Source organism: Camellia sinensis, chromosome 4 (assembly GCF_055761805.1).
Source record: "Camellia sinensis isolate YWXY chromosome 4, ASM5576180v1, whole genome shotgun sequence".
Classification (NCBI taxonomy): Eukaryota; Viridiplantae; Streptophyta; class Magnoliopsida; order Ericales; family Theaceae; genus Camellia; species Camellia sinensis.
The window spans coordinates 150,000,250-150,072,338 of NC_138964.1; the positions used below are offsets into that span (position 1 = coordinate 150,000,250).

The 72,089-nt window shown below is 37.2% G+C and overlaps 3 protein-coding genes and 1 long non-coding RNA gene across 13 annotated transcripts; 3 read left to right on the forward strand and 1 right to left on the reverse strand.

Annotated features, from left to right (window-relative positions):
- Positions 1–18,003: 18,003 nt before the first annotated feature.
- Positions 18,004–19,804, forward strand: LOC145823468 (uncharacterized). Its single transcript, XR_014365752.1, has 2 exons — positions 18,004–18,541; positions 18,876–19,804. It is a non-coding gene; the product is annotated as an uncharacterized LOC145823468 (long non-coding RNA).
- Positions 19,805–25,906: 6,102 nt separating this feature from the next.
- LOC114300011 (protein NLP7) lies at positions 25,907–28,711 on the forward strand. Of its 10 annotated transcripts, XM_082866514.1 has the most exons (5): positions 25,966–26,169; positions 26,285–26,779; positions 27,184–27,231; positions 27,337–28,288; positions 28,492–28,711. In XM_082866514.1, the coding sequence occupies exons 4-5, from the start codon at positions 27,793–27,795 to the stop codon at positions 28,560–28,562; spliced, it is 567 nt and encodes a 188-aa protein (XP_082722640.1). In that variant the 5' UTR covers positions 25,966–26,169; positions 26,285–26,779; positions 27,184–27,231; positions 27,337–27,792; the 3' UTR covers positions 28,563–28,711. The 10 variants fall into 10 exon arrangements, with proteins under 10 accessions (XP_028100663.1, XP_028100656.2, XP_082722640.1 ...); XM_028244862.2 differs by lacking the exon at positions 26,285–26,779 and having other exon boundaries at positions 25,907–26,169; positions 27,184–27,246; XM_028244855.2 differs by lacking the exon at positions 26,285–26,779 and having other exon boundaries at positions 25,907–26,169.
- A 7,923-nt stretch (positions 28,712–36,634) lies between these two features.
- On the reverse strand, positions 36,635–39,016 carry LOC114313884 (stemmadenine O-acetyltransferase). The gene is made up of 3 exons (XM_082923723.1): positions 37,814–39,016; positions 36,743–36,811; positions 36,635–36,649 (listed from the first exon to the last, which is right to left on the reverse strand). The coding sequence occupies exons 1-3, from the start codon at positions 39,014–39,016 to the stop codon at positions 36,635–36,637; spliced, it is 1,287 nt and encodes a 428-aa protein (XP_082779849.1).
- Positions 39,017–49,140: 10,124 nt separating this feature from the next.
- Positions 49,141–58,064, forward strand: LOC114313883 (stemmadenine O-acetyltransferase-like). Its single transcript, XM_082923724.1, has 3 exons — positions 49,141–49,538; positions 56,565–57,378; positions 57,630–58,064. Exons 1-3 carry the CDS (start codon positions 49,250–49,252, stop codon positions 57,958–57,960), a joined length of 1,434 nt encoding a protein of 477 aa, XP_082779850.1. The 5' UTR covers positions 49,141–49,249; the 3' UTR covers positions 57,961–58,064.
- Positions 58,065–72,089: the final 14,025 nt, after the last annotated feature.

Sequence of the window (72,089 nt, forward strand, 5' to 3'; positions counted from 1 at the left end):
GACACACGCTCGAGCGAAGGAACTATAGCTCGAGCGAAGGATGAACTAACTCGCTCGAGCGAAGAAAATCTCGCTCGAGCCAAGAATGCACAGCTACAGGTCCAAATCAAACACTACCTCTCGCTCGAGCGAACAATTCCTCGCTCGAGCGAAGAACCAAAAACCCGAACAGCAACTCTTGGTTTCTAAACCCAACCAACCTGAAACAAACCTGCCCAACACATCCTATAATTCCAAATGAGAAAATAAGGAATAACAACAACAACCATTATACAATGACAGAATCTACGGAACAGTCCGGATACAATAATTAAATGGGAAAAGACCGGGGTCGCTATAACCTCCCCCTTTCAAAGAATTTCGTCCCCGAAATTAGGCACAAATTTGAAAACAGGTTTTTTTTTTTTTTTTAATACCCAAAGATAGTATATAACAATAATAAACAACTTGACCCAATACTGGTCACTTTATCTCTTTATCAAGAGGCATCCCACAATATATATAAAACAACATATATTTCAACCTGCACCACTATTATGCATTATTCCTTTCAATGTTAACAATTTCCATATCATATTCAATTGCATGATATATATAACACATCCAACAATGTAATCAACATATATAATGTTACACTAATCTTCTATAATGAAACAAGTTTCAAAATACACCCATTTACCAAAACATACTCAATGTTTTACAACTTAGGACATATGTATGCTCTTAAGTTCAACAATATAACAGAATCTAATTATAAGATTACAAATCAACAAACATGTCCGGATATTTCTCGCGGACTTCCAATTCACGTTCCCAAGTGGCTTCCTCCATTCCGTGGTGTTTCCACAAAACTTTGACCAAAGGGATGGTCTTGCCTCGCAAAACTTGATCCCGCCTATCCAAGACTCGAATCGGTCTCTCCTCATATGAAACATCCTCATCAACTACTAAATCGGTCCAATCCAACACATGTGATGGATCCGGCTCATACTTCCGAAGCATACTCACATGAAACACGTCATGTACTCCGGACAACTACGGCGGCAAAGCTAAACGATAAGCAGCCTCGCCAATCCTCTCAAGGATCTCAAACGGACCAATGAATCGAGGGGACAACTTCCCACTCTTCCCAAACCTCATCAAACCCCGTCTAGGTGATTATCTTCAGAAAGACATGATCACCCACCTCAAACACCAAAGGTCTCCTCCTACGGTCGGCGTACGATTTCTGACGACTCTGTGCTGTAACAAGCCTCTTACGGATAAGCTCAACTTTCTCCGTCGTTTCCCTCACCAACTCTGGACCCAACAGAGGTGCATCACCCACCTCGGCCCAACACACAGGAGATCTACACGGTCGGCCATACAAGGCCTCAAATGGTGCCATACCGATACTAGACTGGAAACTGTTGTTGTAGGCAAACTCCACCAACGGTAAGTGCCTCTCCCACGACCCACTAAAGTCAAGAACACAACCCCGAAGCATATCCTCAAGTATCTGAATAGTACGCTCGGACTGTCCATCAGTCTGAGGATGATAAGCCGTGCTAAAGGTCAACTTAGTGCCTAAGGCACTCTGCAAACTCTGCCACAACCTGGCAGTAAAACGAGGATCTCTATCTGAGACGATCGTCACTGGGACCCCGTGCAATCTCACTATGTCCCGAATATACAAGTCGGCAAGATGATCTACCGAATCTCTCACACGCATAGAAATAAAGTGTGCCGACTTAGTCAACCGATCTACAACCACCCAAATAGCATCACTACCCCGCTGAGTCCTCGGAAGACCCACAACGAAGTCCATAGTGACGTGTTCCCACTTCCACTCAGCAATAGGCAAGGGTTGCAATAAACCCGCTGGCCTCTGATGCTCGGCCTTCACTTGCTGGCAAGTAAGGCACTTAGATACGAAAGCTGCTACATCTCTCTTCATACCCCGCCACCAAAACTGGCGACTCAAATCCCGATACATCTTAGTGCCTCCCGGATGCACCGCAAGGCGTGAATGATGAAACTCTCGGAGTACCTCCTCTCGGCAAGACTCCGGCACAAACAGACGGTCATGGTATCTCACACTCAGGTCGGAAAATACCATCAAACCCTTCTCAACCTTCCCACCGGAAATCTTCTCACGGAGAGATTCTACCTCAAAGTCACCTCTCTGAGCCTCTAACACTCGAGTCACAAGTGAAGGCTGTGCAATAACAGAAAACAAGGCCGCAGCCTCAACGGATTCGCCCATAAGTAAATCAAACTCTCCAAGTGCACCCAACATCTCCCACTCTCGGATGGCTATGCTAGCTATGTCACCAACAGGTTTCCTGCTAAGGGCATCGGCCACCACATTGGCCTTTCCCGGATGATAATGCAACTCAAAGTCAAAATCCTCTATGAACTCCATCCACCTCCTCTGCCTCAAGTTTAAGTCTTTCTGTGTAAATAAATACTTCAAACTCTTATGATCCGAGAACACCTCGAATTTCTCACCATAAAGATAATGCCTCCAAATCTTCAAGGCAAATATCACAGCTGCTAACTCTAGATCATGTGTAGGGTAATTCTGCTCGTGAATTTTCAACTGACGAGAGCCATAGGCAACTACTTTCCCTTCTTGCATTAACACACAACCCAGACCCTCTCGTGAGGCGTCACAATAGACTGCATAACCCAACCCTCTCTCTGGAATAATCAATACTGGAGCGGTAGTCAGTCTGACTTTCAACTCCTGAAACGACTTTTCACAAGTCTCACTCCATACAAATTTGACTCCCTCCCGAGTCAGTCTAGTCAACGGTGATGCTAACCTGGAGAAATCTTTCACAAACCGACGGTAATACCCAGCTAATCCCAGAAAACTGCGGATCTCAAATACACTCTTAGGCTGTGCCCAATCCTGCACTGCCTCTACCTTGGATGTATCAACAGACACTCCTTCACCGGATACCACATGGCCTAAGAATTTGACTTCCCTCAGCCAGAACTCACACTTCCCAAACTTGGCATACAGCCTATGGGCTCTAAGTAACTCAAGCACCACCCTCAAGTGTGCCTCGTGCTCCTCCTCAGAAGGCGAATAGATAAGGATGTCGTCCACAAAAACGACTACAAACCGATCCAAGAATTCCCGGAAGATCCGGTTCATCAAATCCATAAAAACTGCCGGTGCATTGGTGAGACCGAATGGCATCACCAAAAACTCATAATGGCCATACCGCGTACGGAATGCCGTCTTCGGAATATCCTCTTCCCTGACCCTCAACTGGTGGTAACCCGATCTCAAGTCTATCTTAGAGAAACAACGGGAACCCTTCAACTGGTCAAACAGATCATCTATACGAGGCATAGGATACTTATTCTTAACCGTAGCCCGATTCAATTTCTGATAATCTATACAAAGTCTCAAAGCACCATCTTTCTTTTTAACAAAGAGGGCCGGTGCTCCCCACGGTGAAACACTAGGGCGTATAAAACCCTTGTCTAGTAACTCCTGGAGTTGGATCTTCAACTCAACTAACTCGGCTGGGGCAAAACGATAAGGTGCCATAGAAATCGGCGCCGTGCCGGGCACCAGGTCAATAGAGAACTCAGTCTCTCGATGCGGTGGCAAACCAACAAGATCCTCGGGAAAGACGTCCGAGTACTCACAAACCACCCTTGGTAACTCAATCTGAGTCTCAACATCCTCATTAATCGAAAGGTTAGCAAGTAGACCACTAAGCTCACTCCGTCCTCGCGGAACATACCCCGGTGGCAGCACATCACCAACCCGGTCCCCCAGAAAATGAAAATACTCTCCGCTCACAGTACAACAAGTGACCCTCTGGCGGTAGCAATCAATAACTGCCCGGTATGACGATAACCAGTCCATACCCAAAATAACATCGAAACCCCTCATAGGCATAACTACAAAGGAAAATGGGATTCTATGATAATCAACCTCTATATCACAACCCCTAACGCCTTGTTTCAAAATCAATTCACCCTCAAGAGGTGATACTACACATATAGGAGATGCTAACTGTGCTAACTCCAACTCCAAAACAGATGCAAATGCAGCAGACAGAAAGGAATGAGATGCACCCGTATCAATCAAAACATTAGCAACCGAGTTGCAAAACAAGAAGGTACCTCTCACAACTGATGGAGTCGGTACAAGATCCTGCGCGGTAACAGCGTACACGCGCCCAGACGACCTCTGATCACCCTGCTCAACCCTAGGAGCATAAGATTGCTGCACCGACTGAGACGATGAAGCCCCCTGATTGGCCTTTGAGGCCTGACCCGACTGAGCTGGCTGCTGACCCTGAATCGGCCTCAAACCAGATGCACCAGGTGTGCCACCCAACTGTGGGCAATACCTCTTCATGTGCCCTGGCTGACCACACTGATAACACGAGAGTGGCTGACCTCTACCCTGACTCTGGCTCTGAGATCGAGCAGAAGATGATGCTGCTCTCTGCACTCCTCCCCTCTGAGGACAAACTGGAGACTTGTGGCCCAGCTGGCCACACTTGAAACAGGTAATGTCTCCCTGACTGCCTTTCCCCGAACTAGAACTCGGTACAGGAAAAGTCGATCTCGAAAAGCTACCCTGAGACTGTTGGGGATTAAAACCCTTCTGTCTCCTACCATCACTCTGACTATCCTGACTCCTCTTGGAGCCCTTCTGCCCATCCTCCTCCTCCTGCATCATGATCTCCATATGGGCTGCAGCATCAACCATACGCCCATAATCCCGAATCATAGTTCCCCCAACTCTCAGCTTGAGGCCACGCCTCAACTTCTTCTCAAACTCAATACAACGGCGTTCCTCAGACGCCACCAACTCAGGTGCAAACCTGGACAAACTAGTAAATGCAGCCTCAAATTCGGCCACTGAAGAACTCGCCTGCTTAAGCTGACAAAACTGGTCTCGCAGCTTCTCCCTGACTGCTGGAGATAAAAACTTCTCCTGGAAAGCATTCACAAAAGCCTCCCATGTACCTCCTATACGCCCCTTAGTAAACTTCCACCACTGACCTGCATCCCCCTTCAACTGGAAAGATGCCAAGGTCACTTTCAACCCCTCGTCTTCGATGCCAAGCATCTCAAACGTCTTCGTTGTCTGTTCGAGCCATTCATCTGCCTTAAGTGGCTCTTTAGGATCACCCACAAATTCATCCGGATTGGACCGGAAGAACTCCCTCTTCAGAAAGGAAGGTCCTGCATCCGCAATACCAGCCTGAGCTTGATTCTCAGCTCTAAGAATGCCTACTGACTCCCTGAATGCCCCTGCTATCTCTCGGGCTAGAGCGCCCATAGCCTGCTGGCCTACTGGCTCGGCCACATTGGCCTAGCCAATTCCCTCTTGAACTGCCGGAATCTCCTCTGGCACAGGCACCTCCTGCCTACCCGGCCTACCACGCCTACCGCGTCCTCGTCCTCGTCCTGACATCCTAATAAAGGAAACAAAGACATTAGCACATTAATAAATGTGCCGAAGCTAAACACTCGCGTCCTAATTCAATGGACAACCATAATTCATTCCACGTAAGCACATAATCACATAAGCACCTACGAATTTCATTCCCAGATAATGATAGTCCCAATGCGTTACTATAGTTCCGGTTGGAAGCAGCAGTGATCAAGTGCCTTTCCAACAAGACTACAAGAAACTCAAGGGTCCAATCAACATCCTAGAAACTACATTCCATACCCACATAATCACATAAACATGTTATCACATAAGCATATAACATTACACTAAGTCTCTATCAAACGAGACGAACCCAATGTGATACTAATCACTTCCCACGTACCCAAAGTATTCAAACCCGGTACGCTCTGATACCAAGTTGTAACGCCCTCAAAATTAACCCATTATATATATCATTGACATTCATTATTTAAAGAAGACAATCTATTAATTCATTCATCAGAGTATTACAAAATAAAGCATTACATGTATCATCAAATAAAATGCCCTACAGGCTTACATCTTTCCAAGCCAACACTTGGATACAAAAATTTGAGTTCTAACTCAATACAAGAGAAGCCCTAGGCTTGAATGTTTACGTGTACTAATAATTTAAGACAATTAACTAAATGTAGTCTTCTTCAATCCAGAAGCCAAACCCTCCCAAGCTAATTCCTTGGAGGCAGTTTATCACCTGAACCTGAAAATGATGTTCCCATAAAGGGTGAGCCACAGCCCAGTAGAAATATACTAAACCACATATAAGCAATGAATAAAGCAATAGCATTCAACAGATGGTTAACCAAGATAATCAATTACTTTATTTTACAGTCTCATGACACTATTGTCTAAAATACGTTTTATTTTCCAATTTTATCAACATGGCTCAGAACCTGGCCAAACTTACAACAGTGAATCACATATATCATATTCACATCCTTCCAATATCAACAAACAAATGAGACTCAAGCTCAAATCAAACACTTCATACTTCCAGATTGATACACATTTTAGTGCTGTATCAATAAAACACTTCTATATAAATAAGCACACATAAAAGTGATGCTAATGGAGTCCATCCCCTATCTCCTCCCAAACAAAATCCGGTTTAGAGGTCCATCCCCTATCTTCCCCTAAACCGTGGAGTACATCCCCTATCTCCTCCCACACACAAACAATGTATGCAAATGCAATGCTCAATCAATACACGTATTTTCTGTATCAATGCCACAGTCAAAATTAATGACTTAACCAATGTGATTAGTTCCAGTTATTCCTAATCCACATGCAATGTCTACAACAATCATGACTATCCTCCACCGATAGCCCAAAGCAGTTATTTCTAAACTGAAAATAACTATGTCCACAATTCAATAGACAAATGATTCAAATTATCCAATTATGCCATTTAATCAATGAATTCCCCAATTCCATGAATTTAACCATCTTTTCCCAATTCCATGAATTACTTATACAAATCAATTCAATAATTCAACTAAGGTTTTTCCCAAAATTTACCAAAGTATTCCCAACATATTTAAATACCAAAACTTAGAACATAACCTATAAAATGGAGTAGGAAATCCCTACCTCAAAGAAAACAACCCAAAAAGGTGAAGAAAGAGATGAGTGCCCAAATACCAAAGTGCTCCAAATCGCCAAATGCTCAGATTAAATGGTAGCCCTTGCCTCACTCTATCTTTTTAATGAAGGATCTAGGGTAGAAACACACCCTAAGTGGATCAAATCTAAGAAAGAAGGTGAGTAGGGAGAGAGAGAAGTCGGACCTAGGGTTTGGAATCAAAAGAAAATGAAAAAGACTGATCAAATCCCACTGTTGTGTATATAAACTGGACAGGCTCGCTCGAGTGAAGACTTGGTCGCTCGAGCGACCAGACACAGAGAAACTACGCTCGAGCCAAGGAAGCCTTGCTCGAGCCAACAACTCAAATGCTCGCTCGAGCGAAAGAAAGCTCGGTCGAGCGAAGAACTCAAACCCTCAGGTCTGAACCCAGACACACGCTCGAGCGAAGGAACTATAGCTCGAGCGAAGGATGAACTAACTCGCTCGAGCGAAGAAAATCTCGCTCAAGCCAAGAATGCACAGCTACAGGTCCAAATCAAACACTACCTCTCGCTCGAGCGAACAATTCCTCGCTCGAGCGAAGAACCAAAAACCTGAACAGCAACTCTTGGTTTCTAAACCCAACCAACCTGAAACAAACCTGCCCAACACATCCTATAATTCCAAATGAGAAAATAAGGAATAACAACAACAACCATTATACAATGACAGAATCTACGGAACAGTCCGGATACAATAATTAAATGGGAAAAGACCGGGGTCGCTATATCTTCAGTGGATGAGTTAGGATAAATTATAAATATATCTGTTGAGATTTGTTTAAAATGTGAATTGTTTCTTGTAGTTTTAAAAATTACATCACACTAATATCATAACAAGTGACATCTTTATTAATAAATTATCAATTTAATTAACAATTTTTAATAATGTCAAAAATTTATTTCTACCGATAATTTAGCGCATTTGTAATTTATCCCTATTTTTAAATGATGATTAATTTCTAAAATGTTAAAAAAAAAATTAATTTTTATATTTCCCCTTCTAGGTATTCATCAAATTTGAAAAACACAATATATTTGGTATTAATAAAATCTAATAATCATTACAATAAATCTTACATGTACTAATATTTTAGTATTTTTTATAAACATTTGATATTTTGGCATTTCTCAACTTGAAAAGAACATATTAGTAACATTTAATCCTAATTTGAACCTTAGAACATTTAATCTAACTGTTTGAATCGTTGAGAGTTTAAATATATGAATCCACAAGTATATACACCCCACAACGGTAAATTATTTACGACATTAGACATGTGTATGTAATGTTTTAATTGTATTTTATAAATTAAAATAATAAAAAATATATTATTTTTATGTTAATTTTAAAAAATAAAAAGACAAACATCACGAATACCTAAGAACACCAAATAAATCCTCACGAAGGAAACTTGAAAAAGGAAGTGTGAACATAAATGTGATTTGAAAGTTACCTGATTTGAAAATTCATTGAACCTTAAGCCTAACATGAACCATTTATTAGAGCTCTTTGAACTGTTGAACATAATGCTTTGTCGTATGAACCCTTCGTAAGTGGTTGGAAAAATTGTATTCACTAGGCCCATTTATTTAAATTTTTTTCTAACCCAGATTCAATCTCGAATGAACCCTTTGGACTCCAATCAGAGTCTACAAAGAACTTTATAGACCCCATAGTGGTGGGAAAAATGTATTTGCTGGCCCCACTTTATTTTATTTAGCCAAACGTTACATAGAACCTATTGAACCTCAATAATGGGGCTTGTCATTGAACCCTCTAGACACCAAATTCAAATCTTGAAGAGTAGGGAAAACTAGGAATGGCAACGGGCCGGGGCGGGGCCAGGGATCATACTCCCCGTCCCCGATCCCCGATGGTAGAAATTTCTCCGTCTCCGGCCCCGATCCCCGACGGGGAGCCTATCACCGCCCCCATCCTCGTCCCCTAACGGGGATCGGGTTTCCCCGACCTCGAAAATTCCCCAGCCAAAAAAAAAAAAAAAAACAACATCCATATTCAATAACAGCAGATCTTATATATTCATCAACAACAACAATGTTCATCATCTTCTTCATATATGCGTAAATCAGATTAAATATGATGTTTGAAAACATGTGTATAATGCAAACAAATTAAATTTGTGTATAATGAAACAAATCAAATATGAAGAACAACAAATATGTGTATAATGAAAGCAAATTAAAAAAAATTATGTTTGATGAAGAAAAATTAAATCAGTAATTTTTTTTTAATTATGTTTCATCATCATCATCATCAACTTAAAAACAAAAAAACACAGATCAGATCACAGAGAGAGAGATGAGGTAGGGCGGTGGTGGTGGTGGATTTGGGTTTTGCACACACGGATCAGATCAGATCAGATCTGCTCTCACGGCCAGTGGTGGTGGTGGATCTGGATCGTGTGGTTGAGCAACTCCGGTGGTTGAGAGAAAGGACGAAGTCGAAGACATCACGATGGGGATGGATGGTGCGATCAGGGACGAGATGAGAGAGAGGAGATAGTTTTAGAGCAGTGGGAGGTATAAGTGAGTGAAGAGATGAAAGAGAGAGAGAGAAGAAGAAGCAAGAGAGAGAGCTAGCTGGGATAGATATATAAATATAATATAATATCATATAACCTAAACAGAAAGCCTAAAACACATACAATAATATTATATAGATAGATATAATATAACATAGACACGTATATATACATACAGGGATGTTTCGGGGAAATTGCGGGGCCGGGCCGGGCCGGGGAAGGGAAACTTATCACCGTCCCCGGCCTGAAATTAATCGGGGATTTAATTTTGAATACCATCCTCGTCCCCACGGTGGTATTTTTAGAAGAAAAACCATTCTAGTCGGGGTCGGGGGGTCGGGTCCCCGTCGGGCCGAGTTTAAGTTGTCATCCCTAAGGAAAACTCAATGAACCCTAGGAATGGCAACGGGTCGGAGCGGGGTCGGGGATCACACTCCCCGTCCCCGATCCCCGACGGTGGAAATTCCCTCATCCCTGTCCCCTGCCCCGATCCCCGACGGTGAACCTATCACAGCCCCCACCCCCGCCCCCGCACCCTAACGGGGATTGGGTTTCCCCGACCCCGAAAATCCCCCAGCCAAAAAATAAACTAAACAAAACAACAACAACATATATGATATTCAACAACAACAACATATTTGATATTCAACCACAACAACAGATTTAATATTCAACAACAACAAAAACTCCAGATCTGATCTGATATTTAAAAAAGGCTTCAGATCTGCCATTTAAAATGGCGAGAAAGAGAAAGAGAGAGATAGATTTGCGAAGGTGAGGCGGTAGTGGAATGGTAGAGGCGGTGGTGGAGCAGCGGTGAGGGAGGGAGAGGAGATGAGCTGCGATCGACTCTCGTCGTCGAATGGTAGAGGCGATGGTGGACTCTATCTCCATGGTTTGTTCATTCTCTGCTTAGATCAACGTTGGTTTGAGGTCTGAGAGAGATTTAACGAAGATAGAGAGAAGAGAGAGAGTAGATAGAAATGAATAAAAGATGGTGATGAAAGGGAGAGAGAGACAGGAACATTGAATCAAAAAAGTATGTATATAATAATAAAAGATGATGAAAGCGAGAGAGACTGGAACATTGAATGAAAGTATATATTTATATAATAAAAGATGATGATGAAAGAGAGAGAGAGGAACATTGAATAAAAAAGTGTATATATATAACACTTCGGGGGGACAAATGGGGCGGGGTCGGGGTTGAGATATGTATTCCCGTCCTCAGCCCGAATATCATCGGAGATTTATTTTTTAATATCATCCCCAACCTGTTGAAAATATTTTTCGGGGAATAACCACTTAATTCGGGGTTAGGGGTCGGGTCCCCGTCAAGCCGGGTTCAAATTGCCATCTCTAATGAACCCGTAGTGGTTGGAAAATTTGGAATAAGGAAATTACATAAAAAATTCTAAAATTTGACATCACCAACAAATTATATCTTGTTTCAATTCTAATAATAATATTATAAATTCAGACTTAAGTATCTAAAAATTACTGATAATTGTCATATAATTCTCTATTCATTTTAGTTTTAATTCACAACTCATTTTTCCATTGTCTTCTACGATCCACAGATTGAATAAATAGTACGAAATAGTTGCCTAGCAACACCAAATAAATCCTCACAAATTTGTAAAAGGAGGCGTGACCACAAACGCGATTTGAAAATTCATTGAACCTCAAGCCTAATATGACTATTTGAACTGTTGAACCTTATGCTTTTGTCTATGAACCCTTCGTTACCCATATATGTTAGTGATTGGAAAAATTGTACTCACTGGGCGCATTTAATTTAATATTTTTTTCCAAACTCATTAATTACAGATCCAATGTCGGATGAATCCTTGGACTCGGTTCAGAGTCTAGAGAGAAGTTTATAAACCCCATACTGACTGGAAAAATGTATTTGCTAGGCCCCAGTTCTTTTTATTCGGGCAAGGAATGTAGGAACCCACACTTTATGTCCTCATCATGTTCATGAGCATCGGTAAGATTATGACTTGTTTAGCTTGCATGTGTATGTTGTGATTTGTTTCGCTTGAGCTAATGCGATCCATGTCTTGATTTGAAGCCTTGTGATTTGTCTAAGTGTAGTGTGCTTGTCTTGTTTCTCCCTTAATGCGAAACCTAGGTTACGCCTTGCTTGAGTTATACTAGCCGATGTTATTCCAATGCCGAGGTCATCCTTAGTCTAGTATTAGTATCTTGAAACCCCTTGTTGACCTCAGTCCTTGCCTTGACCACATTAGCCGAGATGTTACCTTGCACCCAAGTGATCTCGTCCTGGAAGTGGTATGACCTAGGCCGAGGTGTGGCGCATCTAGGCCAAGATGTGGCACAGCTTAGTCAAGTGTTGTCCTTCCTAGCCGAGGTCATTGTCACCTTAGTTGCCAAAGTCTTATGATTAGCCGATGTCACCCCCTTACCGGAGTGCCATTCCGTGTAGCTTGTTAGATATGCCTTGTTGTTAGCCGATGTCATAGTCTGTCAGAGAGCCCATACCGCTTTGCTTGTTGAACACCCTTCCACCATGCTTTGTCTGGCCTGTCAGCCACCTTTTCAGGATGAACCCAACCAGTCGCCGCCACGTGTCTCAGCAGAGGGTTAACCCCAGAACCGGGTATAGAAAACTATCATTTGGTATCATAAACTTGCCTTGTAGAGAGAGAGAAGCTCTAGAAGAGGGAGAAGAGTTCTTGAGAGAGAAGTAGATCTTCAAGCTTGATTCCTAGAGATCGAACCGTTAGATCCGCGTTCTAAGGTTAGATTCTTGATCTGCTCATGATGTTCCTTATGTTTATGTTATTTCATTGCATGATTCAAAATGATTTGTAAGCCATGCATCGTTTTGAAGCTCGATTTTAGAAAGAGAAAATGACATTCATGTGTTCTTCAAGAAAAGTCTTGTTTGATCCGAAAGCTTGCATAAAGAATCATGATTTTGTGTTTGTTTCCGCAAGGATTTCAAGTACGGGTACCCAGGTCCATGTTTTCAAACTCATAGCACGAAAATCCCAGATTTGTGATGGCAGATTATGATCAAACATTCGTATTTTTCATGTTTTCACACTCATGTTCTTCATGTTTATCAGCAGAGGGAAACCCAGAGTTTCCCGACCTCTTTTCCTTGCATGTGGCCCTCGGGAACACACCTCGGCAAGGAGGTGTGGAACCTCGGCCTAGACCTGGTTGGTGCCCAGCATGTTTTCCGAAAACATTTGTGTACATGAGAGACTCGTTTGAAAGCGCATTCAATAGGCTTTGCCATGTGTTGTAGGACTTGGGCTTGTCTCGACCCCGACGTGTGAAGAAACGATGTGAGTGGTATTTCTAATAAAGCTATGTTACACTTGTTTTGATAAATCTTGTTTTGCCTTGTTTTGAAAAGTACTTGATCTAGCATGAATGACTATCCCTATTTTGTATATCAAATGCTATCTTGTTTTGATGACTCGTCTTGACAGTCCTTAGTGCTAGAGGACTCTAAACTTTCGCAGCACAGCTTGTCTTGACAGTCCTTAGTGCTAGAGGACTCTAAACTTTCGCAGCACAGCTTGTCTTGACAGTCCTTAGTGCTAGAGGACTCTAAACTTTCGCAGCACAGCTTGTCTTGACAGTCCTTAGTGCTAGAGAACTCTAAACTTTCGCAGCACAGCTTGTCTTGAAGGTCCTTAGTTGCAGGGGACTATAATGCAACTGCACTCTTGTTTTGGGAATGTCATCACCCTCTTGTATTAAGTAGATGTAATAACATCCAAAGAACTTGAAAGGCCGGCAATGAACTTGACTTTTTCTTGATTGTAAAGTATACTTTGTATTGTTTTGAAAGAAATCTTGGATATCAATCATGCAAACCTTTATTTCTAATATCATTCACTGAGTATCCAAGCTCACCCTCTCTATATATATATGTAGGTGATGAACAAGAAGGCATTGAGGCCTAGACGTGATTGCCGATGTGTTTTGATTGCCGATGTGTTTTGGGCGTATAGCCGACATGTTTTGGATTTGCGTTTTGCATCGTCTTGAAGATTATGCTTCTCGGCTTATGTTCTTTGTTTGTTTTGGCATATGTCGGCTTGAGAAGCCTTTTAGTCAGGATGTGTTTTGTATCTCATTCTTGCTGTACCTAAATTGTAAGACTTGTAAAGATGTTTGATGTATGACATTCCATTGGACTTATGCACGGCTCTCATGGACTATTTAGATTTTGTATATGTATATATATATATTGCTTCCGCACTTGTAAGCCCCATATTTTATACTCTGATTGTGTGTGATTTTTGTAAGACGGCCTTCGGTAACCTCGGGTTACTGGCCATCACGGCACCAAACTACTAGGGGCGGTTTGGGGGCGTGACAAGGAACCTATTAAAAAATGTATTTACATGCCTCATCTATCAATATATTATATACCGTAGTGCTACATGTACTAATTAGTATACATATTAATGTACTAACTAGTGTTATAATATTATTAATAATTTTATTTATTATACAAATTACAAATATTTAAAACTTCTAAAATTATGTCACATCATCTATTGGTACACTAATATGTACACTAATTAGTGCATATAACATTATTCATTATATATAAAATGACAGCTTTTAATTCATAAATTTTGTAAAAGTTTTAATATCTCAATATTAATTTTTTAATTTTCTAATTTAAAAGCAAAAGGATCTCAACATTTATTAATTTCTCCCAACTCCCAAACCTTTTGAAGGATTTGGTCAAACAACCGCGATTGGGAGCTCGAATTTGAGCTCCCCCGAATGCCCCTAAAAACAAAAACAACGTTGTTTTTGCTTTTGTTTTGTTTTTTTTTTTTTTCAGCAGAATGAAGAAGAAGACAACAGAAGGAAGAAAAAGACGGGGGAGGAAGGAGGATGAGAAGGAGGAGGAGGAGAAAGGACTGGAGGGGGCCTAAAAAATGGGGCTAGAGGCGGAGGCAGAGGCGGGGGGTGGAGGCGAGGCAGAGGCATGGCGATCGGCGGAGGCGACGCCATCGGCGGCCGAGGCGACGCGGTCTGCTTCCCCTCTCTCTCTTTCTCTCCCTCTCCCTCTCCCTCTCTTTCTCTTTCTCTCCCTCACCCTCACCCCATTTCAGACTGGAGGAAGAAAAAAAATTTGAATTGCTGAAACGACGTCGTTTCAACAATTCGGGGCATTCGGGAGACGCCAATTCGAGGCACAAAACATTTTTCTTTGGTCAAAATCCTCTCATAATAAAAATTTAATACATTAAGAACAAGTATAAAAAAAATTTATTAACTTCTCCTAACCCCCAAACCTTTTGAGAAATTTGGTCAAAATCCCCTCATAATAAAACTTTAATACATTAAAAAGAAACATAAAAAATTCCTTAAAAAATCCAACATATATGATTACTATCAAAATATTAAATTTTAGGGCTGGTTTGGCATCTACTAGATAAGATAAAAAGCAAAAAAGTTATCAAAAAAGCCAAAAAGTTACCTTATTTTGGAAGTTTGGGCGGCAAAACCCTGTCTGACTCTGTAGAGGGTAAAATTACGTTGCTGTCCTTCCTTTTTGAAATTACATCTGAGTCGAATATATCGCAGAATATACGCGATCAGAAAACCCCTTTCCTTCTCCAACCTCACAAATCCCTCAGTCGGTTGAACAAGTCTAGTCTGTCGAAGACACACCGCCCACAGCCGGAGATCCGTCACACCCTTCACCTTGCACCACCGCCACAGCCGTGCCAAAGGCAGACCTCGACGCGATCACCTGAAAACTGTAACCGACAGGAAGGACCATCCCTCGTCCAGATTTGCACCACCGCCGACCAGATCTACACTACTTTGGCCCGTATCCTCCAAAGAACAGGGTAACATCTCTTCCACGCCACTAATTTTGGGCCTATGAACCAAATCTGTGCATTTCCCCATTTTCGGCGATTTGGTAGTTGCGAAGAAAATCAATGACTTTTCCTGAATCGCCCTGTACTCTCTCCACTCTCACACTTCCACTTTCCAACCTTTTCTTTTCTTTACCTTCTTCATCACTCTCTCCTCTGTTCCTCCACTTTCCTTTTTGTCTTTAATGGCTGCCCCATAACCTAACCCCTCTATCATACAATATACGTGGTTTGATGTTTTACCCTTATGGGTCTCTCTCTTTTTGGTCGGTGAAGATGGCCCACACAGCCCTTCAAAAAATTTGTAGATTTTTTCTTCTGGGTGTGTGATAGTATTAGGGATTTTTTCTTCTATAAAGCTTTTGTTTTCTCAGATACCCATTGACAAAATATTTTACATTTTGACAATTTTTTTCTTGTTTCTTTTCTCCTGGTAATGTTGGGCTTTATGATTGTAATGTTCACAATTTTGCGGTTTGAATATTTCATAGTTGCTTGAGTTTGTTGGGTCTTTAATTGTTCAATGATGTTAAACTTTTCTAGCATCCAAAGCATATTGTGGAAAAATTCCGCCCTCATGTAAGACTGTTAGTTGCTCAAAATTTCCTTTTCTGGACTAGAATTGAATTTGTTATTGGTCTTAAGTGTTAGTTGTTCACCTTATAGATGTTCTAGGTGGAGTATAAATTATTGGTGTTAACTGTTACTTGTTCAGCTTATGGATAGTGTTGTCCAACTCATAATATAATTCTTCTCATATTTATAAATTATCTCATATGGTCAAAACAAAAAAAAAACATAAGAATGGTATTAACAAAATCCTCTAACTTGATTTGTTAAAGAAATGGAGTAATGTTATATAATTCATCTCGTGTTATTATTAAGAAATTCCATAATACACTCTTTCGTAGGATTTGTTATATGTCTTCTTTTTTTTAGTAGAAGGGTTTATTATATGTTTCGTTCTGATCTTTTCTGATATTTTAATTTCTCACTTGATGTGTCTTACAACTTGTTAGGTTTGTTTCTTTTTTGCTTCTTCTAACATCTACAAAACAAAATGGAGATTAGTGTTTCCAGCATCGTGTTGTGTATGACAATAATTTTTATGAATGAGACCTTATGTGGATTTCATAAAAGGAGAAACAACTGTGCACATTGCTTAAAACATGAATGATCATAGTAACAGGAGAAACAACTATTTTTCCTTATCCAATTATCTCGAGTAATAAGCACATGACAAGCAATTCTCTGAAACCAATTTCGAGACAAAATTTAAGTTCATGCTCTAAAGATAATAGATTTTGCATTTCATACAGAGTTATATTCAGTACAATTTAATAAACAGATCAAAGCTTAAAAGATCTTCCAGGTGAATAGCATTTCAGATTCAGGATTAAACAATTGACAGCTTTTGGTAATGGTAGATAGCAACTTCTTCTAAATGGAAGCCACAAGGATGAGTTGGTTTGGAATGGACAAATGAATGCATGGATATTCATGATGCATCTATATTTTCTCACAGGCAAGTTGCATAAATACCAGACACTATAGTAGTAGAGCTCCAATATCGAATGATTCAAAAATATGTACAAATACAGAACAAGTATGTTGGGTGATCAGATTCTGTTTAATCAATTTTAATGGGCAGAACTCCATACTATTGAACTACCTAACTGGGACCATGCTACAGAGGCTACATTTGATGTATCACTGCAGTGAATATATATCTATGCATGTTTATATATGAAAATCCTTTTTCAGAGAAGTAATCCAACAATATAGAAGGCATGAACAAGAAGAACCGCATCAAGAATGAACATGAAACTATGAAATCCAGATACGGAATTTTTTGCTGATTCAATTGTTTTAACTAGAAGGCGATGGATGGGAATTTCTTAAGTACATATTGTTATTTACCATTTTCGATATGTGACAATGTTGCTTTTTTACATTTTCACAATTAATGTTGCATTGTAGTACTGCAATGGAGCACTCACAATCGCCATCCACACCTTCGAGACATTTGCGTAAGCGTGGTGGTAAACAGTCTCAACCACAGTCCAGACTAGCTCACAAAGCAAATTGGGACTCCGACACGGTGCGCATGTTCTTGCAACTTGTTATCAAAGAGTCGGACTCAGGTTTTAAGGGTAGCTTCCATACAATGACAATGCACAGATACAGGGCTATCGCCAAGGCCTTCGAGGAGCGTACACATAAGGTCCATGAGGTGAAGCAACTGCAAAACAAGTACGCGTCACTGAAAAAGGATTGGCAGTCGTGGTCACGTCTGATGGACAGCAGGCATGGGCCAACCGACATAAGTTACAATGAAGCAACTGGTTTGATACAAGCATCCGACGACTGGTGGGCCCATTATGAAAAAGTAACAATTTCATATTCTTCTTTGCAACATCCAACGTGAAAATTATTCATATGTTACAATACAGATTTATAAAAGTTCTTCAAACAATCTTAACTTTCAATTTGTATTTCCCTTATTGGTGCCACCTCTAGCTTTCCAAAATTGTGTACATGTCTTCTTTTTTATAAGGCTCTTGGCTGCGTTTAATTGATAGGAAATGAAAGAAATACAAAAATGAAAACTATTTTCCTTTTCTGCATACGAGAACGTAGGTTCCACCATTGTCATTTTGTTGAAGAAAGTATTTTTGCTTACATCATTTCCTCTATATAAATATTGAGATTATGTAGCTGTGGGAGAGTTATAAAAATTTCTGTGAGTTGGGTTGTGGACACCTTTGATGATTTCTGGGTTTGATGACAGGGTTTGTGAAATATGGGATTAGGAAAGGGAGAGTCTTGGGATGTGGGCAAACCAAAGAGTTGGAAGAAGACAAATGATGCTGTGGAGGAGACTGGGTGTTAGGTTAGGTTGACGTCTATTGGCAGCTGTGCTGTATTTCTTCAAGATCTAAAACAAAATCTGAAAAGTTTAATTGGTCTCCATCAACTTTAATTTACTTCATTTGCTTTTCTGAATGAATTACATACAGGTAATTGCTGTATGTTCATATTGAATGGATATATGTTGCTGAATAGTTGCACATATTGCTGAATATATTGTTGGAATGTGGTAACAACTTGCTGAATATTCATGCACATATTGCTGAATATTTGCTGGAATATTCATGCACATATTGTATGTTCCCTAATTTTATCTAAGAGTTGCACATATTGCTGAATATTTGCTGGAATGTGGTAACCACTTGCTGAATATTCATGCAATCTGGTAACCTGTAACATAAACATCTCTTCCATGGCTGCTGTTATGTTTCTCATCCTTCCGTGATTCACTTCATTATGTTTGCGTGTTTTGGTTTTCCCCAGATTGACAAGAATGTATTGAAGTTCAAAACGAAACCATTGGAGCATATGGAGCTGATGCGAAAGGTGTACGAAGGTGCAACTGCAACCAGGAAATTCGCATGGACACCAGGGGCAACGTTCGAACCTGTGGCCACGGAGGACAATCTGTTGCTGGTAGACGAAGATGACTGCAAAGACAGCAGTGGTTTGCCCCCTTTTCAGCCATCCGCACAGTGTGGACAAACTGTCCACCACAGTTCTGCGCAAGATGAGGACATCCCGGTCAGTGTACATGCTGTGGCATCGGCAATTCACGCTAATGACACACCTATGAGTGGCCGGAGCAAACGCAAACTCTGTCGTACAACACACTCGCAGCGGAAAAAAGGGCAGAGTGTCGGAGCATTGCTCTTGGTGAGTAGCATGGAAAACCTTGCGTCTTCAGTTAAATTACAACAACGAGAAGTCCGCATGCATCATGAATATGGAGATTCGGCCTCAGACTGCATTCGCAAGTGTATGGTAAGGTTGTACTCCCTAGAAGGCTTGGACCGGCAAGACCCACTAATCCTTTACGGTATGTCGCTAATGGACAATCCGGCAAATCAGGCAATACTGTTGCAGCTTCCGACGAACGCAGACGTCATTACTTGGCTGCGAATCAAGAAGTGCCAGAATATGGGTGGCCCATCAGCGCCAACTCACGACCCTTGGTTTTGACGGCCTCAGTCACCAGAAAGGGCTCATGTTTCATTAATATCCTGATGGAGTTTTCTTTATTGTTGCTACCTCCTATGTTTTTTTTATGTTTATTATTTCCCCTATGTTTGACAGTGGCTGTTGGATCTTTTTTAAAATTACGGAATCGGTGTGTGATGTGTTGGACGTTATTTTACTTTGTATGCAACAGGCATGTTATTTATAAATATGTTGGACGTTTTCTGTTCGTATCTGTGGTCTATGCATGAGTTGGTTTGCAGTTATGGTTTGAAGTGTAAATTGTATTGAATACACATTCATGAGCAGAGCAGCTGAAAGAACATGGCTATGTAGAGCTATAAATGAGGATTCTAACTTCATGTTTAAGAGATGTCATTTGCCCCAACTGTCAAGACTATTGATCTTACAGGACTTTACAGATTAACAACACAGCATTGGGGAAATTTTGCGATGGTGCTCTCAGATTAACCTGCAGATCCATATTCTGTCTACATTTTGATATGATTTTTGCAGTGGAATTTGACAAGAACACTTGTTTTGTGAACTCGTCAAGTTTTGTAACTTTCAGCTGTCCAATATGTGATGCTGTGTTTCGGAGATGTCTGATTTTTGTGTAACACGGTGATAGGTTAGTTATTATATGTAACAATACCGATATTTTTTACAAAATCCGCTCCAATTTAGAATAATGTCACGGTCAAGGGTCCAATGAGAACAGGGAGAGGAGAAAGAAAGTAATGAGAGTATATAAATGCTTTAAAAAAGTCTCACCCACCCACCCAGCTACCAAGGACAAGGGAATGCAGCTGTGTGTTAAAGTTGTTGTGCTTGTCATGGGGTTGATATAAATTACACTGAAATCTTTTAAAATTTGGTTAGATTACATCTCAATTTTTTAATATTTTATAAATCATATTTCATCTGTGTGATTTATAAGTTCATTTTATAAACTTTTGTTTTATATAAAAATCAACAATTCCTAATAAAAAAAATAAGAAATTATATTTAAAAAAAGTAAAGCAAAGAAAAAAAATAAAGAAAATAAAGCAAAGTAAGAAAAAAAAAAGGTGATATGTTTAGTATTAGTTAATTTTTTTGTAGAAAAATTGACAAATATTATATTTTTAAAGTGTATTTGGTGTGTTCACAAATTTAAAGAATAATGTAAAAAAGATGATAATAATGGATGTAAAGCGTAAAAAATATACATACATTTTCGGACAATAATGGAACTGAAAGAGGTAATGCGTAGGCAGATGGACTGGTGCTAAAATTGTACCTAAAGATTTACCCAAAGATTGTTGTGGACTTCCTTCAATATTGTCCATTTGTGGACAGATGCTACAATTGTAGGAGTAAGGATCCTCTACATCAATTCTCTCATTCACTCCCTCCTTGCAGGGACTTCAGGCCCACTTTGAGGCCCAGTTTTGATAATCCGAATCGTTCATATTTGAAGGTTTATTCAGTATATCATACCTGTAAATAATCAAGTTGGTCGGATATCAGAAAGTATGTGTTTAGAAAAAACGAACTAGAAACTATTTTTTAATAAATAGTTTTCCGAACACATGCTTTCTGATATCCGATCAACTTGAATTTTTACAGGTATGATATACTGAATAAATCTTGAAATATGACAGGTTCAGATTATCAAAATTGGGCCTCAAAGTGGGCCCGAAGGCCCTGCAAGAAGGGAGTGAAGGAGAGGATTGATGGAGAGGATCCCAATTCCAATTGTAGACCATAGGTTTTTCATGGCAGGTTGTCCTTTATTTTTTGGTAATGGATGTACCCCTTTTTTTTTCATGGCAGGTTGTCTTTTTAGTTCACGTGAACACTGTTGTGCTCATGGGAATATGAACGTGTAAAAATTACATTTTCAGTAAATATGTGCGTACCCTGTATGTGATGGATACTTCTGTTTTTTTACATTATTAAAATGTCCAGTCTATTATCATGGCAAAAATTAATATGAAAAATAGGTTTTTCTTAATTAGGCAAGCTATTCAGTTTATTAGCATGGCTGCACAAAATATTATTTTGTGGACATTATTAAAATGTTTTTTGGTTCCCACAAAAAAGTAAATCAAACGTAATGGCACATATTTGAACAATGTCATGGACCTACATAAAAAGCTACGCATTTGTGTAAACATGACCCCCACAACCTTGGCTATTTATTTCTTCCCCTTTTGCCTATTTTTTGCCTTCAAGAGTTCACAATGTGGTCATCTGTCTGTCCCTCTCTCGCCATCAACTTGAATTATTTTATTTGCTTGGAAGTTTTTGAAGTTGTTCACATTTTTCGCCAAACTCAAAAAACAAATGGCAAATGACGCAGGCCCGAGTCACCACGTTGCACTTTCCGTTGCCACCTAGGAAGTTATCGATGAAATTGCGAGGGAAATGTTGGTCGAAACTGATCAGAACTTGGTAGAAGCCTATAACAGTGTGGCAAGATATTATTACAACAATTATTACAGAGTCCCTCGAAATACGTCAATACTTTCGGGACATTTATGGATGTTTGAGTTATTTAACGGCCACCAGGGCCGGTTTGAAGATAATGTCAATATGTCACAACCAGTGTTCTTGTTGTTATGTGATGCGCCTTATAGTTTCGGATTGACGTTGCCGGAGCGGGAGCATGGCGTTTCGCTGGAAGAGAAGGTAGCCATTTTTATTTGCGCGTTGCAGGGTCTATCTTGGAAACATTTGCAAGAACGGTTCCAACACTCAAAGGAGACATTGTCACGCAATTTTCATGAGGTAATGCAAGTTAGGATACCGTTTACATCGGTTCATAGTAGGAGTCTTACGCCCGAACAAGTACAACAAGGGGGCCATCCACATTTACGGTCACAGCAGTGGTACCGGCCATTCAAGGTGACAATTTCCATTTTTTACCAAATTTTTTAAAGCTTACAAAAAAACCATGATGAGGCCAAAATAATTTATTCAAAAAGAGTTGAAGTCAGCTTGTATATTTGATTTTAAGATAAATTATATTAACATCTGTCAAATAATGAACAAATTACCGTTAAACGTGTCAACTTTAAAGAATTATTTCTTTTCTTCACAGTAGTTGTAATTTTGATGGCATTAATAGATGTTCACCTTATTATATTATGGTTACATATTTTACATTTCAAACTTTGTTTAACAATAGTTACAAGTTAGGTAAATTATAAATATACCTGATGGTATTATATTTTATTAATAAACTGTTTAAGTAACAGATGTGCAATGGTATTATCAACTAACTAACTTTTATATTTTTAAAACAGAACAATATAATTTTATAAAGTTGAAAGATTAATAATTGTTTGTCTTTTTATTGGGAGAGGTTTTTCTCAAGTCAAAAACCAAGTACAGAATAATGTTGGGCTTCTATGGACTAATCATGGAGAGCTTACATTGATTGTGCAAACTAGTGAATATATAGCGCATGTTGAGTACTTACATTTCAAAATTTGTTATTTTTTGGTGCGTTGCGTAGGACTGCATCAGTGCATTGGACGGGACGCACGTGATGGCTCGTGTCTCGCAGGATTACGACACATCATACTATGGCCAGAAAGGCGTGCCGACACAGAATATAATTGTTGTATGCGACTTTGATTTGTGCTTCACATTTGTCTCTGCTGGTTGGGATGGGAGCATGCACGACAGCCGGGTTTTGCACTACGTGACAACCGAAGATAAACATAGCTTCCCGCACCCCGCACCAGGTACAAAATATTAAATCGAAATATGAATATGTACAAACTATAAATATAAAAAATTTCAATAAAGTATTTTGTTGGCAACAAAATTGTGAAAATTATTGTCTTTTTTTTTATATTGTCAACAAACGCAGTTGTCTAATGTAGTTTATTTCCCAAAATTCAAAATTTTTGCAAACAACTTTAAAAAATGAAACAAATGAAAATGAAAAGTTTTCTAAAATAATGAACTGGTACATAAGAATGTGAAAATGAAAATGAGATGTGATAATTTATTATTTAGAATTTCTTTCAAACGTGCTCAAAATAGAAATGTTGTTAATGAATTAGAAAGTAATTAGAAATATGTTTGCGTAATTGGAATTATAGTTGTTCAGAACAAAAGAACTTCACAATGAAATTATAATTAAAAACAAAATTGGGATGAGAACAATTTTTATAATGAAAATGCAATTGTCATTAAAAAAAATTATTATAATTCACCAACAATGCTGTAATTGGGAATATAATTTTTGAGAACAAAAGGAATTGGGAGAAGGAGTAATTGAAAACAAAATTGGGATAAAATTAATTTAGAAATGGAGAAATTATTCAACAAAAGAATTAGTTATTAAAAAAAAACATTATGAACCAATGCAAGTTAATTGAAGAATAATTTAAGTGGTACAAAATACTGTCAAATTGAAAATGAAATGAAACAAATTTTGCAGGAAAATACTATTTGGTGGATAGTGGTTACAGCAACAAGACAGGGTACCTAGCCCCCTACAAGGGGTATAGGTATCACCAAAATGCCCATCGAAATCGAACACCGCAGAATCAGTTCGAAATGTTCAACAAGGCACATTCGTCACTGCGTAGTTGTATTGAGCGGACATTCGGTGCCTGGAAGGCTAGGTGGGGGGCATTGCGGAATATGCAGAAGTTAAGTTTTTCTAATCAAGTTACGTTTGTATGTGCATCGATGGCGTTACATAACTTCATACGTCGACATAGTGAACTTGATGAGGTCATGATGCGTAACCCAGACCGTGACGATTACGTGGCCCCCCAAATGCCCTACCACGACGAATACACACGGGTTGCTGATGTGATGGAGGAAGAGGACTCGGACCCTGCAATGGCCGCAGTAAGGGTGAACATTACTAACGCACTGGTACGGCAAGCACACCGGTAGGGGCGAATTGGAAATACAAGAATATTGATTGAAGGTTGTTAATATCAGTAACTGAGATTCATATTTGTAAACACGTTTGGTTTTAATAGTCTCATGTGTTTCGGAGCGTAGACATTTTCATAGTAGTGTATTTTTAAAGGAAGTATGTCCACTAATTAACTTCTGCAAACATGGGGGAAGTTTTTGCAATATCTTTTATAATAATTTGTTCTCAACCTAGCTATGCCAAAAAATAATTTCTAGCCATTGGTCAGAAAAAAAACAAAACATAAAAAAAAAAAAAAAGGAAATTTGCATGACTGGGCATGTACGTGATTTATCTTTTTTTATTCACATGTTATAATACGCATTCTCGAAAATACAGAGCAGACCAGTTCCACTCGTTTCCAATTTTCGAACAATAATGGAACAATTGCAACCTGTGCTTGAAAAAAAAATTAATAATGAATACAAACAGGAAAACAACGGAAAAAGATCCACGACAAATGAAAAGAATACCAAAAAATGACAAAAAAAGGAAAACAATAAAGCAAAATTAATAATGTTAAAAGAGTAAAAAATAAAATGAAAATGTTAAAAGGAAAATAAAAAAAAGGAAAAGAATAAAAAAATTATTGACTAAAAAAGGAAAAGAAAAAACCAAAATTAAAACGAACATAATGGAAAAAAAAATATTGAATAAAAAAATGAAAAGAAAAAAAAAATTAATAATGTTAAAAGGAAAAGAATAAAAAAATAATAATGTTAAAATGAGAAGAATACTGACAGAAATCCAAAAAAAAAAATTATGTTAAAAGAAAAAGAATGGAAACGTATGAAAATGAATACAAAAAATAATAAAAATCTTTAAAAAAGGAAAAAATATTTGTTTTCGTGCTTGTGAAAACAAATAATAATGGTATTAAAAAAATAATTTCTTTCAAAAAGGAAAAAAAAAAACAACAAAAAATTTTAAAAGGAAAAAAAATGACTATAAAAGAAATAAAAAATTAATGCTAAAAGGAAAAAAACTCAACATGAAAAGTAATGAATGTAAAAAAAATCAGACCGTTGCATAGTGCTATTTGTTGATTAAAAAAATTTGAATTATTGTCAAAGTACCGTTGCACAGTGTTGGTTGACGAGCAAGATTCCCAAACCACGCGACACGTGTTCCTGTAGTTGTGTCAGGGAGGAAGGGTAAAAGAGACATTTTATCATGTGTAATAATATTATATTACACACATTTTCATGAAAAGTCAAAAAGTTAATTCAAATCTATATATTTTTTTCTTAACTTTTTTAATCTAGAAAGATAAAAAGTTAAAACACCCCAAGCCAAACCTTAATATAAGTTGGTATGTACAAACAAAAATATTAATCAATGGTTTCTTGTTAAAAAAAAGATTCTTGAACCGCATGAACCAGATGAACCAGATCAAGTTTTTGAATTGGTTCAGAAAAGAACCCCTTCGAGAAGGCTCCCTTCCCCTACAAAAGAACCCCCACCCGAAACGTTTTTTGGAAGGGGAAGGAGAAGAAGAGGGCGGTGCGCTGTTGCTGAACGGGATGATGCTTTTGCCGCATGGTGCTGGTGAGGGCGGTGGTGTCCATGAAGGATGAGGAAGAGGAGTTAACGGTATGGATAGAGATGGATATCAAGATTTGGAGACGGAAATCAAATCTTGGCAACCGGAGGATAGAAATAACGGTGAGTATGTTATTTCACGTTCACAAGATTAATACGCGCTGGCTTTATGGTATATGGTAGGCATTTTGTCATCCATGGAGGAATTTTGACATGATAATTTCGTATTGAGTAGCAGCAGATAATTTGGATTTGATTCCCAAATGTCCGAGGGCGAAGTAGGAGTTAAAAGACGAGATCAAATGTGTGGTTGGAAAACTATTCAGCAGGTCCAGAATTGATGCATTACTCATTCAATATTGGGCACCCATAACAACAGACGGCCAAGCTATTCTTACAACCCAAAACCAACCATTCGCTCTTAGTAAAATTTATAAAGGACTGTGTTGGTAAAGGATGATCTCTAAACACTATAAATTTTACGTGGATGGGGAGACTACTGAACAACAACTTCGGCTTCCTGGCCGTGTATTCAAGCATCAATTGGTTGAGTCCTCTCCGAATGTCGAGTATTACTCTAACAAAGAGTATCCACAGCGCAAACATGCTTTTCGTTGCCAAATTAGAGCAGCTTTGGCTTTGCCCGTGTTTGAACCCACTGACCATACATGTGTCGGTGTACTTGAGCTACTGTATACCACCAGAGATGCATTCCTAATTTTTTTGGAGGAAGGTTGTGCCTATGACGCTTTTCTTGTTTGTCCCTATCCTCTCCCAAAAAATTGCCATATTCACTCTCTTGTTATTCTCTCATTTTTTTATTTTTTATTTTTTTTTTAAAAAATACAAAATTTCTGTAAGCATCTTGTGATGATGTTTCATTTCTTCATGAATATGTAATCATGCTTCTTTTCTCCTTTTATTGTCTCAGTACTTCTTAAAATATAGTGAACACTAGCAGTGGGAGGAAGCCAAATCCTTTAGGAGGCCTAATGCAAAATTTTGTGGTTGACTTGAAGATGCTCTTCACTTTCAATCATCTTGCCCTTTGAAGTTTGGACTAATCATCTTTTAGCCTCTTAGGACTGAACATAATGCATTTATGTTGTTATTGACATGATTATCATTCCCCTGCAGGGGCTAGATCTGAAATGTTTAAATCTATGGGAACACCCGTTCATGGAAGTAAGTGGGCAAACTGTATGTAATGCAATGTCATATCTAGTATTTATGCTTCTTTTGTAAATATGATGAGGAATATGTTCTAACAGACGAATACTTACAAACCAGATTCAAGACAAGAATGAAGCAGCTCTTACAGATGAAATCTTGGATGTGCTGAAACTAGTGTTGGAAGTTCACGAATTACCTTTGGCTCAGATATGACGAACATGCAGGGTTTGCAGATCTCTTCTCAAGAATGGGGTCTTTGGTTTGAGCCGCCAGAGAGGACTATCCTCTCTGATGGAGGAAAATGGTGATATTTTTTTTAGGGCATGTGGGCATCATCACTTTAGAAAGGGTATGGGGGTTGTTGGGACGGCACTTAAGTCCCTTAATTTGGTATTCTGAGCCGATGTAACCCAATTCAGCAAAACAGAATACCCCGTGACACACTATGCTCGAGAGTTTGGATTAAGTGGTTGTGGTTGTTTCTCAGTATGCTTGTGGAGTAGTAACCCTGGAGATGACATTTATGTGTTAGAGTTCTTTTTGCCGGTGAACAACAAAGTCGGTGGAAATGTAATGACCTCATTGATGAAGGAGATATTGGGAACAATGAAGAAAAAAATCCAATGTTTTAAGCTTGCTTCTGGAGAAGAACTGGGGGAAGAATTAATTGTTGAAGTTATTGATTTTCAGTATGGTGAGAAAAAAATTCAAACTTTGAAGCTTTCTTCTGGAGAAGAGCTGGGGGAAGAATTTTCTGAAGTAACTGATTTTCACAATGGTGAAAAACTTAATTCTGTTCAAATATCCCAAACTAGGCCTGAACCATTACAAAATGGAGCAGATTTGATGGAGCTGGAGTCATCAGATCAACAATCGATGGATGCCGTAAACAATGAAAGCAATGTCATCAGTGCGGAACGAAGCAACAGTACTTGTTCACAGGGAAAAGGCACAAGAAAGAAACTAAAAAGAAAGAAGAATACAACTGGTGGTAAAATTGAAATTTTTTTGGAGGATATATTACAAACTTCACAAATGAGAATCGAGGATGCTGCGAAGAGCCTCCATGGTCAGCTTACACTCACAGTAATTTAAATATAATGTTTGTGATCTTGCTTGCTATTTTCAACTAGACACCCGACAGACATTTCTTGTGGACAAATATTTGAGCTTTTTGCATTAGCAAAGAGAAAGCCATTTCTTTTGTATGGATTATTCTATTCTTCTTTTTCTTTTTTTTCTTTTTTCTTTTTTTTTTTTTTTTTTTTGCAGTTAGCATAGCTACATTGAAGCGCGCGTTTGTAGGAAGTTTGGTATCCCAAGGTGATCACCTCACCATATAAACCAGCTAAACAAGAACGGTGGGAATTCTGTTCAAATATCCCCAACTACTGGATCTCTGCCCAGGCTTGAACCCTTACAAAAGGAGGGTGGCATGATGCAACTGAATTCATCGGATCAACAATCAATGGATGCCATAAACATTACGAATGTTGTCAGTGCAGAACAAAGCAGCATTGTTGTCACTTGTTCACAGGAAAAATAAGCAATAAAGAGGTCAGAAAGAGAACTTAAAAAACTGGAATTAGAATTGAAATTCCTCTTGAGGATGTCCTACAAGCTTCGGAAATGAGCCTCGATAATGTTGCTTGAGATCTTGCTAGCTATCTTCAACTAGACCAACACTAGTAGTAGAGAAATAAATTTAGTTGGATTCTCCTTTTGCAGTTAGCAAATCTACCTTGAAGCGTGTCTGTAGGGGTTATGGTATTGAGAAGTGGCCACCTTCCAAGAGAACAAAATTTAGTTGGTCTCAGCCCGTTGATGAGAAACAAATCCAAAAATTGGATTATGATCTGTCTTCTAATCAAGCGTGGGATATAGTTACTCTCACAAAGCCACACAATGCAGCGACGAAAGATGCAGAAATCGTGACTATAAAGGCTAAGTATGGAAATGATGTGGTAATAAAGTTTCGGTTGTCTTTATCATCGGGTTTGGTAGAGTTGCAGCAGCAAGTGGCTCAGAGGCTGAAATTGGATCCCAGAACTTATCACATCAAGTATAAAGATGAAGAAGATGACTTGATTGTAATAGCTTGTGATGCCGACTTAGCATCTCCAATGCACTAGGCATATACTACTTGTTAGTTAAAATGCCTAGTGTGATTCACTTTTTTTAATTCCAATGCACTAGGCATATGATTAGGCATTTTGGCTCAACTCATATTCACTAGCTACATGTAGCTAGCCTTCAACGCTAGGCAAAATGTATTCAATCATTAGGATCATTTCCCTCCATCTTTGTTGTTAACGTGGCATTCTATAAAATTAATAGTATTTGGATAAATAGCTAAAATAGAGAGCATGGTTGGAGTAAAAACATAAAACAGTTGATAGGCAAAATAAAATATATACTTTATAGAAATATTTAGATAGGTAAAATGCCTACTACCGTTGGAGATGCTCACTGGAGCTTAGAACCATTTCTAGAACGTCAGGCAACACTATGATCTGGCTGTTGCTTGAGCCAATTACACAATCTTACTAATTAATCATTAGGTAATTTTTACATTTTTAATGTTAACGAAATGGACTTTGATTCTCTCCATTTTATATATATAATGGAAGATTTTCATTACATATTTAATAGCTATGAAATAAGAATATAAATTTATAATTAATTTAAATTAAAAGAAATCATTATAACTACCATTGGTTGATGAAATAAATCTCTTCATTACAAATATAGAATGGAAATTATCACAATCCGAAAGAAATGGGATTTGAACCCTTCTAGTCGGAGGTGTACATTTATTCCTCTGAAAAAAATGAAAAAAAAAACCTTGTTTTGAGCAAAATTAGACCGTGTTTATTGAAATATGAACGTGGGCAAAATTCGTACCCACCCATCCCCACCATCATGTATGTATATCACATACAAATGTATGGTCAGAATTGTTTAATTATGTAGATTTTTTCCCTAAGAGGATATCATTTTGCTCTTTAAAGTTTTATGCATTTTTTAATTTGATCTCAGATTTTGTGTAAATATCGATTTTGTGTAATATCAATGTCTTTTAAACTTTTGAAATTTTGATCAATTTGACCTTGTCATCCCATTTTGTTTACAATCAAACGGAATTTGTTGACGTGATATAAAATTTCATTTTACCTTTAAAATTATGTTTTAAAAATCAATTAGTTTCTCAAATATTTTTTAAAAAAATTTAATATTTAATTAATAAATTTTTATTCCAAAAATGAAAATTTTAAATTTTGAATAAAAAAAATTTAGTATAAGTCATGTTGAATATTCTTTAGGTAGTAATTGAATTTTGAATTTTTTTTCCACTCAATTTTGAAATTACTTTTAGTTACTCAATTCTATTGAAATTTATTTGAGGAATAAATTACTTATAATTGTGTGTGCGGACACAGATAGAGTAGTTAAGAAATTTTCAGTTCAATAAGTTTTTTAAGATCGACTCAAGATAATTTGTGACTTACGGGTATGAGTACTAGTACTGGTACGATATAGGTATGTCGATACAGTAATATTCAAAAACAGTAGGGTACAAGTACGGCTTGATACGTTTGTAAAAAAATATTTATTTTTAATTTAGAGTAATACAAAAATTAATTAAATAGTTTAATTTATTAAGATTCAACATACAATTGATATATTAATGCTAAAAGTACATGTATAAGATAAATCAAAATTAAATGTCATTATATTAAATAATTTATAAATCATAACTTAATTTTAAAATAATGCTAAGTATAAAACTAAAAATGAAAAAGAAGTCTAGTAAAATGAATTATATTTCTATAGTAGAAGAAAATATTGTTTCGACTGAGGTACGACACGACTTGGGTATATATTAGTTATGCCTGGGTTCGTTAAAAATTAAGGAAAAAAAAATTGAGCATTTGTTTTGTGTACCTAGTATGTATACAGAAATTTTATACGTCGGTAAATACTCGATACGAGTATAATATATTTGTCGAAGTACATATGTTTCATAATTTCAAAATAATTCTAAAGGAGGATTTTTATACTTTATTATTATTTTTTTTCGAAGTATATATTACTTAAAATTTCTTCTTTTTTTTTTCATTATTGCGATAAAAAAATTATTTATTAAATATTTAAATTTAATTTTATTAGTTTTTGGGGTGGCTAATTGATTTTTAAAGTATAATTTGAGAGCTAAAATGAAGTTCAAATGAAATTTGGTACCATGTCAGCAAATTTCATTTGATTGTAAACAAAATATGATTGCATAAGTCAAATTGATCAAAATTTTAAAATTTGAAAGACAAATTGATATTATACAAAGTTTAGGAGTTAAGTTAAAAAATATGTGAAAATTTGAGTGGCAAAATAAAATTTCCTCATTTTCTTGGTCAAACTGACACTCTGTCTGGGAAGCTAAGGAAAAACTAAAATTTAACTTACGAGAAAAGAAGAGAATTGTGTTTGGTAGAGTTTTAGAATTATGATTTAAAAATAGAGTTGTATTTTGAGTTTGTGAGTTTTGGAATTATGATTTGAGTGAAAATTTTGTTTGGTTATGAGTTTTAAAAAGAATTTAAATTGAATGATGTGACATATAATAATGAAAAGTGGGTGTTTTGAAAAGTGTTTTGAAAAGTAAGTGCGGAATTAATTTTCTAAAATTGTAACCAAACAACACACTCAAACTAATGGGTATAATTAAACTTCAAAAGTTCTACCAAACAGATCCCTCTCTGATTTATACTATTATATAAATAAAAATGTTGTTAGATGTTTGAGTTTTAAAGTATTTTTCGAATTTTAAAAATAAAAAATTACATGCCATAAAATTATGGGGCATTTAATCAATATGGTAATATAATTTTCATCTTAACTTTTTAAAAACATTTTATATACGACAGTTAAGTTAAATATTCAACTTCTTAAAATACAAAAAGTAAAAATAAAGTTATTATTTGAGTCATTCATCGGTATGATAATAGTTTCAAAAACTCCTTAGCTAATTATCTTTTCAAAGATAAATTTAATTTTAAAATTTGTATCTACTTATATTGAATTTGGCCCGCAAAAATATCTTCAGATATTATTTTTTTAAAAAAGATAGTTGGCCAAATACCTAATATTTAGGTCTTAGACAAAATTTAGCATGATCTGTGATAATTATCATGTAAGATATCTTCCATTAAAAGAAATCTAAATTATTATAATTAAATTTAGCTTACAAATTTTTTATATTTTATTTTATCTAACAGACTCTAGGAGATTAAAACTAAAAATTTAAATTTCTCAAAAAATTTAATTTTCAAAATTAGAAAATATACATGTTATAATACAATTGGTCTATTTAACGCTATCTAATTTAAAATTTAAAAAACTTTTAAGTAAAAAGTTCAAAATAAAATCTTAATCATATTTATGATAAATCACATTTGAATTTGAAAATTTTTAAGGAAAAATTACTCATAAATCCTATTTGAAGAAAAGTTATTCCATTTAGTCCTAGAAATTTTTTTTCAAACCAATTAGTCCTTGTTATTTTGGGTATGTTGTATTTCCCTAAATTGGGGTTTAAAGTTTACTTGTTTGCCATTGTGTATGATTGTCACGCCCTCAGAATAATACATAAAACTCATCACTTTAGACATGCAATGATGTACGAGAAATAAATATCTTTCTATTAATCAGAGTAGCTTTTAAAGAAATATTACATTACTACTAACAACAAATTGCCCTACAGGCTTACAGCTTTCCAAGTTAACACTTGGTTACAAAAAGAGAAGAGTACTAACTCCATACATCTTAAGCCCTTGGCTTGAATTTACATATAATACATCAAAGAAAGCAAAACAACAATAGCAGTCTGTCTGCCTCTTGCCTCCCAAACTACACCCTTGGAAGTGGCATGCTTCCTGCACCTGAAAATAATGACCCATATAGGGTGAGCCACAGCCCAGTAGAAATACACTAAACCAACTATAAAAAATGACTAAGATAACAGCGTTCAATGGGTGGTCCACACTTATATCCCAATTTATACCGTGTTACAGTTTCACCTTCCGTTTCTTATCCAACTCTCAATTCATATAACTATGACTCAGAACCTGGTCAAACAACTAATATGAGACAGACACTCATATTAAGCATTTACATTTCGCAATAGATAAGCATACTAGCTATATCAATACATCAACAGATAACCATATAAGCTGTACCAATACATCAACAAATAAGCATATTAGCTGTATCTGCACTTCATTAGATAAGCATATGAGCTGTATCTGCACTTCAATAGATAAGCATATGAGCTGTATCTGCACTTCAATAGATAAGCATATGAGCTGTATCTGCGTAACCCAACTTCTGGTTTAGAGGTCCAGCCCCTTTCTTCCAATAAACCTTCCAGTTTAGAGGTCCAGCCCCTTTCTTCCACTACAAGAAAAAACACTTTTGGCGACCACCTTTTTTTTTTTGGTCGCAAATAGTCCACTTTCTGCGACCAAAATTTAACTTTTGGCGACCACAATTTTTTGGTCGCGGAAAATCACTTTTTGGTGACCAAAAAAAAAAGTTGGTAGCGAAAAGTATACCCATTGGCGACCAAAGGCTTTTTTGGTCGCGGAAGATCACCTTTTGGCAACCAAAAAAAAAAGTTGGTCACAGAAAGTATACCCTTTGGCGACCAAAAAAAGAGTTGGTCACGGAAAGTATACTATTGGCGACCAAAGGCTTTTTTTGGTCGCGGAAGATTACCCTTTGGCAACAAAAAAAAAACGTTGGTCGCGGAAAGTATACTATTGGCGACCAAAGGCTTTTTTGGTCGCAGAAGATCACCTTTTGGCGACCAAAAAAAAAACGTTGGTCGCGGAAAGTATACTATTGGCGACCAAAGGCTTTTTTGGTCGCGGAAGATTATCCTTTGGCGACCAAAAAAAAAAGTTGGTCGCGGAAAGTTATGGCGGGATAAATTTTTTAAAAAAATGATACTACTATAATTACATGCTATTTTTCTGTTTAGGCATTAAAAGTTTTATAAAATAATAAATGACCGAATTTTTATGGGTTATATATATTTTTTGCGGAATATGAACAAGAAGCATGGTGATGGCAGAGGGGATTGGGTGCATGGTGACTCCTTGGTCACGAGTTCAAGTCCTAGGTAGCACAAAAGAATTATTTTTTTTGGGTCAAGGCGTTGACTTTTGGCGACCAACTTATCTTTGGTCGCTGAAAGTTTACTTCTGGCTAATATGAATTGGACTTTCCGCGACTAAAAAAGTTGGTCGCGAATGGTCACTTTTAGCGACCAAAGGCTTTTTTGGTCGCAGAAAACTATCTGTGACGAGGCTTTAGCGACCAACTCGCGACCAACATATTTTGGTCGCGAAAAGGTTTTAGCGACCAAATATGGTACTTTTCGTGACCAAAATGTTGGTCACGGGAAGTGTTTTTTCTTGTAGTGTTCCAATAAACCGTGGAGTACAGCCCCTTTCTCCTCCCACAAAAACAATGTATATAAACAGTTATCATATACAATCAATCAATACATAAATTTAATGTATTATTCCAATCGCTATATTCAATGGCACATTTAATCGATTAGTTTAAGTTTGCCTAATCATCATGCATTGTCTACAACAATCATGACTATCCTCCACCGATAGCCCAAAACAGTTATTTCTAAACAGAAATTAAATGCGCCAAATAGGTAAAATATTGATATTTCAATTTGGTGAGTGATGAATAATCCAACTACACCCTTTAATCCCATACATCCCCAATTCCCACATTTTCAATTCCATTTCACATTTCTCACATTAATTTCACAAATTAATTTAACAATACAATTAGGGCATTTCCCATAATTAACATAACAACCTTGAGGTTTCATTCCCCATCAACAATCCAACATTTATCTCATTTCTCATTGCCCCACATGCATATAGGTAATAATAAATGAAACCCCAACTTTTGTAAAAATTACACAAAGACCCAAACTTTCTCAAAATTACCCAACGACCCCAAACATATCAAAATGCCAAAATTCAAAGACAAAGTTCATAAGATGGAGTAGGATATCCCTACCTCAAGTTCGGAGCTCAAAAGGAGAAGATGACGAAACCCAAAGTGCTCCAAAACTCAATATGCTCGGATCAAAACGTAGCCCTCGACGATCAACACAACTTTTGTAAAGGCCAAAGGGTAGGAGAACAATCTAACTAGATCAATCCTAAGAGAGAATTCGAGTTTTAGTGAGAGAAGCTCTTGAATGGCTTTTTCGGAAAAGTAAGAGAGAGAAAGGATGTTGAAAAGTGATGCAAGAATGCCCAGCTGCCAACTGATATACGCATGATCCGCTCGAGCAGAGAATAGAATGCTCGAGCGTCAAGCACAAAAACTGGACCCACTCGAGCGCAATAAGTCCCGCTCGAGTGCCAAGACACAAGAACAAAAAGTATCCGCTCGAGCGCGAAAACCAGTTCGCTCGAGCGTAGATTACCCCCTCTCAGAACTTTCGCAGACAATGAACACCCCGCTCGAGCTCCAACAGGCCCGCTCGAGCGTAAGGAAACCCGCTCGAGCGTGAAAAACACATCTGCAGAAGTTTTGCAGAGGCACTGATACTGGAAGTGTGAAAACTCCGCTCGAGCGTGATATGGTTCGCTCGAGCGTACAACCAAAAATCCACCTCCGCTCGAGCGCAAAGGTACCCGCTCGAGCGTACCACCAAAACTCTGGGCAACAAGGGAAAGGGACTAAGGCTCAACCAGCCTGTTCAAAACACGCCCAACACATCCTGAAACTCAGACATACGGGATTTAAAGGATGACAACAGGACATACAACCACCAACTCCACGGAACCTAAGACCAGAACACTGCACAAAAAGGGGACAAACCCGAGATCGCTATAACCTTCTCCCCTTAAAGAATTCCGTCCCCGAAATTAAGAAAACAGCACAATTACAAGGTCAACCGACCACAAAACACTCAACCCCCTAGCATTTAGGGAAGAAACTATTCTCTCAACAAATTTGTAGTTAACTCTCACAAAAGAAAGGACTAACTAAGGACACACGTTCCAAAGACAACACTCAGGCACAAAAGACCTCAACCAAGCTAAACTCTTCCCGACATAAATCACCAAAACACCCGACTAGTGCTCCCAGCTAAATCACTACTCAACAATCAAAATTTCAAATTAAACAACCAATGCAAATCCTTTGTACTAATGTAATGGAATTTATTTTCTTGTTCATGAGGTACTTCTCCAAGAAAACTCAAATTTTCAATGTTAGCGTTCCAAAACAAACTTTGCATTTTCCATGCGAAACTTAAAAGTTTTGTAAACATTTTTCATAAACACGGCGTCATACATAACACATGACCATCCACAATTCACTTGCCAAATACCTTTCATTGAAATGTCTCATAACGTTTAAGTTAAATCAATTTCTCAACAATATTACAATTTAATATTTAACAACCTGACCCATTACTGGTCACCTTATCCCTATTCAAGGGACCATTTACAATATATGCTACAACATATATTCCTTTCAAATCTAAAAACTTCTAATACACATGATTCACAATTTCATAACACAATTAAAGTTCATGATATATTTCCAGTTCCTCAATACATTCTACACGGGCAATATTACATTAAACTTCCATCTTAGGGTAAGTTTCGAAATATTTCCATAAACTAAAACATATGCAATGTTTCACAACTTAAGACATGTCCAATGCTCTTAGATTTTAACAACACAACAGAAATACGGTATATGCTCAACATCATAGATAGTTCGCGGACCTGAAATTCACTCACCCAAGTGGTTTCCTCAACCCCCATTACATTTTCATAATACCTTACGAATGGAAAAGTCCGGCCTAGCCAGACTCGATAACAATGATGATAGTTGTAACGCCCTCAAAATAAACCCATTATATATTTATCACTGACATGCAATATTTAAAGAAAACAATTCATTATCTCATTCATCAGAGTATTTCTAAATAAAAGCATTACATGTAACATCAAATTACATGCCCTACGGGCTTACATCTTTCCAAGCCAACACTTGGACACAAAAATATGAGTTCTAACTCAAATACAAATAAAGCCCTAGGCTTGAATGTTTACATGTACTGTAACGCCCTCAAAAATATACCCATTATATATCATTGACATGCATTGTTTAAAGAGAACACTTTAATAATTCTTTATAATGTCCATCAGAGTCTTACAAATAATAAAAGCATTACATGCAACATCAAAGTAAATGCCCTACCGGCTTACATCTTTCCAAGCCAACACTTGAACACAAACTATGAGTTCTAACTCAAATAAAAATAAAGCCCTAGGCTTGAGTGTTTACATGTATTAACAATGAAAAACAAATAACTAAAAGTAGTCTTCCAAAATCCAAGTCCTTCCAAGCTAAGTCCTTGGAGGTAGCTTATCACCTAAACCTGAAAATGATGTTCCCATAAAGGGTGAGCCACAGCCCAGTAGAAAGATCTTGTAGGCATAAAAGTCGCTCGATTCTTTAAGGGAAGAGTAGCTTGGCTTACCCATATAGGTCTCCCCCACCCAAAATCGACTTCATATAGTTGAAACCTGCAATAACTAGAAAAGATAAAGTGGCCAAACTCTATTTTCTTTCTCATTGCCTCTTCCCTTGGAGGTTCTTGACTTGATTTATCGTCTCCCTTTCTTTTCATAGAACTGAAGAGTGTGTCACCCTCTTGAATTCTTTTCACATAATCACTGTCTTTAGTTTTCTTTATTGCTTCCCTCATTTTTGCCACAAACCCATAACCCTCTTCCACAGTCTTGTCCATGCATGGCATGATCATTACAACCCAACTAAAATTGCCAAAATAAGACTCTGGCAGAGGGGGATTCATTCTCATGCGCAAGTCCAATCCATGAATCAACATATAGAGTTTCGTAATACTCGTCTCTGCCTCTACATCTGCCTCTGCCTGTGTCTCTACTTGATCACTCGTTGCGACAACGAATCTACTCCATACGAAAGCCGAAAGTGCCTCAACCCTAGTGGGTTGTATTTCATTTGCATACTTGTCTTTGAGAGTAGAGATAGCAGAGGCATTGAATAGAAACCTCTTTGAAACCATCTTTTCTTCTGTCATGCCGGTCTTTATATTATAACAAGACATGTCTCTAGGAGGGAAATATGTGGCCGAATCAAGTCGAGGGCATACCATATTGCTATGACCCGCTCGAGCGGCACTAGCCCAAGAGTTGGCAAAGGTACTGGTTGACAACCCATCTGCAATCTTGTGAGAAAAACACATCCCAATGGCCATCCCACCACATTTGAAGACTGTGACTTGTATTGCCAAGAGCACATCGCCGGCATCGTTGAGTCGATCAAATGGAAGCAACTTGTTGAGCTCAACATGGGGATTGATGGGTTGTTGTCCAATGATTTGTGAGAGTTGGCAATTGACTTGGGCTTCTAAGTAAAGAACACCCTCATCATTGCACTCAATGTAGAGGTTTTTTTTTACTCGACCAGCTAGTGGATAGAACTTGGTTAAGACATCAGCAAGAGATTTCTTGAGCTGGTTAGACCTTTTGAGGTTCGTGGCTCTTGAATTATCTTCAAAACCTAATGGGTAATAAAAAATCAAAGGCAAAATTCTTGGATGGTTGATCTGATCAAGAAAGGAAAGTTGGAAATGTCTTAGGTTGGAAGGGGTTGGGTTAGATGGCTTGATGGTATTTTTAGAGATCACCAAAACCTCCATGTTGATATGTGTATGTGTATATACATTAGGTTGACACAAGTGCTATATTATATATAGTGTAGGATTGGAAGAAGCAACAACTTTTTTTTTTTTAATTTTTTAATTTATGTATAAAACCAGTTTTATAATCAACACAAAATCCAACACAAAATATAATAAACAACAATGCTACAGACTCCTAAAAAATACAATCTCATAACCTTTACTCACTTGTGATTGGTCCAGGAAGGAAAAAAAAAAAAACATAATTGGTTCACATCATTTTGGGGGTTATGAGGTCCCCAACTTTGGGGGTCTCAAACATTTTTGTATGATAAATTTTATATACTTTAATAACAATAATAATAATAATAATAAGGAGGAGGAGGAGGAGGAGGTTGTTGACACACGGCCCTGATGCATAAGTTTGGGGAGAATTATTGAAATGTAATGGAAGTTTCAAGAAAATGGTGTAGAGTGTAATAAGAGTTTAGGGAAACAGTAAATGATAAACTTTTTCTAAATATATTTTAGTCATTTACTTACTATGTGTTTTTTTTTATTTATTTATTTATTTATTTTTAATTTTTTAATTTTTAATTTTTTTATGTTTAACTCTATGACCTTTTATACTTACTAGTTTTTACAATTAATAGTATGGATAAAATAAACATATGGTCCCATATGTTTTGTGTTGTTTTGTCTTTTAAATTTTATTTTGCTAATTCAGTCCTTAATGTTTTGGATTGAGTTCAATTTCAAACGTACTGACTTAATTATTAATGAAATAATTGTAGATTTTATTTTTGGTCAGTAAAGTGTGCATTATGTGTTATGTTGGCCTTGAAAATTGTAATTTTGTCAATTTCATCACGTAACACGGTACGGTTCTATTTTGTTGTCATCATCAATGTTAAAAGATCAAAGTGATACAAAACTCATACTATAGGGACCATAGATGAATAGTTTTCATGTTAATAAGAAGGTTTGTTTGAAATTGAACAAAATTGACTCAAATTGAAATTTTTAAAAGAAAAATAGATAAAATAAAAAATTAAAAGATCAGAGGCACAAAACGTATATTTCTAAGAAATATAAATTTGTTTTATACTAATAGTAACAACTAATAAGTAGGCCTTATTACAATATATAAGAATTTTAGAGACCAAATTTTTTAGTTCTAAAAGTGAAAATTTTGTTACAAAAAACATTTAGGGACCAATTTCTATCGTAAAAAGATAGTTGGTAAAAGATCATCTCGAAAAGTCAAAAATAAGATTTTTAGCGACAAAATTTTGAAAATGTCACTAATAAATACATTTTTAGGAACAAAATAATTTGGTCTCAAAATGATTTATTTTTTGAGACAAAAAATTTGGTCATAGAAAGATAATAGTTCATCACTACTGTGCAATTTTCATTGCTAAAAATATAATAACGATACTTTACGTAACAAAAATATTTGATTCTTAAAAAATAATTTTGTTTTTAAATTTTAGTTTCTAAAACCCTAATTATTTGTAGTGCCTATTCATTACATAATGTATAAATAAATAAATTTTATAAATTATAACATATATAGTTAACATATTATAGCACTTGATAATACACAGTGAAGATAAAAATTAAGGCTGAGCAAGTGATCCGTGAAATTCGTAATCCGATCCAGTCCAGTCCAATCCGGTAGGTTTGGATTGATTTTTTGAATCCGCGGTTCGGTTTTGGATTGAAAAATTAAAAATTCGTAGTCTACGGATTGGTTCCGGATTGAACCCCACGGTTTTGGATTGGAACCGATCCGAACTGTATATAAATAGTCTATATTTTTATTATACATCCTCCCCTATAGTATCTTCTCTTAATTCTATATAAAATCTAAACTCAAACCTAAAACTGTATAATATCTTCTTTTATTACTCTTGTTTGTTGGTTTTTAATTTTAATTTGTAATGGTTTAAATACTTATAGTGAAACCAATTTTCTTATGGTTGTTTAAATTTTAGAATAGTATGTCGCTATTATAGAAAAATATATTGCTATTGTGGAACTAATATAGCGCTATGTTTATATTTTTATAAAATTAAAGTTTATAAATATATTTTTGTTATTTAATTATGTGAATCAGTGGTCCTAAACGGATCCAATCCGTATTTAAATGGATTGGTTCGGATTAGTTCCATGATTTAAACGGATTGGATTGGTTTCAATTTTTTAAGAACCATAAATAACGGATTGGTCCTAGTTTTATCCCAAACCGGTCCAATCCGGACCATGCTCACCCCTAATAAAAATTGATACCTTGATTATTTTCTTCCCCCCCCCCCCCCGAAGAAAAAATGTAGGGGAAATCATCATTCAGTGGTAATTTAAGAAAATTATTGTATATATTCATGAAAAATTCATAATTTTAATTATTAATATTTATATAATTAACCACTTAGCGATAATTATTTTTTGAAACTTACATTGCACTGAAATTTCCCCAAAAAAGTATGTATATATTTTCCAAGTAAACAGTATGTTTGAAGGGATATACAAATAGGATGAAATGAAAATTTCCTTTCTATGATCAATGGCTCCAAAATATCCACATTAATGAATTTTTATTTTAAATTTTAAAGTGATTAAAATTTTAAATGACATGATAGATATAAACTATTGATTATTAATTTTAGATTTTTGTGATATATTATAATCTTATAAAATGAAATGGAAAAGATATTGATCATTTTTCACAAATTTTTTCTTTTTAATCCCCCCCCTCCCTCTCAAACTTTTACTACTCTCTTTCTTTTGACAAAATGCAAATTTTTTTTTTTTTTTTTTTTTTTTTTTTTTTGCATTCTTCTAATTTCTCTCTCCAAACTCAACGCGGATCGCGCATCGGTTTCCAAACTCAACGTGGATCACGCTTCGGTTTTTCTTACTGTACGATTTTAATAGTAAAATCATTAATTAAATTTAGTGTTTGTTTGGTATATTTTATAAAAGATAAAAATTTAAAAAGTTATTAAAAAAATTAAAAAATTATCATTATTTATAAAAAAAAATATAAAAAAATAAATTTACACAAGCAGATGCACAAAAAATTTACACAGGACGGTGTTGTTCAGCCCGTGGAGGCCAATCACGGGTCCTGTTTTAATAATCTGAACTGTTGAATTTGTAGAACTCGTCGAGTATTATATGCTTGTAAAAAATTATGTGGATCGGATATCGATAACTATATGATCAAATCAGTTTTGTATACAAAAAATAGACGGTTGGCAAAAAACTGATCCGATGAGATAGCTATCAATATCTGATTAACGTGATTTTTTACAAGTATATAGTACTTGACGAGTTTTACACATTGAACGGTTCGAATTATCAAAACAGGACCCGTGGTGGGCCCTTATGAGCCGAACAAGACCGTTTAGTCTGATCTCGGACTAGAGGCAAGCTGCTTCTATATATCTTTTGAAGTATGCTGCCCACCACACAACTTCAAAGCAACGTTTCGTACTGGCAAATTGGTAAATTGTGGTTTGAGCAGTTTTAGACGGATTGACAGATTAAAGAATATTCTAACCAATTCTCAAGCATTTGCATAATATATAACACTAATTTGCATAATATTTTTCATATATCTAATACAAACTAATTTTATATAATATTTTTTATATATATTACTACCCATTTATAATAAATTTCACATATTAAATTTCTTTCATACTCATTTTTACTTAATATTTTATTATAGGTTATAAATATATATATATATATATATATATATTAACTATAGCAAAGCGGAGTGGAGAGGTTTCAAAGGCAGATTATAAATTTTAAAGTTTAAACCGTGGTTAACGGATAAAGCAGTACAGATTGATATGAATCAGTGTGATTTTAACAAATTAGGCAGTATTTTGCACAAACCCTACCTACCATGGGAGGAAGGAATTGCCAACAAATTAGGTTTTACAGCAAGTTACATAAGTGTTGACACCATAAATAGTAATATTATTATTATTATTATTATTGCAGGACACGTGGCATTTTCTTAATCAATCAAGAGTTTAGAGAAGTCACAAAATTAGTGGTCTTGCATAGTGGAACATGGAAGATAAGATAGAAGAAGTTAAAGTACATGTAAAGAATATGATGGACAAAGTGACGTAGTGGAAGACATGGAGGGATATGTGACATTGTAGGAATGAAGGTGGAAGAGTGGGTACGTAGTTTTAGGTGGTTATTGAGTGGTTATTGCTGGAAGTTTTTTTCCTATAAATAGCCATTAAAGGCTATATTTACCAGACCCAGAACCAGATTTAGAAACCAGTCTATTTTACCTTACATTTTTCTAGTTCTTTATTCTCCAGTTCTTTACTTTCCAGTCCTTTACTTTTCTACATTGAATTTCAGTTTCTTAAGACTAGTTCTAAGTTAGTCTGTTTAATATAATTATGTAGTAGAGATTAAATTTGTATAGTGTTGGTCTATATATAGAATAAATCTGAAATGTAATATGATTATTTTAGGAAATTTTTGAATAATTAAATCTAGGTTCGTAATATTAAAGTTATATTAAGGGGTTGTTTGCGATGAACTATATATAAGTGCACTTTTTGACTTTTTGAATAAAAAAGTAAAGAAATAAAATATGGTTGTTTGGGATAATTTTTTGACTTTTTACGAAAAAATGTGTATTAAAATAGGAAAATATTTGAGGGCCACAATTTTTGTGGCTCAAATGGCTCAAATTGCCAAAATGACGTCGTTTTGGCAATTTTGAAGTTGTTTTGTACTCAAAACGACGTCGTTTTAGCAATTTTGAACAATTTGAGCCACAAAAATTGTGGCCCTCAATCATTACTGATTAAAATATTGTATAAAATAGCAAAATTACCATATTACCTCAAATGCCCCCTATGCATACTGACAGTGATTGTTTAGGAAGCCAGTACAAAACGTTGCTTTGAAGTTGTGTGGTGGGCAGCATACTTCAAAAGATATATAGGAGCAGCTTGCCTCTAGTCCGAGAGCAGACTAAATGTCTTGTTTAACTCATGAGGGCCCACCACAGGTCCTATTTTGATAATTCGAACCGTTCAATGTGTAAAACTCGTCAAGTACTATATGTTTGTAAAAAATCACGTTGATCAGATATTGATAGCTATCTCATCGGATCAATTTTTTGCCAACCGTCTATTTTTTGTATACAAAACTGATTTGATCATATAGTTATCGATATCCGATCCACGTAATTTTTTACAAGCATATAATACTCGACGAGTTCTACAAATTGAACAGTTCAGATTATCAAAACAGGACCCGTGATTGACCGCCACGGGCTGAACAACACCGTCCTGTGTAAATTTTTTGTGCATCCGCCTGTGTAAATTTATTTTTTTATATTTTTTTATAAATAGTGATAATTTTTTAATTTTTTTAATAACTTTTTAAATTTTTATCTTTTATAAAATATACCAAACAAACACTAAATTTAATTAATGATTTTACTATTAAAATCGTACAGTAAGGAAAACCGAAGCGTGATCCACGTTGAGTTTGGAAACCGATGCGCGATCCGCGTTGAGTTTGGAGTGAGAAATTAGAAGAATGCAAAAAAAAAAAAAAAAAAAAAAAAAAAAAATTGCATTTTGTCAAAAGAAAGAGAGTAGTAAAAGTTTGAGAAGGGGGGGGGGGGTTGGAGATTAAAAAGAAAAAATTTGTGAAAAATGATCAATATCTTTTCCATTTCATTTTATAAGATTATAATATATCACAAAAATCTAAAATTAACAATCAATAGTTTATATCTATCATGTCATTTAAAATTTTAATCACTTTAAAATTTAAAATAAAAATTCATTAATGTGGATATTTTGGAGACATTGATCATAGAAAGGAAATTTTCATTTCATCCTATTTGTATATCCCTTCAAACATACTGTTTACTGGGAAATATATATACATACTTTTTTGGGGAAATTTCAGTGCAATGTAAGTTTCAAAAAATAATTATCACTAAGTGGTTAATTATATAAATATTAATAATTAAAATTATGAATTTTTCATGAATATATACAATAATTTTCTTAAATTACCACTGAATGATGATTTCCCCTACATTTTTTCTTCTGGGGGGAAAGAAAATAATCAAGGTATCAATATTTATCTTCACTGTGTCAAGGGGACCCGTTATCACCTTCTCTGAATTTAAACCTCAGAGAGGGCTGAGACAAGGGGACCCGTTATCACCTTTTCTATTTAATGTTGTGGCAGAAGGTCTGAATATATTGTTGGAAAGGGCAAAGCAGCTGGGTTTGATCAAGGGGGCGGTTGTGGGTTCTGATCTTAGGATCACGCACTTGCAATTTGCTGATGATACTATATTGTTCTGTGAAGCTGAATGGGAGGAGATATTAAATATTAAGAGAATATTGAGATGCTTTGAAATTATGTCGGGCCTGCAAATCAATTACCATAAAAGTGTGGTATGTGGGGTGGGTATATCGTCAACTTTATGTCAAGAGTTTGCCTCTAAACTACACTGCATTTATCAAAATCTACCTCTGAAGTACTTGGGAATGCCTTTGGGAGCTAACCCTAGTAGAAAGTTGACTTGGCAGCCTGTGATTGAAAAGTTTAAATTAAAGCTTGCCTCATGGAAAAGAAGGTTTCTCTCATTTGCAGGTAGATTAACACTCATAAAAGCGGTGTTGTCTAGTTTGCCAATATATTATCTTTCCCTGTTCAAGATGCCTACAGGAGTAGCAAAAGAGATTGCTAAAATCCAATCAACTTTTCTTTGGGGAGGCTCGAACCTTAGAAGAAAAATCCATTTGGTTAAATGGGGAGAGGTTACTCTTAGTAAAAGCCAAGGAGGGTTGGGGGTGAAAAGAATTGATCTGATGAATGTATGTCTACTATTAAAATGGTGGTGGAGGTTTGGGGCAGAAGAGAAAGTCCTGTGGAAGGATGTGATTTGCAAAAAATACTATGGTTCTACCGAGGAGTGGTCACCGGCACTTGTAAGAGGTGGAAAGATGTCTAAAATATGGAAAGATATTGTGGGAATTGTAGTATCTAAACCTGAAGTGCTGGGCTTCTTTAATTCAAATACTACAATTGAACTTGGGGATGGCTCGAGGACTAAGTTTTGGCTTGATAATTGGGCTGGTTCTGTTTGCTTGAAGGTTTTGTTCCCTAGACTCTTTTTATTGGCTTTGAATAAATCTGAATCTGTGTATACAGTGAGAGCTAGAGTTGGTCAACATGATTGGCATTCATTGTTTCGAAGGAGTTTATTTGTATGGGAAATGGAGGAATTAGATAGATTGAAGGGCATGTTGTGTAATGCAGCTGAGTTAAGGGGGAATGTCACTGATAAACTGAAATGGATGGCGGACCCCACAAGAGTGTTTTCGGTCTCATCAGCATACCATTGGTGCGAATCCTCCTTGGGTTCTACTTTCAGGATAACAGAGTGCATCTGGAAGAATGTGGCGCCCCCAAAAGTCCAATTCTTTGGATGGCTTGCTTGGAAGAGAAGGATTAAGACTTCGAACTACCTGCAAAGGATGGGGATCCTGGAGAATTCTTCTAGTTTACATTGTGTGTTCTGCAATGAGGAGGGGGAAACAGACAACCATGTACTCCTGCATTGTCCTTGTGTTTGGGTAGTATGGTCCAAAATTATGAGATGGTGGGGTATTCAATGGGTGATACCAAAATCAGTGGATGAGCTGCTTCTCTGGTGGTCAGGATTAAAGTTCAAAAAATTGGAGAAGAAGATTTGGAGAATCATTCCGTTGGCGGTGCTCTGGTCAGTATGGAAGTTAAGGAATGATTGTATTTTCAACAATGCCCAACCCAGCTTGGAGGAATTCTGTGAATTGATCAAAGTGAGAATTGCAATATGGGTCAAAGCATCATGCTCAGGTTTGCCCCTCTCAGTAAATGACATTATGTTTAATCTACATCAGATTAGACTTTGTTATAGGTGATATCTGGGGCTGGAGTGGACTGCTGCTGGGTGAGGAATGTTATGCTGCCTATTTCTTTTTGCTGCTGCTAATTTCGGTTCTGCTTGCTGCTGATAATTTGGGTCTGGAGTGGACTGCCAGCAGAGTGTATTTGCCTCTGTTTCTGTTGTCTGGTCTGTTGTTTCTTAAGTTTTCTGCTGCTGATTTTGGAATTTTGTTGTGAATATTGCTTCAGGCTGTATCAAGTTACTGGTTAGGTGCACTGTATGTTGATTGGCATGACCTAGATCACGTCTGGTTTTCACAAGGCTATTGCTGATCTAGTTGGTTTTATCACAAGGCTGCTGTTGATCTCTTTGGTTTTTATAGCAACACACTCAGCTAGTTAGTCCCTATTAGAGTTGCATGATTGTTGAATGTGGCTGCCTGCTGTATGCTGCTGTTAATGGTTGGGTTGTTCAGGGGGCTGCTCTACCGTGGTTGTGTGTTTTTTCTTTTCGTTGGTCCCTCACCAACTATGGGGTGCTAGCAAATGATAGGATGATCTCTTTGGTGCCAACCTAGTTCGGATCAATTAGCTCATTGTGATGCGTTGCACTCCCATGCCCTTTATTGATGTATTTAACTTGTTTCATTGTACTTGTTTTGTTCATCAATAAAGTTTCATTTTGCCGATCAAAAAAATTTATCTTCACTGTGTATTATCAAGAGCTATAATATGTTAACTATATATGTTATAATTTATAAAATTTATTTATTTATACACTATGTAATGAATAGGCACTACAAATAATTAGGGTTTTAGAAACTAAAATTTAGGAACAAAATTATTTTTTAGGAATCAAATATTTTTGTTACGTAAAGTATCGTTATTATATTTTTAGCAATGAAAATTGCACAGTAGTGATGAACGATTATCTTTCTATGACCAAATTTTTTGTCTCAAAAAATAAACCATTTTGAGACCAAATTATTTTGTCCCTAAAAATGTATTTATTAGTGACATTTTCAAAATTTTGTCGCTAAAAATCTTATTTTTGACTTTTCGAGATGATCTTTTACCAACTATCCTTTTACGATAAAAATTGGTCCCTAAATGTCTTTTGTAACAATATTTTCACTTTTAGAAACTAAAAAAATTAGTCTCTAAAATTCTTATATATTGTAATAAGGCCTACTTATTAGTTGTTGCTATTAGTATAAAATAAATTTATATTTCTTAGAAATATACGTTTTGTGCCTCTGATCTTTTAATTTTTTATTTTATCAATTTTGTTTTTAAAAATTTCAATTTGAGTCAATTTTGTTCAATTTCAAACAAACCTTCTTATTAACATGAAAACTATTCATCTATGGTCCCTATAGTATGAGTTTTGTATCACTTTGGTCCTTTAACATTGATGATGAAAACAAAATAGAACCGTACCGTGTTACATGACGAAATTGACAAAATTAAAATTTTCAAGGCCAACATAACACATAATGCATACTTTACTGACCGAAAATAAAATCTACAATTATTTCATTAATAATTAAGACAGTACGTTTGAAATTGAACTCAATCCAAAACATTAAGGACTGAATTAGCAAAATAAAATTTAAAAGACAAAACAACACAAAACATATGGGACCATATGTTTATTTTATCCATACTATTAATTGTAAAAACTAGTAAGTATAAAAGGTCATCGAGTTAAACATAAAAAAATTAAAAATTAAAAAATTATAAATAGATAAATAAATAAAAAACAAAAAAACATAGTAAGTAAATGACTAAAATATATTTAGAAAAAGTTTATCATTTACTATTTCCCTAAACTCTTATTAAACTCAACACCATTTTCTTGAAACTTCCATTACATTTCAATAATTCTCCCCAAACTTATGCATCAGGGCTGTGTCAAAAACCTCCTACTCCCCTCCTTCTTCTTCTTCTTATTATTATTATTATTAAAGTATGTAAAATTTATTATACAAAAATGTTTGAAACCCCCAAAGTTGGGGACCCCATGACCCCCAAAATGATGTGAACCAATTATGTTTTTTTTTTTTTTTTTTCTTTCCTTCCTGGACCAATCACAAGTGAGTAAAGGTTATGGGATTGTATTTTTTAGGAGTCTGTAGCATTGTTGTTTATTATATTATGTGTTGGATTTTGTGTTGATTATAAAACTGGTTTTATACATAAATTAAAAAAAAAAAAAAAGTTGTTGCTTCTTCCAATCCTACATTATATATAATATAGCACTTGTGCCAACCTAATGTATATACACATACACATATCAACATGGAAGTTTTGGTGATCTCTAAAAATACCATCAAGCCATCTAACCCAACCCCTTCCAACCTAAGACATTTCCAACTTTCCTTTCTTGATCAGATCAACCATCCAAGAATTTTGCCTTTGATTTTTTATTACCCATTAGGTTTTGAAGATAATTCAAGAGCCACAAACCTCAAAAGGTCTAACCAGCTCAAGAAATCTCTTGCTGATGTCTTAACCAAGTTCTATCCACTAGCTGGTCGAGTCAAAGAAAACCTCTACATTGAGTGCAATGATGAGGGTGTTCTTTACTGTTAGTAATGGGCGCCCATGTGGCATGACCATTAAATTTGATTTTGAATCCTTATCCAAATAGGTTTTGATTTTGAAATCAAACCTATTTAGGATAACCACTCTTGAAACAGACGTTATCAGTTTGAACTGATATAGATAGATATAATATATATTAGATATTATCTGTATCTTAACTGATATGGATAGATATTATAATATATTAAATATTTGTTATATGGTTATGGGTAATCCAAGAGAAACGACGTTGAGTCTGTTTTCTACCCATATACTGACTCTCTCCCAAGAAACAACGATCAAGTCAGTTGCACTGTGGTTTGTGTGGGTGATATTCACCATTGTAATATCACCCCACTGCTGGAGTTGATTGATCTGATTCTGGAAGCACGTGATTTATCCACGAGGTTCTATCATCAAAAGGTATGATCTGATGATTTTATTCCGCTGCATGTTTTGTGTTTTTATTTACATTGGTATCAGAGCCAATGATGGATATTTTCGTGCTTTCTTTTGTCATGTGTATATTTATAAAAAATGTGGAGATCCAAAATATTTTATTTTTATGATCATTAATGTCATTTTTAAGAACATAAATGATTTTATTTTGGAAAAAGGAGTCCGGCAGTACAAAAATCGGAACTGTCAGTACCCTGGAAGGCGGCGCGTGGCATTCACGCGCCACCACGCCGAAGCCACGCGCGCCCACGCGCTCCCACGCGCCTACACGCGCCGGATGCCATGCTGACGCGCCTGCACGCGCCATCACGCGCGCGTCGGCGGTGCTGTCCACGCACGCGCGCCGTCCGCGCCCGCACGCGCGCCGCGTGCTGGAGCCGCGCGCCGAGCCGAGGCTGAGCCGCGCGCCGAGCCGATCCTTGAGCCGACTTGCGCTGAGCGGCGCCGAGCCGAGCCGAGCCGTTTTTCCGCGCTGGCTTGGCTCTAAGGCTCTGTTTGTTTGTTTTTTAATTCTGAATTGCGTTAATTGGCCATAATTTATTCGTTATAGCTTTGTTTTAAGCATGGTTGGTACCCTTAGACTCAGAATTAATTTTTCTACATTCTATAAAATTTTGAAAATTTTACGAAAATAAAAAATATTTTTTCTGTGTTAATAATTCATTTTTTATGCTTTAAAATGATGCTGGTATTGCATAAATAATTTTCTGGGGTTGAAATTTTTATTGTGGACTTCTGAAATGTTTTAATATCTACTGGTAATATTGTCTCATTTTATCAGTTTCTGGATTTTTTATTTCTAATTTTATGTGTATTTATTAGTCATTTAAAATTCCAGAATATTTCAGAAAAATTTCAGAATATTTCAGAACAATGTACATTTTAATTATGGCATAATCTGAATATTGTTTCTGTTTACTAGTTTCTGGATTTTTTATTTCTAATTTTATGTGTGTTTAATTAGTTATTTAAAATTCCAGAAAATACCAGAAAATTTCAGGATGATGTACTTTCTGTTATGGCATAATTTAAATATTGAATACAGCATATTTTTTTTGGGTTTGTAATATGTTGTAATTAGAAGAGCATGTTTATTTATTTATTTATTAGAATTCCATTATTAAATAAATATAGCATGAGTTATTTGTAGATTTACATTAAAATGCTATTGTATGGAATTTATCATGCTTTGTATATGCCATAGTCAGTGGGAGGTTATTCGGTTGAGAGAAATCTTTGTAGATTAACTCCCGAAAACCAATATTTTGCGCATAAATTAAACTAAATTTTGGATAATTGTCACTTGTGGCGCAAGAGATGATTACGAGCATAGCGGATTTTCGATCTTGCGACTTGTGTAATATTGTCACTATTTAATTTAGATTTTTGCGGCAAAATTATATTATGCTAATCAAATTAATCCCAATGCGAATTTCTCTCTAAATTGATTTAGCTTATGGAAGTTAATTTGGTTGACCTAAACTTAGTAGAGATGTTCAAATGTGAACAAACTAATCCCATTCTTTAGATGAGCAAAAGTCTTGGAGACTTTAGGTCAAACCTTAATTGAGCCAAAGTAAGGAAACATGACTCAAAGTCGCCGTGTTTTTGTTGCCTTGTTTGGCACAATAAAAACTAATGTGTGCGCTATAGTTAGCGGCACGCTACATAGTTTTGGTTGGCGAGTTTTGGAGTTATGAAATTAGTAAGCCCTCAATAGATCTGTATATGATCTTGACTAATGAGTTGCGCGGATTGACTTTGTAATTTGACTTGTAAATAATGTTACATCATTGGATGAAGTAACATTCAAGAGTCACGTCATCCAAGAAATGCGAGCTTAAATAAATTAGTCATTAAGTGTAAGACGAGTAGCCAGTACGAGCAGTGTTTTGCTCTCTACCCAATTATTGGGAGTGGATTGAGCGAAATTTCATGCACTATAATAGTGTGCGTTGAAATATCACGTGAAGTTAAAAGATTAGCGCTTAGAAGCTGCAAAATCTATTAACACTGAGTGAAAAGATTAGCGCTTAGTGGCTGCAAAATCTATTAGCATTGCCAACTTGTCTAAGTGTGGACACTTACTGTTTCCACACTTGAGTGTGAAACATGGATGAGGTGCTTCTTTGTGTGATTCCTTTACTAGGTTAACGTTTTGAATAACATTTACCACTAAGCGCAAACGTTGCAGCATAGTAATGAAAAGGTTAAGGCTGACAAGGTTGTTATGACTCTAAGAATTTAACGCATCGCTTGTAAGAGCATTGTGTTGAATTAGACTCTTTAGCCTAATTCGCGCTTAAGTTACTTCAGGAGCTATCATAGTTGATAGCTTATTCTCTCCTTCTTGTGGATAGTAGAATTAATTGCAAGTAACTATGAAGCGAGAAATAGAGATGGCAACAGGAGTATCGTCATCTTTCAACTAGATGTATTAAAGTGTATGGAGAATAAAATTGACTTGAAGATGCAGGGGATTAGCACTTACTAGTTAAATTTGCGACTTAGGCGCAGTTGATATCTCCATGACATCCTTTTTATGATCTAGTGAATATGACTTAGTCGTGAGTCATTACCTAGTTGGGCCTAAACCTTTAAAACTTGTCTTCGAGAACTCACACATTAAGATGATTGGAATTAGTTTATGACATTGGTCATGAACCAGTGGCTTATTATACTTAATCACATTAATGAGATGATGACACGATGGTTTGAGTAGGCCTTCTCGGGCCCACTCGCTTATGACATCCTGCTCTCATGTGAATGTGTAACTTTGTTCGCAATGGGTGCGCACAAGTAAGTAGGAAAGCCGCAGAAGGTCATTTGTTTTGGCGCATTTAGTCCACTATGATATTTTGTGACTAGATATGTGTGAGGGTACAATAGCTAAGCCTCAATCTCGACACATTTATAGATTACGATACGCATCTGAGTCAAGACTATTTGATCTCCCATAAGTCAAAAGTTTTGAGATGATTTTTGACATTGCACATATGAGGTCGAGATCAATTAGATAAGAGTTTTTTGTGCTTTTTAGTTTTGACCAAGGTGGCGAGTATCTATTTGAGTTATTTTTCAGAAAAACTCTGTGAAGAGAGATGGATGCTTAGAAAATTGATTATTCCTAGTACTCAACAACACACTGGTGTAGTAGAGATAAGGAATTAAATATTGTTAATGTTAGGTGGATAATGGCGCAAAATGTTTCCCAATTGGGAATTGCACTAGTTTGTTGCCTATATCCCTAACTAAGTGCCCTCCATATCAGTTTTTACACTCCATTTTGAGTAATGGGTTAGCAGAGAGCCATCTATGGGCGATCTGTAACCATTAAGCAGCTTATCTTTATTCTACTTCTCATAAGATTGCGAAGTTAAGACCTAGGGTTCTATAGCGCATTATTGTATGCTGTCTTGTAAACACAAAGGGTCGTGTGGCGCATTATTGTATGCGGTCATGCAAACCCTCCGGGTCATGCGCATATAAGTAAGCATCTTTGTGGTAGTGTAACTAAGTCACATAAAGTTTTATTAGTAAAGGTGACGTGAATAGAGTTTTCGGAACTCTATAAGATGGAGAATTCCAAGCATAGCGCTCTATGTAGCCTAGTTGAGAATGGAAAGAAATTTCCAATATCCTAGGGACAGTGGGAGCGATGTGCCTACTAATGGATTACTCCATTAGAGAAGAATACTCTACATTCTTAGTTGCGTGGTAGCAAATGTGAAAATTTTCCACGTCATCACTGGGTGATTGAGAGGGAAACATTCATGATTGCTCCGCAAGATGATAAAGAGCCTAGGATAATGCCTAAGGCTCTAGTCCCCTATTTTTTGAAAGTGGATCAATGTTGCGCAGTTTAAGACAAAGTCTTTGAGGATTAACCTTTTTTTATAATTTGGTTGACTTTCCATTTTGACGCAAAACTGTTATAAAGTTATGCGTAATTTGGATAGTCATTGTTGAGGCATAAGGCTCGCTAGATACCGAATGGTCGCACCATTGAGGAAAGTGTAGACCATGAGAAGACTTCCTCCTGGGGAGTGAGGTTATTTTGACTTAGGCTATAATTGACATAAGTTCGGAACATTGATTTGTGGACATTGTGACCCGATTTCTCATTAGAGAATTGGATAAGTAGATCCGTAGGGATTTACCTTCTGCTTTTATGGTGAAAAGTTAGGAGCGCAAAAAGGTTGCTAGTTCCAATAAATCTTTTACAGCCTAAAGCAGTTATCCAAACAGTGGTTCTTAGATTTCGTCAAGCCATGATAGGGCAACGATGATCGATGAAGACCACTGAGGCATGATCAATGGTCCAAAAGAAGTTTTTCCTTACTTAGTCATTATGAGCCAGGAATTTATAAGGTTGTCGCCACCTAGGGTGGGCAGTCCTCCATTTTAGATATGATGGACATGGGTGATGTAATTCATATGCTCGGATGTACGATCCTTAGGGATTGTTTTAAGAAAATTCTCGGTCTGTCTTCGATGACTTACATAGAGAATATCTTAGAATGATTCTAGATGCAAAATTGCAAATCCATTGACTTACCTATCGGTAAAAGCCAGAGCCTTAGCTATTGAGTGAATCCTCAGATTATCTTTGGGAGAAACAGATGACCTATATTCCTTGATCTTTTCTTTGTTGTGGGAGCCTAAAGTACGCTATGTGGGCGTATTCGGCATGATAAGTGTTATCTTTGATAAATGGTTAACTGAGTTGTTCAGACTTTGACCTTGCTCATTAGACTGTGGATAAAATGCTTTATTAGAAGCATATTAATTTGCTCATTGTAAAATTCAATGCGCTGGTTGGGCGCATCTGCGCTAGTTGGGCGCATTAAGAATGAACGCAAATTGGTCACCAAAAATATCTTTAGAGAGGTTATTGCGCAAGAGGTAGTGATCTTAAATCATTTCATGTGAGGCGCACATGGTGGATTCCGTTGTATATACTTATCGCAAGAGGTGCTGATATGGCTTATGTTTGGAATCCATAATTGCGCAAGCTGTGGTCATTTTTTTTTAAATCGATCACTTATTTTGAGATGATGGGATGTTGACACTATTATGGTTTGTGTCATAATGATTAGCAGATGATGATGTCAGCAGGCAAGATTGGCTCACTCACACGAGCAATCGCCCTTGGCGCTTGGGAGCGAGCAAGGATGAGACTGGTGGTTTATTTTATTCGGAGCCAAGAGAGGCTTAAATCATCCACTATGTATGTCGCCTTGGTTATAACCAAGATGAGGTCGTGTTAAGGACCAAACATGGATGTTAGTACCCACTTTCCATGTTGTGCCTGTTATGATTAGCCAGATGCGAGATCTCATTTGGCGCCTAGAAGGCGAGCAAATAGAGAATTCGGGTTAGGCGCTAGAAAGCGACTAGACTAATATCTGTACGGTGTATCGAGTATGACGTCACTCTTTATGGAAGAGTTACTCCACCGTAACATGTATTCATACTATATGTGCTTAGCGACCGAGTAATGAGGTGAGAGAATGGATCCCTGCTTCCTCACCGTGTGAGTCTTACGAGTCATTATTGATATGACTTTCATTTATATACCCTTTTGTGACTTTTGACTATGTCATAAGGTAAGGGGTTGATGTTCTGCTACTTTGGTATGTTGCCTGCGGTCATGTATGATTCGGCCTTAAGGGACATCACTGGGAAAGCGGTCAATCCTAAACTAAATGGCATGAGGGCAAAGGGAAGATCATCTAGTATTACACCACTGTTGTATATTCACTGCCGGCAACTCACATCGCTCTGTATGAGAGGCGAATTGAGTGTGAATATATTGCAAGAATTGAGAGGGTCAAACATGCTCTTTTTGAGGGATTAGAGATGTTTTTTGGACCGGTGTAATTAGATGGGTCTGGGGTATATGAGACACTATTTCTATTCTTTTTGGGTTGATGTCTCTATGCTGGCTCATTTTGAGTTTCTAGTATAGAGCTCCCACATGCAGGTGTTCTCAGCAGTCGCACGGTGCAGTGGCTAGTATGAGATTGTTTATTTTTGGGGAGATTGAGATTGAGACGTGGCAGTGTCATGCCAACTCATGTGCGAGTGGGAGATGTTAGTAATGGGCGCCCATGTGGCATGACCATTAAATTTGATTTTGAATCCTTATCCAAATAGGTTTTGATTTTGAAATCAAACCTATTTAGGATAACCACTCTTGAAACAGACGTTATCAGTTTGAACTGATATAGATAGATATAATATATATTAGATATTATCTGTATCTTAACTGATATGGATAGATATTATAATATATTAAATATTTGTTATATGGTTATGGGTAATCCAAGAGAAACGACGTTGAGTCTGTTTTCTACCCATATACTGACTCTCTCCCAAGAAACAACGATCAAGTCAGTTGCACTGTGGTTTGTGTGGGTGATATTCACCATTGTAATATCACCCCACTGCTGGAGTTGATTGATCTGATTCTGGAAGCACGTGATTTATCCACGAGGTTCTATCATCAAAAGGTATGATCTGATGATTTTATTCCGCTGCATGTTTTGTGTTTTTATTTACATTTACTTAGAAGCCCAAGTCAATTGCCAACTCTCACAAATCATTGGACAACAACCCATCAATCCCCATGTTGAGCTCAACAAGTTGCTTCCATTTGATCGACTCAACGATGCTGGCGATGTGCTCTTGGCAATACAAGTCACAGTCTTCAAATGTGGTGGGATGGCCATTGGGATGTGTTTTTCTCACAAGATTGCAGATGGGTTGTCAACCAGTACCTTTGCCAACTCTTGGGCTAGTGCCGCTCGAGCGGGTCATAGCAATATGGTATGCCCTCGACTTGATTCGGCCACATATTTCCCTCCTAGAGACATGTCTTGTTATAATATAAAGACCGGCATGACAGAAGAAAAGATGGTTTCAAAGAGGTTTCTATTCAATGCCTCTGCTATCTCTACTCTCAAAGACAAGTATGCAAATGAAATACAACCCACTAGGGTTGAGGCACTTTCGGCTTTCGTATGGAGTAGATTCGTTGTCGCAACGAGTGATCAAGTAGAGACACAGGCAGAGGCAGATGTAGAGGCAGAGACGAGTATTACGAAACTCTATATGTTGATTCATGGATTGGACTTGCGCATGAGAATGAATCCCCCTCTGCCAGAGTCTTATTTTGGCAATTTTAGTTGGGTTGTAATGATCATGCCATGCATGGACAAGACTGTGGAAGAGGGTTATGGGTTTGTGGCAAAAATGAGGGAAGCAATAAAAAAAACTAAAGACAGTGATTATGTGAAAAGAATTCAAGAGGGTGACACACTCTTCAGTTCTATGAAAAGAAAGGGAGATGATGTGTTGGGACCGGGCTACCGAGTATCAAGGTCTTGACCAATCTATCCAGAATACGTCATGACCGGACTAACTCGGAGACCGGACTAACTCCAAGTCGTTCAAACCGAAGTAGCTTTACAATTCCTGAGCCGAAGTAATTTCATCTCTTTTGACCGAAGTAACTTTATTTCTCATGGGCCGGAGTAACTTCTCGGCCCATTTTACCCGGTCCTTCGTACTTTGGGGCCATAAAGTCCATTTCATAGCTCGGTCCAATTTTCACCAAAAATTACCCTCTCAGTGACACACTCTTCAGTTCTATGAAAAGAAAGGGAGATGATAAATCAAGTCAACAACCTCCAAGGGAAGAGGCAATGAGAAAGAAAATAGAGTTTGGCCACTTTATCTTTTCTAGTTATTGCAGGTTTCAACTATATGAAGTCGATTTTGGGTGGGGGAGACCTATATGGGTAAGCCAAGCTACTCTTCCCTTAAAGAATCGAGCGACTTTTATGCCTACAAGATCTGGTGATGGTATAGAAGTGTGGATTAATTTGACAGATGTTGACATGGCCAAATTTGAGGCTGATGAAGTTTTTCTCAAATTTGTTTCCCAAGCCTCTGACCGATGATGACTTGGGTGCTAAAGTTCTATTTTCTATAGCATGCTCAAGAATCATGTATCTGGGTTAAAGAAGAATGCGATGTTGTTAATTGCAAATAAATTTTATCCCAATGACTCGTTTCACAAAGCAAAAAAAATAAATAAATAATTGTACTTGAAATTTCAATTGCAGAATTATGATATTGATATTTTTAAACATTTTAAATTGAAATGAATTATTTAAAAGTAATTGATGATTATTTTCCATATGCATAATTTTTTTTATAGAATATTATGAACTATGCTAGTTACAGTTACCTATGAAAAAGTGAACTTTTTAAATTTGAAATTGATCAAATCTTACATCCAATCAACCGTTAGTTTTATTTTCTATTGAAATGGATATGATGGATAAGCATATTGACGCCTTGTTTGGAGTGGCATTTTGGTTTAAAAAAAGAACAAATGAGACACCAAAAACAGTCAAAAAGGAAAATATTCAACCCCATCAGTAAAGAGTCATATCAAATAACATAATACCATTGAGATAAAGAGAATATATCGCACATTCGATAATAAGTTGTTCAATAAATATATCGAAATATAAAATAAATCCCAAAAAGAATAAAGAGCACCTCCACGTAGAGCAAAGAGTATAGGAGTCTCCACAAGAAAGAAAAACAAACCTCGCAGGGAAGAGAAAACCTCCATGAAAGAAGGAACAATCTACTTGAGAGATATTATTGCAAAAACAAAAACAAAACAAAATAATCACCACCAAACAAACAATATCAATCACCTTGACGATCTGTTCATTGTTACAACTGGTAGCTATGATACCTTAATTCCCGTCTCTATGTTATAAAATAAAATATTATGAATTTGAGATAGACACCTAGCACATAGCAACGCATTTAACAATATCGAATTTCGATCATGAATTAGATACGAGTCTAAATCTGAAAGTTTTATCAGTGACAAGTGATGGAGACAAGAGGAGCTATAGTGGCTACATTATTATAAAAATCACAAGAAAAAAAAAATGAAAATTAGAAGCACCCACCCTCTCCTCTCTATAGCAGAGAAAGAGAGAATAATTGTATTTTTTTATGTATATTATATTGTGGGTACACTACAATATATAAGAGTTTTAGATATCAAATATTTTGGTCTTTAAAAATGAAAATTTTGTTACAAAAAATATTTAGAGACCAATTTCTATCATTGTGAGAATAGCCGCTAAAACGTCGTCTCAAAAAGTCAAAAATAAGGATTTTATCGACAAAATTTTTAAAATGTCACTAATAAATAGACTTTTAGAGACAAAATAATTTGGTCTCAAAATAGTTTATTTTTTGAGAGAAAAAATTTGGTCCCAAATAGATAATAATTTATCACTAATGTCCAATTTTTGTTGCTAAAAATATAATAACGACATTTTTCGTAATAAAAATAGTTGTTCCCTAAAAAGTAATTTTGTCCCTAAATTTTGGTCCCCAAAACCTTAATTTTTTGTAATGGTGTTTGAGATGTGGTTATTTTTTAGGCTTTTTGGCTTTTTGACTATTTGAGTAGACTATTTTAATTTTTGTGTTTGAAAATATTGAATGAATTGTTATTTGAATTGCTGTATTGATTGAAGAATATGTTTGAAATGATGGTGGAATGTAAACTGCCCAAACTGTCCTTCCAGAAATTAATACAAAAAAAGGCAGATTTGCACGTGGCAGTGAAGACACTGTCACCGTCTATCACGTGTGAACTTGGGTTCAAAAATTTGTTTGTAATAATTTAATTAAGTTGATGTTAGTTTGACAAAATCAATGCAAATATTTATAATAAAATTTGTATACTAATTAGTAAACCAACAAATATTAATTAGTATACCAACAAATCTTACTATAGAAATTATAAATATCCAAAATTTGTTACTTCCTCTGTACCAAAATATTAATTTTTTATTCGATTTTTTATTATCCCAAAATATAAGTCTCTTTTTAAAAATTAAGGAAGCAACCATGTTTGCTGAGAAGCTTGTTACACGAAAAAAATTAAATAAAAAAAGTGTATATGCACAAAAGATTTTGAAGGAAGAAAAAAAAATAAAACAACAAAAACACTTCCAGGTCGTCTGTTGTTTTGTCCTATTTTGTAGTCCCATGACGGCTGAACCATCGAAGTTGGAACAATAAATAAATAAATAAATAAAGGGAAAAAAAGGTTCATAGGTGTAGATCAGTGAAATAAAAAAATAAATACCATCAATACTAGCCAAATCACAATGCAATCTAAAACAGTGGGTTCAAAACCAACAAGAGCAAGTTCGAAAACGAAGAAGAAGCATAGAAATCAGGTCAGTATACCATACCTGTCGCAGGCCTTCAACGGTCAGCGAACAAGACAGTCGGCTGGTAAGTAGGGCCGGGCATAGGGTTATCCGACCCGTAAAACCCGCCCTACCCGACCCTACCCGCACACGTATGGGCGGTTTCGCAAATGCAATAGGGTAGGGTGTAGTTTGAAATATTTCATTTTTTAGGGTTGCGGGTTTGAACCGCACCCCTCACAACCTCACGCACTTTTTTTTTTTTTTGGGAAAAAGGCTGGACCGTTGATATTTTTTACCCCAACCCAAGCAAAACAAATTGAGAAAAACAAAACCCTAATCTCACTCTCATCTCTTATCTCACTAACTCACTAAGACTCAGAGAGAGCTCTCTTCATCTTCTCATCTCTCTCTCGTTTTTCATCTGCGCAGCTCGCACGCGACGATCAACCTTCGCAATTAACTCTCTCTCGCTGGAAACTCTGAGGTAAGGCTATCTCTGTCTCGTTCTCTCTCATCAATCTTGTATCTATCTCTGTCTTGCTCTCTCTCCCCGATCTGTGTTTTTTTTTAAGCAATCAGATATGTCTCACCCTCTCTCGTTTTTCATCTGCACAGCTCGCCTCGTATCGATCAACCTTTATCTTCTCATCTCTCTCTTGGTTTTCATCTGCGTAGCTCGCATACGACGATCCACCTCCGCAATCGACTCTCTCTCTCTGGCAACTCTGAGGTGAGGCTCTCTCTGTCTCGCTCTCTCTCCCCAATCTGTGATTTGTATCTCTCTCGCTCTCTCTCCCTTCCAGATTTGTCTCACTCTCCCTCCCAGTTCTCTATGTTTTTGTTTTTGTTTTTGTTTTTGTTTAATTTTTTGAGGGAGTTTGACCTTTGTAATCTGAATCTGGTGGGTGGATTAATCTGAATCTCGTTTTTGTTTAATTTACTTACTCTGTTACTTTTGAATCTGTTTAATTTGAATCTTTGTAATCTGTTTACTTTTGAATCTGAATCTGTTTAATTTGATATTTGTAATCTTTGTAATTTGAATCTAATTTTTTTTTTTTTTGAATCTGAATTAAATAGAATGAAATTGAAATTGAATCTGTTTAATATTTTTTTAATCTTTGTAATTTTAATCTGTTTAATTTAATCTTTGTAATTTGAATCTGTTTAAATTGCAATGGATGATAATGAATCTGAATTTGAATTGAATTGAATTAAATTGCAAGGGATGATGAATCTGAATTTGAATTGAATTTGATGAATCTGAATTTGAATTGAATTGAATTGAATTAAATTAAATTGCAAGGGATGATGAATTTGAATTGAATCTGAATTTAAATTGTAAGGGATGATGAATTTGGATTGAATCTAAATTTAAATTTAAATTGCAAGGGATGATGAATCTAAATTGAATTTGAATTTTTGAAATTGAATCTGATTTTTTTTTTTTAATCTGAATTGAATCTAAATGAAATTAAATCTTAATTTTTTTTTGAATTTGAATTGAATTTGTAAAATGGGGAAAAAAATTCAAAAATTAATTTTTAAAGGAAAAAATTTCAAACCGCAAACCGCCCCGCTCATCTGCAAACCCTATCCGCACAAATCGCAAACCGCACTCCAGGCGGTTGTGGTTTGACTTTTTTCCAAAGTGCATACATGCGGGCGGGTCAAAACCGAATCACAAACCGCACAAAATCGAACCGTAAGCACCCCTACTGGTAAGTGTTTACGCAACAGTTCTGTCGGAGTGACAGCCGAAGACAGGTACCTCACTCTTCTCTCAAACCCAAGGTACAGATGAGAGAGATGAAACTGCCTGAAATCAATTGTCACTTTTTGGTTTGTGGATATGAGCAAGCAAGGGTAAAAATGTCTTTTTACCCAGTTAATGACATCCAGCTGGCCTAAAGCTCTTTACCTCAACTACAGTGAAAGCTACATGAACTTTTTTTTCTTTGAGGCTAAAATTGCCTGCCCAATCCGTTGTCAAACACTGCCATTAACTCCTACATCTCTACCACTTTTAGAAAAGGAAAAGCAAAAAGAGAAAGGGAAAAAAAAAAACACAAAAATTTGTTGAAAATGGCTGGACTATCATTGTATGTGGTCTGTGTTGGGAGATGAACTCAAGAAAATGAGTAGTTTTGTGGGAGGTCAGAAATTATGAAATGACATCATTTCATTCCAATCCTTTGTGTCTACCCCTCAAACAGCTGTCTAATGACTTTTATTATTGTGTTTTTTTTAAAATAAAGGATAATTACTCGTGGGAAACCAACCAAACGGAAGAACTATTCACCTTGGTTAGATCTAATTTCTTGAATTCTATTTTTTAGAAGTTGAATTTTTTATTTTTCATATTTTTTTTAGTAAATTTTTGGGAAAATCGGTTTAAGGTCTCTATCCAACTTTTAGTAATGGATTAGGTCCACAATGTGTTCTTTTGTAGCCTAAGGTCCCTCAATGTTATTTTAGAGTGTAAAATACCTGTCTTACCCTTATTTATAATATACGTTGTTTTGAATTTGGCAGCTAAAGATCATATTGATATTTTGTGGGAGATTACGTGAGGATGAACTTGACGATTCAGATTTTTGTGGAGATTTTCTAGGGTTTTTGTAGGTGTTGAAATCCTGTTCGTTGTTTGTAGGTGTTGAAATCCTGTACGAGTTGAAATCATGTTCGTTGTTTGTAGGTGTTGATCGATCGTATAGGAGTTGAAATCTGGTTCATTGTGTTTGATTTGATTTCATGTGGAGTTGAATTAGATAAGTTTTCAATTTTTGATTTGATTTGATCGTGTAGGTGTTGAATTAGGTTTTTGTTTTTAGTTTTGATCAATGTGAGAGAGACGAACTAAGTGTTGTTGTTTTTTATTTTTGAAGTTAATTTTTCATTATCTGTTATTGATGAATTTTCGATGGAGTTGATTTTGATTTTTGGAGTTGCTTTTTCATTCTCTGTCAACATGGTTATGAGTTGCATTTTGGTGCTCTGTTTTTCTGCGTTTTTGTGTTCTGTTTTTTGTTCACTTTGCATTTTTTGTGTAGTGCAGAGAAAATTGCAAGTTTGTTACTATAATTGAACTCAAATCACAAAGAAAATTGTAAGCTTGTAGTGAGTGAAAATCACAGAGAAAATTGTAAGTAGGTAGATGTAGACGTCCCCGAACGCCCCGGGAGGGATGAGTCCCGTTCTGTTCATTTGGGGTTCACTACAGTTCGGACTCTCAAATTGTCACGGTTCTAAATCTGAACCAAAGAGTCCAAATCCAGCAAATCGTTTTGAGAAAACAAATTTTGAAAGAAGTGCCAAACATGGACTGCTTTGCCAGATACAGAGTCGCCACCTAAATATTTTATTTTGGGAGAAATTTAGGAAACCCTAACTCGTTGCCTAAGGCCACGTGTCCGTCATCACCAAAGTTACATCGGCTCGGGAACTTGGGTACGATTGGAGAAGGTCACTTCATGAGCACCCCCGCTCGCCTGATCAAAGATCGGCTTCTACTAACCATGATATCTATTTTTGAAAACATTATGTGTTCTTATTCCGGTTATTAGCCTAGATTTACTATGTGATGCACACAGCATACAAGTATAGACTGGATCGCCTGAATTGGAACAAAACATTTCATGTTTGTTTGTTTGAAAATGGTTTGATGGTGCTACTCGCAAGTAGGCTAAGACGTGGATTTGCCACTCTCGGGTGGGCTTAGAAAACATGATTTTGCCACTATCTAGTGGGCTTAAAACTCGCATTTAATGAATTGTTCCAATCCAAATAATCCAACATTCACCCACAGGCATTCAAGCAGTTATATCACATAAGCAATTAGCCTCATGGTAAGCATGTTATCAAGGCAGTCACTCACACGCATGCAAGGATGCTAAAGCATAAAACTTACTGAGTACTCCAAGCCAAAACAGAAGCTAATTAGAAATCCATGCATGATCCTAATTATACAGAAATGCCTAATGCAACACATGCAAAAGTGCAACTATAGCAGGCTTGGCTATTCTAGACATGGCATATGAAATGCTACAGCTAACATGTATTCAACTTGAAATTGAAAATACAATGCAGTTAGTATGATGCACCGAGCCCGGTGCATGCAAGACAGATGAAATGAATGCAAACATACTATCATACTGTATGCTAATTGAAACATGCCCTAATCCAACCATCATAAGCGAGTAAATAAAAGGGAGAAAGACGTGGGGTTGGAAGACATACATCACACACACGCACACTTATTACAACATTGCCCTCGCGCAGAGGGTCCGAATAAATAATATACAGTCCTAAATAATACAATTCGAATAAATAATACAGTCCAAATATGTACAAAAATCCTAATTAATTACCAAATTAACTAAGAAAACAATAAACTGGCATGCAAGCCAGGGACTGCCTTGACTCTTCTTCAGATGATGAATAATGCATATCCGGGTTGCCTTTGCACGGAAATCCACTGTGATGCCCCAATTAGCCTCTGTTTTGCAATAATTTTTTAGAAAGCGCGTCAAGCCCCGGAAGACTGCTGATTCTTGATTTGCTGCAACAGAGAGCAGGAAAGGGGCATGGCAATGTATTTTCACAAATGTATGCATGCTTCGATCCTCGTGCCACCAATCACGCATCTCGATGCATGATGCCTGAGGAGTCGAATTGCACAACTCAATATGAAATGAACAGGAAAATGCAACAAGACCTAACTCCATCATGGATAATCCGGAGTGTCGGCGACTGGGAATTGAGACACGTTCCGTCACTCGAAGTACGAAACGCCCCTCGTTTCCCGTGCTCGGGCTACCTCCTATCCCCAACACGATGCAATATGCATGACATGCATGAAATGCAACTAAGATACAGCCTATCATGCACAATGCTAGGAAATGGCATACACGATGCACGAGATAACATGGCATACACAATGCGCTAACATACGGCCTAGCGTACACAATGCTATGAAATGAAATGGCATACAAAATGCAATATGGGCTTACACCAACATGAGTGGACCTCATCCACACTCATATCAGTAGCCATGAGATGAAAATGAGACACTCGAAATGTGTGCACACATGCACGCAAACCGAGGACCGAACCCAAGGCATAGCATGCAACACTAACAAGGCATGGCAAGGCATGAAACATGGTATGCAAACATGCAAATTTCAGTGCTAAAATATGATGCAAAACAGCCCCAAAACATGGAAACATGGCACCCGATGCATGGAATGAACCCGAAACACAAAACTAGGCATATGCATTGGCCTATAGCTATACAAAACATGCATTATTTGATCATGAAGTATGAAGATAGAAGCAAGAAAGTCCCAAAACATGCATATTTCCAGTTTATAACAAGTCCCAAAAACGAATGCAAATAGGGCTAATCTATCATGCAAGAAAAGGCCTAAAATAGAGATTAAACACAAAGGGACAGAAGCTGGCCCCAAACAAATAAGATCCCTTCAACAAAGTTGAAGAGGGGCTCAAAACAAGGTATTTTAAATTTTATGACCGAGCCCAAAACAGTGCACAAGTAAGCTTAAAATACTATGCAAGAAATAGGCCTAAAAGAAGGTTTAAACACAAAGTGTAAAAAGGGAGCCTCAAACAGAAAAATACCCTTGATCAAATACAAAGAGGGGGTCAAAATAAGGCTATTTACAGTTCGGACCAGAGCCCAAAAATACAAGCACAAGGGGCTAACAAAACATGCAAAAATAAGGCCAAAAGAGGGATAAAGAGGCAAGTGACAAAAGGAAGCCTCAAACAGTGAAGAGACCTTCAACAATGTTGAAGAAGGGCTCAAAATACGCCACTTTTCAGTTTGTGATCAAGCTCAAAAAAGTTTACAAATGAGCCTAAAATACTATGCAAGAAAGAGGCATACAAGAGAGGTAAAGAAGCAAGTGGTAGCTAGAGACCTTAAACATGGAAGGACCCTTAATCAATCATGAAAAAGACATTGAAACATGACTATTTTCAGTTAGGATTGGAGCCCAAAAATGTAATCAAGTATGGCTTAGATATAGAACAAAATAAAGCACAAAAGAGGGAGAATGAAGACTCACCCTTGTTGACCAAGCTTCAGCAGCTCTTGGCTTGAGAAAAGGTGCTCCTAAGCTCTGGAAAACTAGCTCCAAATTTTGGAAAGGATGGTGGTGGTGCGGTGCTATGTGGTGGTGTAGAAAGGGTTGTGGGATTTGAGAGGTTTTGAGGGTTGAAGTGTAGAGAGAGAGAGATGCAATGCAAGAGCCTTGAAGCAAATTTTGTAACCCTCAAAACACAGCTGGGGGAGCTGGTTATATAGGCAAGAGTGTGGGAAAAAAGGGGGGGAAATGGATTTCAAATTTCCCCCCAAAAGTGCAGCCCCCCGGATACACAATCTGGGGGGAAACAGAATACATATTTGTAATGTACCAGAGAAGAGGAGCAAGGCCGGCCTGGTATCTAAGTTGCAGGTGGCCGGTCGGCCCTCCCCATGGCCGACCGGCCAAGGTTCAAAAGGCTCAAGAAGTATTAGTGGCCGGCCACCCCAGATTGGTGGCCTCCCATGTGTGCACAACACAACCATGTGGTCAAAAACTGGAGAAAGTAAACCAGGAGAGAGAAAAGCCCACTTTTATGAGGGGTTCAAAAGGGTCACACACAATTACTGGCCGGCCATATGATATTGGTGGCCTCCCAGGTGTCTACAACACAAATATGTGGTTTGGGGCAAGAAAAAGTGGCCTTTGGGTGGTCAACATAGGCTTTCAAGTGGGAAAAAAGGGCGACGGAGGCCGATAGAGGAATAAAACTGGTTTTCAGAACAATTACTGGCCTCCCACCCTTCTACAACCTTCCTAACAATGAAACAGAGGTCCCTGCCAAAAATGAACTCAAACTGATGCAAAATGGAGGCTCGGGGGCCGAAACGCGCAGCCCGAGGCCCCGAAAATTGACTGTTAGGCACCAGAAGTGGTGTTCGACCACGAAGTTGGTTTTTCGATCCACAGTGTCCCTCAAAAGGGAGAAAATAAGATGCATGCCAAAAACTGGAGCAAACGGAGGTGGTTAAGCGGTCCCGAACTGAGGCACACGGCCAACGGCTCCGAAAAATTGGAAACCGGACTCCAAACGGGCAAAATGGCCTACGACCACGAAATGTAGCCTACGGCCACTGAGAGATGATCTACGAGACCTCTCTCTCCTTTCGGGAAGAGAAAACAGAGAAAACGGAGCCTGGTTCGCAAACTGAGGCAAGACACGAAAGAGCCCGGAAGTCCGGAGGCAAGGCTCGCAGCCGAGACTCTGAAACTTCTGAACGAGCACAATATACACCATCACCGAGCGCTCAATCGGTGACTTCTGAGTCTTAAGGTCGGTCAAAAATGGGGTGTCTACAGTTGCCCCTCTTTGACAGAACTCGAAAGTCACACGTGACGGGAGTGAATGTCAAAGCCCAGAGACGACCCATTTTTGACAAGGCCGAAGACTTAGACAAACAGGCAAGACAACAAAGATGTGCCCGCAGGCATGCCCGCAGGCAGGGGGCAAGATGCAAAATGATATGCAAGAAAATTTTGATAATTGGACTTATACGCTACGCGAAGCCGGTTTGAAAATTGGACTTATACGCTACGCGAAGGCGATTTGATAATTGGACTTATACGCTACGCGAAGCCGATTTGAAAATTGAGGATTCATGCAATGCACTGTAATGTAGTGGCTAAAATGCAATGTAATAGCTAAGAGGTAAAGGTACCTTACAAGGGCAATTAGCAATGACTTACCTCATGCTGCTGAGGATCTTTCGCTTCTTCTTGGTTGAACTGCAGGTACTACTTTTCTCCCTGACTATGGTCGCAGCTTTCCCTATTCTCCAACAGGGTGACAGACTAGGTTGGTTCAGTATCCAGAATTGAGGCGCATACATATGCTATCTCAATCTATGGGGCTGCCATACAGATTTCAAGCCGAGGATATACCTCTGGGTATTTAAACCAAACTTTAGTCTCGAAAATCCTGAACCTTTGTGTTCTAGGCATGAGCCATTCAAACTCTAGTTTCCACCGTCTCAGTTGGTCTCCTAGGAACTCACCGCAAACATAGACAGGTGGCTATACCAGACCACGGGAAGTCGTTCGGGCACGACAAACACCAAAGAAATTACACCTTTAGAGGATTTAAGGTCTCCTAGATCGGGAGTGCACAAGATAGTGTGAAGAAATGCAAGCACGATGCGCAAAACAGCGTGAATGGTGATGCAAGATTTAAGGTCTCCTTAGACCAGGCGATAAAACAGATATGGTGCAATGGATGTAATAGATGTGATGTAATAGATAATAGATGCGATGCAACAGAGAGTACAATAGATGCAAAATGGTGACATAATCCAACCATGTTGGACTCGGGAGTGGAGGAAAAATACAGAAAATTAATCAGGAGCGTGCTCCATGCATCCTAAGATAAATTACAGATACACTGAAATCGTGTGAGGAAGGGGACAAAGAGAGAAACATAGGGACTTATCCCGGTGTTTCGGAATGGTGTGAGCATTGGAACGTATTCCGAACGCTTTTAATCGAAGAAGGAGAAACATAGGGACGTATCCCGGTGTTTCAGAATGGTGTGAGCATTGGAACGTATTCCGAACACTTTTAACCGAAGAGGGAGAAACATTGGGACGTATCCCGGTGTTTCAGAATGGTGTGAGCATTGGAACGTATTCCGAACACTTTTAACCGAAGAGGGAAAAACATAGGGATGTATCCCGGTGTTTCAGAATGGTGTGAGTATTGGAACGTATTCCGAACACTTTTAACCAAAGAGGGAGAAACATAGGGACGTATCCCGGTGTTTCAGATTGGTGTGAGTATTGGAACGTATTCCGAACACTTTTAACCGAAGAGGGAGAAACATAGGGACGTATCCCGGTGTTTCAGAATGGTGTGAGTATTGGAACGTATCCCGAACACTTTTAACCGAAGAGGGAGAAACATAGGGACGTATCCCGGTGTTTCAGAATGGTGTGAGTATTGGAACGTATTCCGAACACTTTTAACCGAATAGGGAGAAACATAGGGACGTATCCCGGTGTTTCAGAATGGTGTGAGTATTGGAACGTATTCCGAACACTTTTAACCGAAGAGGCAGAAACATAGGAACGTATCCCGATGTTTCAGAATGGTGTGAGTATTGGAACGTATTCCGAACACTTTTAACCGAAGAGGGAGAAACATAAGGACGTATCCCGGTGTTTCAGAATAAAGGAAGAAACATAGGGACGTATCCCATTGTTTCGGAAGGAAGGAGAAATGTAGGGACGTATCCCGGTGTTTCAGAATAAAAGATGTGGGCATTGGAACGTGTTCCAAATGCTCCAAACCAAAGGAGGTCTAAGCCGTCGCACGCGCGAGGAGAAAGAATGATAATTGCAAGTGAATTGGTGCATAACAATGCAATGAATGAGCATAACAATGCGAGATAGATGTTCATAACCAATGCAATGAATAGGTATAACAATGCTAGTGAAGTGGGTGCATAACAATGCAACTGGAACGTGCATCACGATGCAAGTGGAGTGGGTGCATAACAATGCAATTGGGACATGCATCACGATGCAAATGGAACGTGCGTGACAACGCATAAAACAAAATGCCGAATAAGGGAATACAAGCCTTAACGAGACCAAATTCAAATGCGACCTCTGATTTACCTTTCAAACAGGCACACCCTGTTCATTCTAGAGAGAGATAACATCTGCTGCTGCTTTAATTGCCATTCTGACTTGGAATAGGCTTAAGCTTGGGGCTGAGATACACTCATGCTTCAGAGTAGTGACAAGGCCTGAGGAGGTACATCCGGAGTACAATCACGAAATTTACTGAAGGTGAAACACACTCAGATGCTTCAATTTTCCCTCTTTTCTTTTGCTTTGCAGTCTGGAACCCATATAGCTTCAGATAGGTCCTAGTTTTACTGTTCTCACATGACCTGGGTTGAACCGTGCGGTTTTATGAAAGAACGAATCTTGTTTTGCACAAACGTGAAGAATGGCACAGCACTTTGAGCACAAAACTATTTTATTTTTGAAATTAAGAGATGAGTTTTCGACCAGGTATTGAGCCTACGACTGAACACAGCAAGACAACTCAACACGGAAATAAAAGGCACACAACCTAAACACCACTCAACAAAGAAAAAACAAGATAAAACAACTTAAACACGTCGAGACACGCTCAGAACGACTCAAAGCAAGAATCGAGACAAACAAAACAAGAGACATGACACACAGACATATTACAAAGACGAGAGACCTCTCCGTACGCGAGGAGCCAATTTCTCCAAGTATTATTTCCCACCCTTTCTCATTTGTGATTCTCACATCACTCGGCCCTCAAGCTCTGTTTTTCTGAAAAAGCCATTTTCTCACTTTTTTCTCTCAGCGCACACCTCTCTATTCTTCAATCTCTCATTTTAAATCCCTCTCCTGGGCGGTTGATGGATAAACAGAAAGTTGTGGGCTCTTGCCCCTAGCATTTCGCTAGATTCTTCTTCTTCTGTACGCAGCTAGTGAGTTTCTCCCACAGAGGGGCTGTGCTACAACTGGGTGTGTAGCAAATCTGCAGCTGACATCGGTTGACGATGCTCTGCTGGGGAGTTTGGACGTGATCAGATCTGTCCAGATGAGGGAGTGGAATATCTTGATCCATTCCAGTTCGTGCTTCGCACTTGGCTTGATACCTCGTTGCTTGGAGGATGCGAGAGCTTTCTGCCCTTTTGCGGATAGCTTCGGTGGTGCCCTTTTCTGGCAGGTATGGTGCCCTTCTTGGCAAGTATGTTGACAATGGGGAAAAGACAGAACACCTGACTCAACTATGCCCCTAGTTCATCATTTTGACCATTTTTTGTTTTTTGCTTTTTACTAAAATAGTTTTGACCAACATGAGAGTTAGATTAACGCGCTTGTTCGATTTTCTGATTTAAAATCATGCAAGTCAGGCTATGAGCACTGAGAGTTTTCCTTTTTTGGGTCCAAGAAATGGTCCAGTTTTGAAAAATAGAGTACTTTTCGAGAAGATTAGTCAACCTCAGTAAAAATCCTCAAAAACTATTTTTGCAAACGACCACTGCTCAACGAGCACGGAACCTACTCTTGAGATGCACAACCTCGGACCCATAGCAATGGAAAATTGCCCCTTGTCTGAAGGACACTGCATGGCAACGGAAAGTTGCCCCTTGTTTGAATGGCACTGCAGCGTATTGAATGGCAACGGAAAGTTGCCCCTTGTTTGAACGGCACCACAGCGCATTGAATGGCAACAGAAAGTTGCCCCTTGTCTGAATGGCCTCGCAGCGCCTTGTAGTCAGTCCTCAGAGTGACGAACACAACCAAATTCTCGGATACAGAGAAAGCAAAGATGATCAAAACCATTACATGGGCACAATCGATTTGGAGTGTTTTACGGCTGGACTTCAGAATGAAGTTGCCTACGTATACCAAAGATGGGAATCAAGCCTCACGTAGTTCGGGGTTAAGGTACACTCGGGTATTAACCTCTCCTTTTGCGCTCTAACTTTTGCCAAGGCCGTCCTTTGCAAGTTTTCAACCTTGCGAGCTATGTTTTTCTTCTTTTCAATTTTTGTGTACTTTTCTTTTCTTTTCATTTCTTTTTTGACTTTCTTTTTTTGTTCTTTTCTTTGCATCTTTCTTTTTTGTTCTTTTGTTCTTTTCTCTTTTTTGTTCTTTTTCTTCTTTTCTTGCTCTAACTTTTGCCTGGGCCGCCCTTTCAGGTTTTCGGCCCAGCGAGCCTCTCAAGGGTAAA

Bases quoted from the DNA above. Each gene is read 5' to 3' on its own strand.
- LOC114313883 (XM_082923724.1), top strand. From the start codon at position 49,250: ATGGAAGTTTTGGTGATCTCTAAAAATACCATCAAGCCATCTAACCCA. The intron at 49,539-56,564 runs GTTAGTAATGGG...TTTACATTTACT, and splicing joins TGATGAGGGTGTTCTTTACT to TAGAAGCCCAAGTCAATTGC. The intron at 57,379-57,629 runs GTCTTGACCAAT...TTACCCTCTCAG, and splicing joins CCGGGCTACCGAGTATCAAG to TGACACACTCTTCAGTTCTA.
- LOC114300011 (XM_082866514.1), top strand. From the start codon at position 27,793: ATGACCTCATTGATGAAGGAGATATTGGGAACAATGAAGAAAAAAATC. The intron at 28,289-28,491 runs GTCAGCTTACAC...TTTTTTTTGCAG, and splicing joins TGCTGCGAAGAGCCTCCATG to TTAGCATAGCTACATTGAAG.
- LOC114313884 (XM_082923723.1), bottom strand. From the start codon at position 39,016: ATGGAGGTTTTGGTGATCTCTAAAAATACCATCAAGCCATCTAACCCA. The intron at 36,812-37,813 runs GTAAGCCAAGCT...CATGTGTATTAG, and splicing joins GGTGGGGGAGACCTATATGG to AAGTTTTTAGATTTGAAAGG.